Source organism: Lottia gigantea, assembly GCF_000327385.1.
Source record: "Lottia gigantea unplaced genomic scaffold LOTGIsca_64, whole genome shotgun sequence".
NCBI classification, from domain to species: Eukaryota; Metazoa; Mollusca; class Gastropoda; family Lottiidae; genus Lottia; species Lottia gigantea.
In genome coordinates this window covers 1,142,178-1,213,169 of record NW_008710179.1, presented here as the reverse complement: position 1 = coordinate 1,213,169, position 70,992 = coordinate 1,142,178, and the positions used below count along the sequence as shown (strand labels likewise).

The window sequence follows — 70,992 nt, the reverse complement described above, 5'->3', positions numbered from 1 at the left end:
GGGAGGCGACTTAACATTAAATCGGAGTCTATTTCAATACCATAGATCGTAAGTCTCGTTGTGGGCCATACAGTTTTTTCAGGTTAAGAGGCAGTCCAATAGATGCCGCAAGAGAGGAAAAGTTATTAAGGGACTGCAAACACAATTCTGATCCTGCTGGACCAGCTAGAAAGAAATCGTCTATCATATGGCTAACATGAGCACCATGTTTATTGGTCATAACCCAGTGCAAAGGTGAACAAATAATACTCTTAAAGGGAGGTGCTGAAAAGGGGCCCCTAATCCGACCAGCAAAAGACTCTTTTTCTAATTTCTGAACGAATGCCTCTTCATTTTGATGACAAGAATTATGATTTTTAGACACACGGAATTTCTTTCGCCATTAAACGGAATCCGAAAACCTTCCTGGAAACCACGCACTAGGAAGTCTCGTTCTATAGAATCATAACCATCAAGAACATTATACAATTTATGAGGATTTATCGGCGTTGGTAGCCTGTGGCTGTGTGTTTTGTTTGCGAGAGGCACGAAAAGAATTATTCGAAGATTGGATTCGTTCAGAATCGTCCTGATTAAAAACTCTTAGATACATCTGTTCTAAAACACCTAAAACGAGGATGCTTGCCACCACACTTCAGACAGAGATGATTGTACGTACATTTTGTACGCGTACAACCGTTTTTCGGATTAAAGGCGTAACACATACGTTTTTGCTTTGGAGGTTCGATATTTTTTGAGAACGGGCTCCGTAAAGTGTTGTGGCACGCAGCCAAAGTTCAGAATGCATAATTCCCCACTGAAGTGGCTGAGACTGCATGTGATTTCTAAAAGATGAATCATAAAATAAAAATGCCTTTTGGCCATAAGATTTACTCAAATCCTGTATGAGTGCAGAATAGGCTAAAAGCCTCGAATACGAATTTTGATATTTCTGCAAATATATATCCATGAAAATGTGGAATGATTTGAGCCAATTTTCTATGTTTAGCACCTTTGAAACAATCTTTAGAAGTTTGTCATTTCCAGAGTTTTCAATATCGATATTGAATCCTTCAGATGGTCCTTCAGGCAATAACGAGGAAAATTCTACAAAAACTTTCTGCCAAATACAGGATTTGAGCTTATCTGACACATGGGCAGATATACCCAGATTATAAGAAAATATAGGGTTAGAAGTAGAGGGATTGTTCCCAATACTCAAATCAGAAGTACCTGATATATTCCCATCCGAAGATAGGGTAGACGGTATATCTTCAGATGATACAGCCCCCGCTTGTTGATTGGATACCACTTCACTAACTGCCGAAGTTTGAAGAAGACCATGGTTTGAAAGTTTATTAAAGAGTTTATCCACAATTCTATCCTCGGCTTCTTGGGAGAGACTGCATACATGAAGTCCACCATCATCAACTGTAGATCCACCAACAGAACTACTAGATCCTTCAGCGATGTTACTAGATCCACCATTTGACCTTTTCTTCTTAGAATTAGTACTCAAAGGTAATCTGGATTTCCTTTTAGTTTTAGAAACTCTTGGATTGGTTGGTGCCGACATCTAGATACTTCTGAAAAATAGTTGATTTCAGCATGAATTCTCTTGAAGACAAACGATGCACCGATGTACATAATCAGCATTGTGGCCTTAGTAGAAGAATCCACACCGCCATATCTGCAACTGGATTTGCGCCCACATAATTCAAATTTCTTTAGGCCTTTGAAAAGTGGCTTGCTTCAACAAAGTCACGATTAAAAAGGCCTAATATGGGAAGTAACTCTGATATTCCTATAATTGAACACGGGGACGTAACTCAATAACGATAGTTTCCAGACTACACAAATGTAATTATATTCCATAATTATGTATATGTACAAAAATATGATTAGAAACAAATTAAGCGAAAAAATGGACTGATTTGTATGTTTTTAGTTATGGAATTATGAATTTGGTTTTTGCTTTTTCTTTATAATTGAATATAAATTTTCAGTTTTATTCAATATTTAAAGCTATTTATCTCGTGACCTTTTATCTCTTATGACCTTGAGTTTCATATGGCTGAATGAAATAAGACAATATATCTTCCCTATTGGTATTTTGATTGTTTGTTTTCGACTTTAACTTCCGGTTTTAAAGGCGATTGAAAATAGTGAAATTTCTTTTAAAGAGCTCTAGCAACGAACCTATTCAAGTTAAGAGTATAAGACAACAATTCTCACAGAAATTAAATGTACGCACCGAGAGCTCTCCAGTGATATAAATATCATGCAGACCTTACATGCAAATCCAAAATCCTATTTACTTAACATTGTGCAATTATTGTTTATTAAAGATGGGTTTCCTTATATTTAAGTTTCAAATTAAGAAAACTATTTGATTAATTGGTGTTTCTAATGACTTATCATGTATTTTTAAACATAGCATTATGTTCTTATTGCATATAATTAAAAGTTTTAATCAATCATGTATTTACGTCTGGATAAACAAAAAAATAATTTTTGACTTTTCTTGAACGGTCAATGCTGGAAATTCTCTTCTAAATTAGCTAGAGACAAACTGATATTTCTCCAAGTCATAAGAACACCTATACTTTCTCCTCAAATAAGTATTAGCATTTTCATTTTCATAAATAAAATAAGGGAACCAATCTTTAAGCTAAGCAATTACTTGCTATAGCCCATGAATAACAAACAACATACAATAAATAATAACCAAACATTGACACACTATGATAAGTCACATAAATATACAAATTATGTAAAGTATATGCACTAATGACAACTTGTAAATAAATCGAAGAAAACAATCTAAATATAAAAGTTTATGCATGTTTGCACGAGGACAGCCATTGAATAGATAGGATAAATAATTGTAAAGAGTTATTAGTTCTATTTATTAGCTGATTGCGTAACTTATAAATAACCTGGAATATATGGTTTTAATAATAAGTTTTTTTTATTCTCTAAATGACTTTGGATTAAGTATCATTTTCATTTTATGTAAGGTTTTTAATTTTTCATAAAATCTATGTTTACTTAATGCTACTAGGTTAGACGACCAAATCTGATAAAATACTGATCTTAGATACGAGTTTTGATTTCTATAAAATTAAAAAGTTGGGGTTGTGAAAATAAATTTGAAGTAAAACCTGTTTCATCAAACAATTTTCTAATATACGAGTCCAAATTGTGTTTACCATTGACCAACCTTTTTCTTTCTTTTATTTCATCAAACTTGGTAAGCAAATATACAATCAAATTCCAAATTTGATGGATATAGTGAAAATTGAGTTGAGCGCATGCGCATTACCAAAACTCTTATTTCTTATCTAAATTTCATCAAACTTGGTATGTATGTGTATAATCAAAGTCTGAAATTGGTGGAAATATTCAATTTTCGTAGTGCGCATGCGCATTTGTATAATCAAATTCCGAATTCGAAGGAAATATTGATTTTATGTTTAGCGCATGCACATCATTAACTTTCTTCTTGTATAGACAGTTTCCGAATTGCAGGGATATATTGGAGCTTGTGCAGTGGTCTAATCTTCCCACCTTCGTATGTACCTTTTTGTCGTAACACTCCCTGCATCAATACTGTTAAGGGAACAGTTCTAGTATTCTGAATATTTCAGGGTTATCATATTTCAAAGGATTTTCTGTACATATTGATAATGAATTATGTTATCAACATACTGGTAATTCAAACCCTACTAATGAATTCTCAATAGAATGTAGTAGAACTATAACTGGTCGTTATGTTAATATCAGTAATATTAGACCTGGTGAGATTTATCATCATTTCAGTTTATGTGAAGTGGAAATCTATGGTAGGTTTTGTTTTTCTAACTCTTGAAATTAAATATTCCAAATCTTATTTTTAATCATATTATTGTGACCAATTTTTCTTGTGACCAAGTTACCTTCGCACCATATTTCTATAAACAATTTGCCTTGTGGCCATATTACTATGACTAAATCACCATGTTACCATATTACACCTGACCTGTGACCGGATTACTGTGAATATATTTATTGCCTTAATCTTTACAGTTTGTTCACGAGGAACGTATGGTTCAGAATGTAATAATTTCTGTCATTGTTCTAACTATGATAAATGTGATGTTAAAACTGGTCAATGTCCTAATGGTTGTCAGATAGGATGGGATGGTGATAGCTGTAATACAAGTAGGTTATTTAAAAACCAGTCAAAAATTTATTCTAAATTCTTGTAGTTACGCGGAAATTTTGATGTTAAACATTCTTATATCTTCAGCAATTATTAAGCTGTTTCTACCATGTATACAAAATAATTCATTGTCCGCCTTTAATCTTTAATCATCATCCATCTCTCATTCCAGCAACTATAATTATGATGATTTTGGAACAAGATTGATTAATTATGTAGAATATGTGAAGATTGCAGGATAGAATATTACGAACTTCTTATTTCTGATTATGTATCTAGAAAATTGAAAATGATTGATGTACATTTGTCACGTCTTAGTTTAGAGCTGGAGCCGCGGTGGTTCAGTGAGTTAGACGCTTGCTCGCTAACCTGAAGGTCCAGGGTTCAATCCCGGCATAGGTCGAGATAATACCTTCGGATTTTTCAACCCGGCTTCCCCCTGTCAGTGAGGGGCTGACATGGAAAAGCGTCTAGTCGTTCGGATGGGACAATAAACCGAGGCCCCGTGTGCTACAGGCTGTGCACGTTAAATATCCCTCGACAGTTGGAAATCGAAAAAGATCAGGTTAATGCCGCTGTCCTGGCAAAATTTCCCTCATTGCACCCTGCATGGCGTTGCCCGTCTTCATTAGCCCACATGGTGCAGAAAGGTAGGACATAAAACTCTATTCATTTCATTTCATTTAGTTTATATGATGATTATAAATGTTAATTTCAGAATGTGAAGGAAGTTATGGTGAGAATTGTAATAAACAATGTTCAGATAGAAACTGTCTAGATCAATCATCTTGTAATAATATAGATGGTAAATGTATTGGTGAATGTCAGGCTGGTTATAGATCAATCGACTGTACACAACGTAAGTATCACATATCTTACATGAATCCTAATAATTAGTAATATGGGTTCCAAAGTTCACGTTTGATAAGCAGATAATGTTTGGTCAAATTAAATGTATTAAATCGTCTGTAAAAACTGACAAAAATATGCGTTTGTCACCATTCCAAACTACATTTATGACATTTGTATAGAACTGAAAAAGTTTTCTAGAAAATCTAGAAAACCTGGAAGTCAAATTATAATCCCCCTCCCCCCCCCCAAACGGCCTTCATGGTTACTTATAAAGATAACTAAATTACATTATAAATTGGTCACAATTATGATTATGATTGGTCAATGCATGTGTTTGTCTGATTTGTCAAGGATGTGCTGATGGTTATTATGGTTTTGACACTGGTTGTAATAAATTATGTTCAGAGAGAAATTGTAGGGTTACAACATCATCATGTAACCAAATAAATGGATCCTGCGATCTGTTTGGATGTAAAAATGGCTATCAGGGTACTGATTGTACTACTCAAATTTACGAAGGCCTTGTTTACATATGCACACATTTTTCTGAAAAATTTTAACGAATAATGTTCCGAATTCTATCTGTTTTTTCCTGCCTCAATTGTCTATGATTTTTTATTACTCTTTTAAGATAGCAAATTCCAAATAGACTATAGTTGAGATGGTATGAAGAGTTGCATCCACCATACTAGGTTCGTCAACTCTGCATTACAATCTAATTTTTAACTTAATTGGTCAACGTATTCCTTCGTTTTCAGCTGATGAAAGGAAATTAAGTAGTTTGGAATCTGGAGTTATAGGAACAGTAATTGGTATTTTAGTTGGTTTTCTAATAGGAGTTCTTGTTGATCGGTGTTGGGTAACGAGGCTTTTAGCTTTTAAACGCCGTTAATTCTATGGATTTGAAGCCGCAAATTTCGATGGTGAGCTATGAAAACTATTACAGATTAGCTTAGCTAAAACAATTACAGTTTCTGAGACTAAGGTACGATCGATGAAAACGCCTGGTTTGTCTTCCATTAAAGTTAAACGTCTGGATGTGTAAACTTAATATCCAGGCCAATATTAAAATTGTCCATATCAGTTTTTAACGATAAAATATATAATATTGGTAAAATGTAAATAACAACTAAGAGAATATAAGGATTTTGAAATAATAATGTTTGCTGCATGTTATTGCTTTTTTGTCACATTTTCATTGTTCACAGGATTATTTCTTTAAAGGACGACAATCTCTTTCAGATATTTAAATGTCTATAGATCTAATCGTTTTGTAGGCTGTATTTAAAAAAAACTGAAACAAGGTTGGCTATCGTCTAATTTGAAAGTCACAATTTAAATGTTTATGGTCGGCACCACGATAGCACTAACAATAATTTGTATGTTTCATCAATTCAGACTTGCAGCTGTTGGTTTTTATTTTTTTACAAATATTATCAAAGATTATATCCCTGAACTGTGAAATTTGTAGTAATCTCAATTTTTCTATTGTGTCGACTCAAGGGACAATCTGTAAAAGTGTATGTTTTTTGCTTTATATTGCTATTATATTTATATTTTTATTTATGTATAGGACACTTGTATTTGCAATTTGCAGTTATCTGTGTTTCTGCGTTGCTGAAATTATTGAGTAAAAAATCTATAAAGACATGGAGGTGATACACCTAAAGTATTAATAAGATTTTCAACTCATTCAAAATGTTAAAACCAGTTAGACCTCGAATTCGTGAATATCAAGACTCAAAGACCTAGCTTCGCAGGTTAGTTCAAATCAGATCCAATGTAACGAAGACCATTTCGACATGACTGAGTTCTTGAGATTACTTTTCGGCCGGAAGAACCAAAAAATGGTATGTAAGGGATTTTTATATCGAAGTGTAAAAGATTTTAAAACAATTTAACAATTCACCTTATCATAAGAAAGAGTAAAGGATTTTATTTCATATAAAAGATAATATACGACTAATGACAGTTTTTTTTAATGAATAATATTTGGTTGTACAGTAACAATAACCAGTATGATATATTCAACCTTCAGTCCTACACTTTATTTTATCTTTTTGGGATGATACTGAACAATATTATCATGTTTGTCTCGGTTTAAATGATATATACCAAACATTTACAATTCAATTATCTTTAATAATAAACTATACAAAACATTTTCAATTCAATTATCTTTACTAATAAACTATACAAAACATTTTCAATTCAATTATCTTTAATAATAAACTATACAAAACATTTTCAATTCAATTATCTTTAATAATAAACTATACAAAACATTTTCAATTCAATTATCTTTACTAATAAACAATACAAAACATTTTCAATTCAATAATTTTTAATAATGAACTATACAAAACATTTTCAATTCAATTATCTTTAATAATAAACTATACAAAACATTTTCAATTCAATTATCTTTAATAATAAACTATACAAAACATTTTCAATTCAATTATCTTTAATAATAAACTATACAAAACATTTTCAATTCAATAATCTTTAATAATGAACTATACAAAACATTTTCAATTCAATTATCTTTAATAATAAACTATACAAAACATTTTCAATTCAATTATCTTTAATAATAAACTATACCAAACATTTACAATTCAATCATCTTTAATAATGAACTATACAAAACATTTTCAATTCAATTATCTTTAATAATAAACTATACCAAACATTTACAATTCAATTATCTTTAATAATAAACTATACAAAACATTTACAATTCAATTATCTTTAATAATAAACTATACAAAACATTTACAATTCAATCATCTTTAATAATGAACTATACAAAACATTTTCAATTCAATTATCTTTAATAATAAACTATACAAAACATTTTCAATTCAATTATCTTTAATAATAAACTTTACAAAACATTTACAACTCAATCATCTTTAATAATGAACTATACAAAACATTTTCAATTCAATTATCTTTAATAATGAACTATACCAAACATTTACAATTCAATTATCTTTAATAATAAACTATACAAAACATTTTCAATTCAATCATCTTTAATAATAAACTATACAAAACATTTTCAATTCAATTATCTTTAATAATGAACTATACCAAACATTTACAATTCAATTATCTTTAATAATAAACTATACAAAACATTTTCAATTCAATTATCTTTACTAATAAACTATACAAAACATTTTCAATTCAATTATCTTTAATAATAAACTATACAAAACATTTACAATTCAATCATCTTTAATAATAAACTATACGAAATATTTTCAATTCAATTATCTTTAATAATAAACTATACAAAACATTTTCAATTCAATTATCTTTAATAATAAACTATACAAAACATTTTCAATTCAATTATCTTTAATAATAAACAATACAAAACATTTTCAATTCAATAATCTTTAATAATGAACTATACAAAACATTTTCAATTCAATTATCTTTAATAATAAACTATACAAAACATTTACAATTCAATTATCTTTAATAATAAACTATACAAAACATTTACAATTCAATTATCTTTAATAATGAACTATACAAAACATTTTCAATTCAATTATCTTTAATAATGAACTATGCAAAACATTTTCAATTCAATTATCTTTAATAGTAAACTATACAAAACATTTTCAATTCAATTATCTTTAATAATGAACTATACAAAACATTTTCAATTCAATTATCTTTAATAATAAACTATACAAAATACAATTATTACATATATATAAGAAAATATATAAATATCAACAATTTAGCTTTCTTCTGTAACAAACTGTTTCTATAGAAGCAATTCTGTTATCATAAAAAAGCCAATGAAGAATTAGTATAGACGATTGAACGGTGACCATAAGATATCACGATAATTTTCTACTGCCATTACTGCTGTTAATAATTTATTACTAATATAGACCTAAAGATATCAAATGTAAAATTGAACAGAAAATTGTATGTAGTTGAGAGAACAACGCCGGGGAAAAAATCTGCGTAATTTCAAACTTTTTCAACGGACAGTTAGTTTGAGAAATAGAAAAACTTTGGACATCGTCGTATGAACCGTTTTAAACTAAGCACACTACACTTCGTTTGTGGGCGTGGAAATAAGATTTATGCTATTTGAATCTGTCACAATGGAATTCCAGTGTCTTTTACTTTCTCCACATCTTCCTCGACTTCAGAAATGTGTAAAGCTTCTGATTCAATCTCATTCATATATTCAGCACTGTCTCCATAAACTTCTTCAGCTGCCTGGCCATCTACATTGTCGTCATCAGCTTCCAATGGTGGTGCTGAACGGAGAGTTGAGGTAGCAGTCATTGTTTCGTCATTTCTCTGCATCACTTCAAAATTCTCATACATGTTCCCATCTGATGGAGATAAAATTTTAAATACATGCATGGTAAGTGGTCTGAAATTTGGATAATTGAAATCGGGATCCTACATTGAAGTATATTAGACCTCCTAGTATATTGCACATTACCAATCATTTTCATGCGAGTTACAGTCAAAAAATATTTTCAAGCTAGTTTTCCAAAACAATTGATATCACTGCGACAAGAGTTATCAGTACATAATTCGAGCTCATGTATAATGTATTACATTTTTGATAAATTTAAATGATCAACCTGTTTTTTTATTCCTTTTAATAGCTCCCCGAATTTCGCCATCTTTGTCAGGCCGTAGTGATCGTCTTCTCCGCCTATGGAATAATATTTTATAGTAATGGACGCAATGATTTCTATACAAGTATTTGCTTTAATCAATATGATGCTATGAAAATCTGCGCGAGTTCATTTAAGGATTGTTTTAAAAGTATAACATAGTTATAGACAAATTTGTATCAAATTGAAGTTTGACAGGTTGAACGAGGTTGAAATAGCAGCATTTTTTAAATTTCAATATCGAAAGTAATCACTGTATTCGCTAGGAACTACTGCTATGCGGTGATTCACATACGACATATTTCACTTTTTATTTTGAATTAAAAACATATGAAAATAATTTTTAATTAACAATTACAGGATCTATTACTTATGAATTAACAACTTTAAATATTGAACTCACCAAATTATAAACGATATTACAGCAATGGCAACCAATAGGACAACAGCAACTGTCAGAGAGATGGTTGTAGTTTGAGAGTTGTCACCTGGAAAATTAAACATTGGTTATAAAATAGTACAATATATATCAAAAATTACAGGCGAATCAAACTTAATCAAATGTGTTAAGATTGACGAATCGTTCTGGTTACTTTGATGTTTTATACCATAGTAATTTAAACTACGTCATGATTTATTTTGGAATGACAATAAAATTAATGTATTAAAAAAAGTGCATGCAGCATGTGCGAATTTACAGGGTATGTTTTGAAAATATAAATCTTCAAGTGGAACAAGGATAACTCTCCCTCCATTGACATTAATGGAAAACAAAACTGAATTTCCAATATTAATAAATAAATGAAATATAATCTTTGCCAATGGGAGAGAGTACATAAACAAGATGTCTGCTAAAATATGCAGAGCTGGCTATTCTTACAATTCCTCTCACAAGGCCTTTTTGCACAGAGTAGAGCATTATATAATTTAGTGGTCAGGAACATTTGTTGCATAACAATTTCTTCAGATCATGACTGACAAGTGGAGTCATTCTCTATCAATTTGCATTTTAATCTGATAGTTTATCAAATTGAAATGTGTTATATTGAAACATAAAACGGTATGTTCAACCTGAAATGGACGCCGTCTCAAGAGAACAATCTAGTCCACGAAAACCTTCGTAGCATCCATTTTCACAGGTACCATTTATTTGATCACATGTTGAATTGACACCTTTACAATTTCTTTCTGAACATAATTTATTACAACCAGCACCAAAACCATAATAACCATCAGAACAACCTAAAGAATCCCTAGAATCATTATTTTATTATATGCCCTAGCATGGTTTCACATCAAGGTAGTAGTAGCTCTGGGAATTACAGGGTAATTTTCCAACAGAATCGTTTCACAATCATCACCAGGCGTCATCACCAGTCGTCCAGCTTTATCAGCTATGACCATAATTTATGGCCAAAGGCGTACCAGAGCAGTCGTAATATTCAAAAGGGTTACAAAGAGGTCGACGGGCTGGAAACCTCTTGTGTTTTGTAATGTTTCACTCCTAATTTAAGAAAGAAACAACCTTTTTATGATGGATAACAACGTGGGTTCGTGGGGATCACTTTCACAAGCTGGTGTTAAAAATTTAATTACGGCCTGAGAGACCAGATAATAGGCAAACTTACGAAAAAAAATTTAAAAATACAGATGTTTGAAAAACACAGGAAAGTTAACTAACGCACAGTAGGCGTACGATAAATAACTTTTATGCTCTATTGAAGATTATAATGTGTAACTAATCTTCATGTTAAGATAAAAATAAAATCAAACATCTATGGTACCTGAAATAATACAACATAAAATATATGAAACTTACTGTTTACATTAACCATTATTCCAATAAACATACAACACAGTAATAGGCACTCCATATTTAGCTAGATCAGAATGACAAAGTCGATATGTTAATGATGTAAAGCCGATATGCTTCTTATGATTAAGAATATACTATGACAGGGACATAAAATAAATTAAATAAGGGTTCATGCAGCAAAATACATTATGAAATTTAACATAATTAAATCTGCTTTCCGAATGAATAGTTATCGAGAACACGTTAAGATTTTATATCCGTTGTATATCTATAATCGGGGGCACTTCTTGTATTCCGTATTCCTATTTAAAATACGTCTGTGGTACCAGTTTTGATCAAATACCATACTCAAAGACTATACTCCAAATAATATTATACCATGTATATGTGGTTTTAATACCATGTGGGGGGTACTTCTTGCTTCACAACTTCACTAGTCTATTAATAAATCTTATCAGTTATCTTACGTGTTCGATCAGTTGATATAAAAAGAAATACAATTCAGAGGTATAGTTTTACACAATATTTGAAGTAAAGGTATTATATCCTGTATTCTGATTTTTTAACACCCTATGAAGATATTTCTGGCTTCATAATATAAAGATTATAACATAACAAAAAGACATTATAAATGATAAAACCTTCTTCAAAAAGAACTTAACCCTTTCTTTCGACGACCATACGTCAATTCATACAATCATGCTCCGTGAAATCGAAGTAAAATAAAAACGCTCAGTGACATTTTTTTCTATGCTACAACATTTATGAGCAAAACTTTGAAATCGTTGACTGTCTTCGAAAAACGCGTTGTTTTGAGTCACACGATTGTTTTCGAGACGATGTATCGCAGATATACTTTTGGGTAGGACAAGGGAACTGTTTTTATACGCCCACATGAAATGCCCTTTTTCTTGAACTGCTCGCAAACACTCTAGAAGGCGCAATTCTTGACGAATTTAGATGAAACTTGGTATGAATGTTTGTAATGAAGGATGAACCCTATCGAAAATCAGATAGATAGAAAAAAAATTAGTATGAGTTATTGCCCTTGTTCTTGAAAATACGTTCAATTTTTAGCATGAAGGCAAAACGCTTTAGAATTCAATTAATGACAGATTTTGACGAAACTTGGTGTGAGTGTTTGTCATCACCCAAGGATGAACCCTAGTGAAAATCAGAAAAAAATCGATACTAAGTATGAGTTATTGCCCTTGTTCTTGTTCAATTTGTAGCCGCAAACAATCTAGAAGGCAAAATTCTTGATGGATTTTGACGAAACTCCGTGTGAGTGTTTGTTATCAACCAATTATCTATCGAAATTCAGAAGAATCGAAAAATATTTAGTATGAGTTTAGTTTTAGCCTGTAAACTCTCTAGAAGTCAAAATTCTTGACAGATTTTGACGGAACTTGGTAATATTATTCAGTATTGCCTCAAAAAGTTCAAAACAGGTGTATGACTGAAGGTTGAATATTTCATACTCTTAATTGTTCCCGTACTGCCAAATATTTTTTTATTTCCACTCTTGGGTGGAACTTTTAGATTTAAAAGAGGATAAGTGAATATATGAGCAATTTGATAATTCCAGTTGTTGCAGAAACTATCAATCGTTGTTTTGTAAAGTTGTTGTTTTCACAATCAGTTTACGGTTGTTTATTTTTCTTTTGTTGTTTGTTGGGTATTAGATACGCCTGACTGTAGTTGACTTTTTTGAATGAAGCGAACTGAACCAAACATGTCAGCCCCCATGAAGTAGAACACATTACATTTTTAATTGTTTTCTAATGTTAGGGAAAGGTTCTTGAAGAAGTTTGTAAGTTATTCTGCTGTTAAAATAGAACTATCGGCATTCGTATAACAATTTTATGTTCAAGTTAGTCCAAGACATCAATTAATTACCAGTTCGTAATATCTATTAGAATCAAGTGTCAATTGAACATTTTCGTTATGAGTTTTTGTGGAATTGCACTAATTGCAGATACCACAGATGTCTGACTGAAAATTGGAATGGTGCAAATTGATACTATCACATATTTTTTTAGAAAACCTCTTTACAGTCCCTTTAATACAACAATCACGTTGGAAAACATCTCTATTTCATTTTCAGATCTTTTATGAGGCACCAAGAATACAAATAATACATCATGGAGTTACTACCAAAATCGCATACTGAATTCGACTCGCCAGAATATTGGGATAAATTTTTTAAAAGACTTGGTTCTAAAACATTTGAATGGTAAGATAAAAAAAAAGATCAATTGATATATTATATATGTTGCATATTTTAAAATAAGATAAATTATAGTCAAGTTTTAAACTGAATGATGTGATGACATTCAACTGAGGAAGTAGCCTACTGTTGTTGTGTCCCTTGGAAGATTTTTCTTTTCCCTATGATCGAAAGTTGATTTGGTGCATTGTGACACACATTACAGAAAGGGAAAAAATGATTAAAGATCTATTTTAAAATTTCTTAGAAATGAAGTGAGGGTATAAACTTTTTCATGAGAGGAAAATACCCCAACACTGACAAATAAATACAAAATTTTAACACAATTCTCTCATTTTGTAGCTGACATATTCTACCACTTTAGATGTAAGAAGACAATAGTGTACTAAATAACCTATCCTAGAAAAAAAAGCAAACCCTAATTTGCAAAGAAATTTTTGTTTTATAGGTATGGTGAATACCCTCAGCTATGTGGAATCTTGCATAAATATGTTAAAACTAACGATAGAATTTTGATGGTTGGATGCGGTAATTCTCAACTTTCAGCAGATTTATATGATGTTGGTATCACAAATATCACCAACATCGACATAAGTGATGTTGTCATTAGACAAATGACTGATAAAAATCGTACTCGAACCGAGATGAGTTTTGTTAAAATGGATGTTACAGAGGTTTGTAATGACTGAAATCAGTCCTTTTTATTGGCACACATTGTTTCCTTTGAGTTAAGTGGGAGTGGTGCCGAATGTACAGAGAATATTGTATTTTGTTTTCTCATAGTTGAATGAAATTTATACAACTATGATTACTCTCTCCAGTGAAATTTAAAAATCACCATATTTTTAACTAAAACCCATAAATCAGTGAGCACTAATATTTTATGTTATTTCTGTCTCAAAGGCTCCCGCGCGCTACTTTCTCACCACACTACTTTCTCACCACACTACTCCCCGTACATGAAGCGCCTTTCGCTCAACTATATCTGACGTCAGTCTGTCGCATGATCAATCAAAATGGTGGACTACAACAGTAATAGTTACGCTTGTCCTTGTCTTTGAATTTAGGCGATCGGAAATTATACAGGCATGGGTAATCTTGCCATAATTTAACAAATTTATCCTCAAGGATTGCTTCTGTCACTACTTCACTGAACACTGCCATCTTTGAATACCAATAACGCATGCGTGTTGTGTTCATCATCTGAGAAAGTCGCGCACGGTTACTCGCATACTGTGTGCCTTGGCCACGAGTGATCAAAATTATCAAACACGATAGATATTTTCCACACGACCACGAGTAGCCAAATGCACACTTAAAATTACCCGACACAAAGCACTACTAGTCGTGAGTAATTAGACCAATGCAACTGATATTTATCACTTATGGTACCTTCTTTCAGATGCCATTAGAAGAAGGAGAGTTTTCTGTAGTTCTCGATAAAGGTACACTAGATGCATTAATGGTGAATACAGACAATGAAGTCGTACTGACTGTAGATAAAATGTTTAGTGAAATACAGCGTGTATTAAAGCTAGGTGGACGTTATATCTGTATCAGTTTATTACAGGATCATATCCTACGGAAATTACTGGCTCATTTTAGTCAAAGGTGAGTTTTATCAAATTTAAATAAGATCTCTTTGCTTCCTGGTATATTGAGATTTGGTTAGAAAAGAAATAAGCTAACTCTGTTTTGTTAGTGATTCTGTGAAAATCAATCTGATGCTCTCATTATTGGTAGTAATATTAGTTAAAGGGACAGCTAGTGTTCACAGCTCACTTTTGAGCCTTTGAATCCATGTGTGTCCAGAATTATCAGTGTTTAAAAGTCATTTTCTACAGTTACTAATTTCTTTTTACAATTTTCTACAGATCAGTACTTAGATATCTTGTGATACATAGATATATCGCTTATTTCAGAGAACATCTCCCATATGTCTTGAAAAATGTGTTGAATATGAAGTAAAAACTTTGAACAGCCTCCATAATGAATAATAGTTTGAATTATTGAGCAATAAGTAAGAAATACACTTCGATAGAAACTTCTGATTTTTTCTAATTTAAATACAAATGTTTAGGATTACTGAAAATTTTTGATGTGTTTATTCCGTAATGTATTGTTTTGATTTGTCCTTTTTAGTGGTTGGCCAATCAGGATTCATAGAATACATTCTGGGAATCCTGCAGATTCAGAATTCCAGTTGCCAGTCTTTGCTGTTATTTGTACCAAGTTTAAAAAGATGGAGGGCATGAAACAGGTTTGTGCTGATCGTGAATGTAGTCTGGCCAATCGACTGTGAATGCATTTTAAAGTTTTCAATAAAAAATAGAGAATCCACTGCCCTGGCAAAAGTTCTCTAATTTGGAGCGAAAATTTTTATTTCATTTCATGTTTTTGATAATTAACATGATATACTAGCAGTAGAGTTTCAGAAAATATTGTTGAATACCTGGAAAAGACTGAATGGTATTGGATCAAATAAGACCAAACTTTCATTCTGTTTTTATTAGCTTTTAATGGCTATATTAAAAATGACAGCTAAAAAAATGGAACGAAAGGCTGGCCTAATATTAATAAGACATAAAAAATAACAATAGATTTATGAGTGAGAATTAAGTTGAATCAACACGCATAAAAGCGGAGTGGTATTTTGGAACGATAGTTGCATCACTATTACTGAAACCCATTGGAAGAAGGATTATTTAAAAATCTTGAATTGCTAGAAATTTGTTAATGTTTCATGAAATTAAGAAGTTGGCAGAAAATGTTGGGAATTGTTAAAGAAATTTTAAAAATGTTTTCAGGACCTTTAATGTGTAGTGGGCTTGGGAACACCTGTAGTGTATGTCAACACCATTACACTATCTTGTCAGACATACATGGTTCCTATAATTCCATAGAAAACTTCAAATAATTATCTTCCTGATGAACACACAAATTCAAGAAAGCCTCTTTCAATCCCTTGAATTATTTCAGATTTTAGAAATCTCTAGTTTTGAAGATAAAATTGAGAGAGTAGAAAAGGTAGATAACTTAGTAAATGTTGTGAAAGAAATGCAGTACTATGGTATATTGAGGGAACAGATATCTAACAAGTAAGACGAAATTAATACTGAATTCAAAATTTTATTGTGCATGTACAACTATCTGGAAGGTGAGTTAAATAGACGAAAACCTGTTCCTCAAACCTTTTCATATGTTGATAAAATATTATTTACAAATAAACTTGTGACAGTTTTCAAATCAAATGGATTATTTATCATATAATTCAAAAAGGGAAAAGGAAAGCTCATTATAAATTACTTCAAAAGTGATGATTAAGATGATTATCCAGTCATATTTTCTACATTTGGAGTCGTTATTATCTTATTGTCCAGGAACTGAATTTATGGAAGCATATGTTCATAGATCGTGAAGCGCTTAAAGGTGATGTTATTTCAGAGATCTAATTTCAGAAATCTTAAAGTTCAATTTATTTTCCAGCTCGATGAGTGGACATCAACCATCATTATGTCTGTATAATGAAGTGGTGAAAGCTCCTAGATATACATTGTACATAGTAGATAGCCCCAAACCCTGTGTTAATAAATTTGCTATATTTATAGCTCCAGAAGGAAGGTAAGCACTTTAAGTTATTGCCCTTGTTTAACGTTGGTAGTAATCAATATTATTTCTTTAATAGTTTTTCCACTAAGATATAAGTGTTTAAAAATATATTATGTACATTGGTGCACACCGTCACTTCAAGCTCTTCCAAATTGATTGTATATATTATTATTTTCTAGAGAAACAGACTGGTTGTTTAGTACAGAAGCCGGTCGGCAACAACTGTCTTCTAACGCAGGGTTTCAACGTTTAGTTGTGGTTCTCCTGGATAGAAATCATTCTTATCAAAGTCTGAAGAGTATACAAGATGAGCTGTCAGCTAAAGTTATGGAATTGGCTCCTCCTTTCTACAGACCTGGCATTAAGGTATCTTAAATGTCTTGTATAATACTACAAAATCAGTTTTGTATAATACTACAAAATCAGTTCTGAATTTTATATTTCAGGCCTGTATTATTATATTATTATTATATTACAGAGTCAGTCCTTTATTATAATAATAAGTCCTGTTTCATAATAAATTATCAGTCCTGTTTCTTATAGACAATCAATCCTGTTTAATAATATAAAAAAAATTAGTCCTGTTCAATAATATAAAAAAATCAGTCTTGTTTAAAAATATAAAAAAAATCAGTCCTTTTTAATAATATAAAACAATCAGTCTTGTTTTTTTTTTATAGAAAATCAGTCCTGTTTAATGATATAAAAAAATCAGTCATGTTTAATAATATAAAACAATCAGTCCTGTTTCTTTATAGAAATCAGTCCTGTTTAATAATTTAAAAAAAATCAGTCCTGTTTAATATTATAAAAAAATCAGTCCTGTTTAATATTATAAAGCAATCAGTCCTGTTTATTAATATAAAAAAATCGGTCCTGTTTAATAATATAAAACAATCAGTCCTGTTTCTTTATAGAAAATCAGTCCTGTTTGATATTATAAAAAAAATCAGTCTTGTTTAATAGTATAAAATAAATCAGTCTTGTTTCTTTGTAGAAAATCTGTCTTGTTTAATAAAAAAAATCTGTTGACTCCTGTTTCATGATTTTTTGATACAAATTTATTAATGTAATCACCCCCTAATGTTTAAACATATCTATAGTATTTTTTTTCCAATTTTAGGTACCATTTCTATCTCTGGGATCTGATATTGGTAAAAGAACAGTACGTAAGAAATATATGAGTGAAAGTGGTGGTGACTATATTGTAGAAGACGTTGTTGGTGATGATGGTCATATCTTCAGACGACTCATATTTTTATCCAATCAGAGTTTGATACAGTCAGAAGTTAAACTTGTTGTAGGTAAGTTTATCAAGTGTGAAGTCATATTTTCTGGGTTTCCTTTAAAACAGTAGTATGCACCAATTTTCACTATGTATTTTGAAATATTTATATGTAGAGTTAAACAATAAAAGTTAATGGTGTAAAATGTTGAAATGAACTGTTTTTAAAGGGATTGTAAAGAGGTTTACTAGCCTTTTTATGTGTATCGTGGACACTTTTGACTTCTATTTGGGACTTTCCAACTCTTCATCTTTAAAAGAAATAGTACTAAGCGGAATTCATAAAAAAATGAGATGTTCCATTTTTATGGAGATATGTGAAAAGATTATCTTACAGGAGAACACAAAAGAAATAAAAAGAAAAGTGCCACCTCAGCAGATTTGGTGATAGATAAAAGTTATTTAGCTTGTCAACATCACCACAGTATGATTGGTGGATTAGCCTTTTTACCACCAGAAAGCTTCTTGAAGGGTAAGTAATCATGTTATAGCTTGTCAACATCACCACAGAATGATTGGTGGATTAGCATTTTTACCACAAGATAGCTTCTTGAAGGGTAAGTAATCATGTTATAGCTTGTCAACATCACCACAGTATGATTGGAGGGTTAGCCTTTTTACCACCAGAAAGCTTCTTGAAGGGTAAGTAATCATGTTATAGCTTGTCAACATCACCACAGAATGATTGGTGGATTAGCCTTCTTGCCACCAGATAACTTCTTGAAGGATAAGTAATCATGTCATAGCTTGTCAACATCAACACAGTATGATTGGAGGGTTAGCCTTTTTGCCACCAGATAACTTCTTGAAGGATAAGTAATCATGTTATAGCTTGTCAACATCACCACAGTATGATTGGAGGGTTAGCCTTTTTGCCACCATATAACTTCTTGAAGGATAAGTAATCATGTCATAGCTTGTCAACATCACCACAGTATGATTGGAGGGTTAGCCTTTTTGCCACCAGATAACTTCTTGAAGGATAAGTAATCATGTTATAGCTTGTCAACATCACCACAGTGTGATTGGTGGGTTAATCTTTCTTCTGTCTTGTTAATTGAGACTAAATGAAATGAATTTATCGTCTCTTCAATGCCCTGTTGATCTAATAGAAACCTTCAATATCAAATAATGCCTATTTGACGACAGACCCCATCTTAATGAGCCAGAAATTTATTTGGTTTCTTTTTTCCAGATAAGTCTACAACATGTTTGATTATTGGTTTAGGAGGGGGAGCTCTACCACTCTATATACATCAAAATATACCACAGGTGAGGAACATGTATTATTGATCCAAGGTTCAATTTAAACAGTCAAAATGACCCTATTTGCAATCCAATATTTCTTTTGATAGCAAAGATTAAAAATTTACCATGAAGCTCTTTGAATCAAATCAAAATGAATTTTTTTGGCAAAAATTGTTTGCCATAACAAACTTCTATAACCTTAAAGAACTAATGCCATTTTCAAGATCGATCTGAAGTCTATAACTGAAACATTTTGAATTGCTGGCTTTTTTCATTAGCCAATTAGAAATTTGGTATGATAAATTGCTAATCAAAATTTTCAATCTAAATAGCGTTGATCAGTCAGAGTTTGATATAAGATTTACTAGGTATTGAAATTGTTTTAAGTTATCAATAATTGCATTCATTCATTATTTTCTTGCTAATATTAATGTCTTGTTTCACAGTCATTTTGTTTTGTTCAAATTACTTAAGAGTCATGTTGTATAATCAGATTGGATTCTATTATTATATTTTAGCTGTATATAGATGTAGTGGATATAGACCCAACTATTGTTAAAATAGCTAAAGATTGGTTTGGGTTTAAAAATGACAATAATCTACAAGTTCATATTGCTGATGGTTTAGATTTTATTAAAAACTCTCCAAGTAAAGGTAAAAATTGGTTTATTTGGATTCCAGATGGCAACCTCTTAGCGATTTTCCATCAAATAATGAGCTTCTGTAACCTGCTTCTGTAAACATGGCTCAATATCATATCTTAGAATATCTTGACATAAAGGCATCTGAAACACATCTTTTGAATAATAGATTGACAAAAATTTGACAACCTAGATTGACAGTATTGACAGTCACTCTTCTCTATAACCTTTATAATTTGATATAGGTTGACAATATGTTTGATATATGGACAGTAAACATTCTCTGTAAACTGTATAAATTCTATGTTGACAATATGATATGATAATGGTTGATATTGACAGTGAATCTTCTCTAATGTATATAATTTCTAGGTTGACAGTATGATGTAGTTATATTGATATTGACAGTAAATCTTCTCTCAAAACTATATTTCTAGGTTGACAGTACGGTGTAATTATATTGATATTGACAGTAAATCTTCAATATAATCGATATATTTTCTAGGTTGACAGTATGATAAAATAATGGTTGATATTGACTGTAAATTTTCTCTGTAAACTGCAAAATTTGTAAGTTGACAGTGTAATATAATGATGATAAGTATGATGTAATAATATTTGATATTGACAGAGATTTTCTCTCATAACTATATACTTTCTAGGTTGACAGTATGATGTAATAATATTTGATATTGACAGTGAATCTTCTCTCTAAGCTATATATTTTCTCGATTGACATTATGATGTATGATATTGACAGTGAATCTTCTCTGATGCATATAATTTCTAGGTTGACAGTATGATGTAATAATATTTGATATTGAAAGTGAATCTTCTCTCTAAGCTATATAATTTCTCGGTTGACATTATGATGTATGATATTGACAGTGAATCTTCTGTCTAAGCTGTATGATATGATACGTACTGGGATGAATATTGACTGTAAATGATGTCTATAATCTATATTAATTGTAGGTCAGCAATATGATGTTATAATGTTTGATATTGACAGTAAAGATCCAAGTATAGGTTTAAGATGTTCACCGCCAATTTTTGTGGAAGAAGAATTTTTGAAGACTGTGTCATCTGTTTTGACTGAAACAGGTTTGGTGTCTTATTTTCTTTATTATCTCTCAAGCTAAGAAGGCCAGACAATAAGGTTTTCCCAGATTGAATAACCTAGAGCATTAGGTTTTTCCCAGGTTGAATAACCTAGAGCATTAGGTTTTTACCAGGTTGAATAACCTAGAGCATTAATTTTTGCCCATTTTGAATAACCTAGAGCATTAGGTTTTTCCCAGGTTGAATAATCTAGAGCATTAATTTTTGCCCATTTTGAATAACCTAGAGCATTAGGTTTTTCCCAGGTTGAATTACCAAGAGCATTAGGTTTTTCCCAGGTTGAATAACCTAGAGCATTAGGTTTTTCTCAGGTTGAATAACCTAGAGCATTAGGTTTTTCCCGGGTTGAATAACCAAGCAGGTTGAGGTTCTAACTTCAGCTTGTTGTTTTTGTGGGTTGACAATTTAGTATGCCACATGCTGAGCTCATTAAACACAATCTGAATGTGTTCTTTGCAAAATTTTCCCAATTGCTAACTGCATGACTAACATCATTTCTATTAGTGTCATTTTATTTATAGTTCTTTTAATTTAATTTCAGGTGTATTTGTTTTAAATTTAGTTTGTCGAGATGAAGATTTAAAGAAACACATTACTGATCGAATTAAATCTATTTTTAAAACTGTGTATAGCGTTAAAAGTGAGGATGAAGTGAACACTATAATATATGGACAAAATATGAACACTAGTGATTCCTCCATTGATACTAAAGTGAACACTGTGCACTCAAATGTGAAAAAATTACAAGATTTACTACAGAAAAATGTGAAGAAACCTCATATGAGTCATGTTGATCTTATAGAATCAATGTCAAATTTCAAAATAGGGTGAATAAATTAATTATTCTTAATTAGGTCTAGTAATTTAACCACTTTATAAATCCTGTCTGTAAATCAACAGTGGAATCATCTTCGAGGCCATCAGATTTTGTGGAGCTGTTCTCAGATGCACATTGGTGAATTCATACTCATGGTGCTTAAAAATTCCGATTTGATTCTATACTAATAGACTGATTAATTAAAGATTGGAATATATGGGGATATGACTTGTGACTCTGAATATATTCCAATGAGCTAAAGATATGTTCCTTTTTGATGCAAAAAAGAGGATTGATTTCGTGTTCAAATAAATATTTAATGTGATAAAATATGAACTATATACAATATGTATAAAATAATTTGGTCAAAAATATAATCAATGAATATCCTGCAAGGGTGTAATAGAAGTTTAAATATTTTCTTACCAAAACAATGAATTTTAGTTCTGAAAGGTGCGTAATAGCTAAAACTGAACTTTTTAAGATGGGAAAGAAAATATTAAGACTCCTTTTCATGTAGTTGTTTTTCGAGGATAATCTTCATCAATAATATAACAACAAAATGCAACAAATTTAACTTTATAACAACAGTTATGAGAACTTGAAATCCTTCTAATGCTCATAAGTAACATAATTATGTAAACAAATTTAAACACAGAGCATAAAACATGCTATAACTTCAATTTAAACTTGTTATACCACAGTTAAGCACTGCCCTCCCTTAATACAACAAAAATATCATAGGAATATATTGATACCTTATATATTTGATTTGGCACTATAAAAGACAAAACTATTGGTCAATTTGGTCCGGAAGAATGGATGGAGTTAAACATGTATTGCAAACAATGGAATGAAAGAAATACAAAATTTCTTGGAGATATGGCACTATAAAATAGTAACAGATGAGTATTGGTAAATAATAAAAATATGGTGCAAGGTGTCTTACATGACACACATACCAGAATCTTGTTACTTGCTTTCATATTTCCAACACCAGTTTTGAATAAAACCAAATAAACACGAATTGTCAAGCAAAGATATTTATGCATGGGGTATGATTCAAAACACAAACAATCTCTATCCCTTTCAGGTAGAATGAGTATTTAAGAAAAAAATTTACATCTGGTTGATACAGCCATATACTACTTATCCTACCTCAGGAAAAAATAGACTGCTCTTGTTAATGGTTAGAATCAGACCAGGATGTACATTAATAACTTTGCTTGAAATGTCAGAGTTCCAAAAGATTTACTTAATTTTTAAATTCCAAGTGGTCCATTGTCAATAAGTTATGTCTTTAAATATATATTAACTTTCATAATGTCTTTTACCATCTAAATATAACATAGACTCTGAAATGAAAAATGCAATAATATGATTTTAATACTGCTTAAATATTTTGCAAACTTTGATTTCAGAGCAGTTGGCATTCATGGTGAATGATTCACCTCTAATGCAGAATGGTAGGACTGCCATGAACATATCTCATCCTTGATATCTATCATTCTAATGTACATTTTGTAGGTTCATATTCAGTGGACTTGAACATTAACCCAACAGGCGTGTCAGCCATATATTGCAAATGCAGAAAATCTGTTTCACTACAAACTTATTTAATGCCATAAAACTGCAGCACTAGGACGTCAATCACTATTCATAGCCATTTCCATAGTTAATAAAGGTTGGTTCTTCTAAAATTTGACAAAAGCATTCCACGCCAATTTACATTCTCTGCATATAGTCATCAACGAGTGCTATAGATAGCTGAAATTGAGATCTATCAGCTAATATTTAAATAACTTCATCCCTTTAATTTTAACCTACCAGCATATGTTTTAGGTATAACTTGTGGCAAGTCATCACATTTACTGTCAAATGTAAAGTGAAAGTCATTTGTAGTTTCTCTTGAACCAGATTCAGGAACTACAACTTCAGCATGAACTTTGACCTGCATTTTTGACTGTTCTGTGTAAACAACCTAAATGATATACAATTCAACATAATAAATATTTGGAAAAAAAGGATTTTATAATCAATGAAGTGTTCTGAAATTAAATGAAAGGGATTGAACATCTTACTTTTAGGTTGCACCTTTTTGAACTAATGAGGACAGGCAATGCAAGCAGTTTGCAATGAGGGAAATTGCACAGGACAGACATTTTTTTTTTTTTTAACTGTCAAGGGGTCTTTAACTTGCACTGTCTGTAGCAAACAAGACCTGTTTATTGTCCCATCTGAACAAATGGATGCTTTTCACCAGTCAGACCCTCCGACCTGCATCACTGCATCAATCTGACGTATTATCCCAACCTTCTGATGGAATTGAACCCTTGACTTTCGGGCTAGCATGCAATCCTCTAACTCACTGAGCAACTACTGCTCCCGAGTGAATTTTGTGACTGATTCACATGATATAATGTATCTGAAGAAAGGGGAGGTTTTGGTCGACAGAGAATAGTTAGATTATGTAAAAGCATACAAACCAACCTGTGAAGAAAGAAATAAGAGTGATCCAATTTCTACAGGTTTTCTAAAAGCTATATCATCCACAATCCTTACCAATGGTCTTGATTTACTACAATAATATAATTGGCAATATAGTTAAAAAGAAAGCAACAGATTGTGTTCAAGAATATTATTTAAAACCAGATCACTGGATTAGCATTAGAATAACAAATTGAGCTTTAAGCCCTAATTTTCAGCAATGTTTAACATAACATACATTCAATGCCATATAGTGTGCAGTGAGTTTTGCCAGGATAGCAAGTTATCACAGTTTATAGCATGCTTTGCCTTGATTTGTCCTAATGGAAAGAAGCTTATTCACAGTCAACCCCTCTGACTAACATCACAGGAGGAGACAAACTGAAATATCCTTCAGATTCAAAACTATTAAAGATGGGTTTCCTTATTTTCTAGTGTCGAATTAAGCAAACTTTACTATCTGATTAATTGATGCTTCTAATGAATTATTATGTATTCTTAATCATATCTAGTTCTTATTGCACATAATTAAGAGTTTTAACCAATCATAAATGTCCATGTATGTACAGTCTGGATAAACAAAAAAAAGACTTTTTGACCTTTCTTGATCATTCAAATTTTTATGAATTAATTATGGACATGTGAGACAAACTGGTATTTGTGTAAGTCATAAGAACACCTCTATTTTCTATTCATATAAGTATTAGTATCTTAATTTTCATAAATGAAAATAAGGGAACCCATCTTTAATGGCTATACCTGTAAGTATTTGAGAAAGAAAATGTGAGGAAATAATACCATACCTATATAGAGCAGCATTAGCCCAGGCCAATTCAAATGCTATTCTCATTATATAACCTCCAAATATCTTGTTATATAGGTTTCTATTCTACAATATTCAAATACAAAACATAGCACTGTATAATTCCATAGAGATGATGTTTGAATTATATATATTTGTCTTAAAGTGTTCGTAAGTGGTTTTCTACTCTTTATATTATGTGCAAGTGACACTAAAATTAAGTGTTTTATGACATAGCTATCGCTAAGAATCCTATATATTATATTATGGCAGCTTTTGTGATAATGATGTCATAAAATGCTTAGTTTCAGCGGAATGCCACAGGTTTGTGATTGAAAATTGAAATGATGCAAAACAAATCTATCATTGTGCCCTGTATAACTAAAAGGTTTTAAAAACCTTCTTACAATCCTTTTAAAGTGAGGGAATGTTCAAACTATATGAACCTCCCCCCAAAACTAACCTCTGGGTGGCAAATAAACAGGTTTTTTAATATAGTACTTTCCATCCACACACTGTTTTCAGGTTTGACTCTAATCCTAAACGTTGAAGATCTGAAAATTTGAAAAAACAAAATTATTACAGATGATTGTAAGATTTTAAACATCTACATCTACACAATATAATGGTATACTACTCCTGGATTTTAATGAATTAATAATGAAATCTTTCCAAAAAAGAAATATACAAGTACTTGAGATCTATGGTTTGTTGAAATTGATTATGAATTAGTAATGTTTCCTCTTCATTTGGTGGTGTTTTTAATAATGATATCTGAGCATCTCTTTGTCTGATGATCTTATTTCCTACAAAATATCAAAATGCTTAGCCACACAAAATATTAAAATGTTATCAATATAAAATATCAAAATATTATCCATACAAAATATCAAAACTCATAGTCATTCATAATATTAAAACTTTAAGCCATACAAAATATTAAAATTCTTAGCCATTCAAGATATCAAAACATTTTGCCATAGAAAATATCAAAGTTTTTAGCCATTCAAAATATCAAAACATTTAGCAATACAAAATATTAAACTCTTAGCCATTGAGCAGTTAAAACAGCAATACAAGGCATGCTCATTCTTCTAAAACAACTGATTCTTCTTAGACACTTGGTTTTGTTAACTCAGCATCCCTTTTGGGAAATCCTCATAGATGATAATCTATTTCAACTGGTCAATTTTTCATCTGTGACAGTAATGACATTTTGGAAATACCATGCAAAGTTTCATAGAAAACTCAAATATTTGCTCAAAGGTTAGAACAACAAAATAATAAAAAATACAGCTTGGAGCTAAACTTACTTTCACCAGCTTGAAATATTGCCTCTTCTTCTGGAGTATTCGGTTTTAGAGGATTGACTGCAGCAGAACTGAAAATATTAATATCAAAAATGGTAATGGCCCAACTTTCTTTAATAGAACACATTAGCCCTTATAGGTTTTCAAATCAACAGTGACAAATTACTACTGCCAAAAAATTGTTTTATTCTCATGGTTACTATTTCAAATCTTGTTATAGTGGTTTTTAACCTACACTTGTTCATACTAATTCATTAATGCAGAGAAAAATGTACAAAATGTCCTGTAACAAATAAGGTTAATACATTCATGTTTTTTCAAACTTGCTTTTGTTGTGTGATATAGCTTGGTAATAAACATAACAACATCAGAGCATCTTACCTTCCCGTGAGTGGGTTCCTAGCTACCATAAGAAAGCGGGCATTCATCAGCTTCTGCCATTCATCATTTACAATCTAAAAACCATATGTTGAGAAAAATCTGTTTTTAACATTGCTTAAATCAAAACAATCTTTTTTGGTTTTGAGCATTCAAATGAACAAAATATCTTAAGAACAATTATCTGAATTCCCCCAACAATGATCCTCAAGTGTTACTTTCAAGTTTACCAAACATCACAACGTTATTAAAACCATTATTATTACACTTAAAAAGATGAACTTGTTTGTACTGGTTTAAACTAGATATTACCTGTTGAACTGCCATTGTAACTTCCATTGAAGATGTACCAACCCATGTTACATTACCAGTTAATTTAATATCAGATAAAGCTGTTATTTTTTGATCTCCTAACTCTGTACAAAATCAAAATATTAGTTTGATAACCATAATGAAAATTTTGAAAGAATCCATTACAAGAAAATGTATGAATGAGCACACACTTATGAGAGATTATCCATTCAAAATCCAACAGATGAGAAAATAAAATCTACAAAATAATATGCGTTTTGAATTGCAGTAATAAAATGAAACTAAATGGAGTTTTGCTTTAGGTTTTTTTCTTTTGATTGGTCTACGAAGTTGGGCAATGCGGTGTACACTGAGGTAAATATTCCATAACAACAGCATTAGCCTTCTATTTCTGAAGGGACTTTTATCATGAACATCATATAGCGCATAGAACCCTTGGTTAACTTTCAGTGATTTTTCTTAATTACAGTGACAAATCCCGAAAGTATCATTTTTAGCAATTGGTTCCAGCTGCAGATTTCAAGTTTTGCTAAAAAGCACCCGAACCACCACATCAAAACTGACAAACATCTACCTCTTAACAACATTGCTTGTTTTTTAAAGGACATAATTACCTATTCTATCCACCAAGGCTGTCACAGTACTTAATGGTGATTTCAGACCTTCACCTCTTCTGTTGTGAGTATAACATATAACACCTGAAAACAAAGCCTATGTTGAAACAACGACCTGTATGAGAGATTGTCTACAAGGATGGAAGAGGCTTCAATATTAATTTCCTTGGTACAAATTTGTTTTATTGTGGATTCTAACTTCAAATCTGAATTCTGAAAAGTGTTACAGATATCAGAAATCCAGCTCAGCTATGATATCCATTAAAGCTAGGAGACCATGTGTGAGAAGACATTTAAAATCCAATACAGTTGAACAGGTTTGGGTCTAAATTAAAAGACTTACCAGCAAATGTATCCAAATCTTCTAACAGTCTGCCAAATCTGATTCCTTTATAAAAGTTGGTGTATTTACTGCGGAGAGAGATATCAGTGCCAAGTGGTATATAGACCTCACGATAACTATCTTGTAAACTCTTCACTGGTAGACCATCTTGTTTTTTAGGTATATTCTTAAATATGGAGTCCTCAGCGATTCCTTCTTTACTACTTCTATAAATCAATCATAAAATACAATTTTACATTGCACAAAGAAGGGATAATTTTTTTAATAATTTACTGTTTTCTGTTAAAAATACAAACGGAGTAACAAAAAAATTCAGTATCTGTCTACTATAATATTTATGCAAATACAGAAGGATAAAAATTATTCTTACGAAAATTCAGCATTTAAACCAACCATTTCCATTAACATTGCCCTTGCTGAAATTTGAAAAATCAATTTTCAAATTTTCAAATTTATTTTTCAACTACACATGCACTATTTATGATAGCTTCTTTTATGCTGTATCAAAATTAATATCCTTGAAAATCTGCTCTGGTGCTGCATATCTACAATCCAATTACATTTCTTGCAATTTGAGTTGTCTTTATTGCTTGGTAAAGTGCGTTCAAATCCTCATCAAGATAAGAAATTTTTAATGTATATAAGCTTACATAATAATCCAAAGTAGTGCCTACTTTTCCATAGGTATTCGATAAAAAAAAGTCTGGATTAATCATTTGAACACTGATGGTTTGAACATTGTCATTTGAAGACTGTTTGTTTAAACATCGTTCTGATTAATTTGATCTGAGTTATTTGATCTGAATTATTTGAACAGAGTTGCTTGAACAGTGTTGTTTGCACAACATTCTTTTAACATTGACAGCATTTTTTCAACATTGACAGCATTGTTTCAACATTGACAGCATTGTTTCAACATTGACAGCATTGTTTCAACATTGACAGCATTGTTTCAACATTGACAGCATTGTTTCAACATTGACAACATTGTTTCAACATTGACAGCATTGTTTCAACATTGACAGCATTGTTTCAACATTGACAGCATTGTTTCAACATTGACAGCATTGTTTCAACATTGACAACATTCAAGATGATTGTTTCAACAGTAATTAATTTCAGAATTAAAATTTTACCTTGTACCATTGTCATCCTAGAATCATTGTTAGATGAAATATTTCTTGTGAAACAACAACTAGTAAATTGGGTTTCACTCCGCACCAGAGATCTAAACAATCTGCAAAAATAATGATGGTATCTTGGTGTGCAATTGGCCTTGTTTTGAGATATCATTGCTTAAGCATCTTTATCAAGAAAGAAAACAAATAATCATGGCCAGATACTAAAACATTGCTAGAAATATCTATCCTGGATAATCCATTCTAATATTGGCTCCTCAAACTACAAGTACTATCAAGTGTTTTGAAAAGATAAAGCATGGTTTGCTTTGTGCAAGATATTCGCCACTACTATAAAGGTCAGAATAATGAGATACAACCAGATTCATTCCTGACGAAACAAATATACCAAAATGCAATTAGCAATTTTGGTGTAATTTTCATGGTCAGTTCTCTATAAAGATCATAAAATGTTCTACATGACATTTGAAGATTGTGAATCAAGTAACAGTGTTTCAGAAATTTCAAGGTTAATTCTCGACCTCTAGCTGGAAAATCTTCATAAAAAGAAGTTGTGAAATGAAAGCTTACATATTATAAGCTTGTTGGTGTGGTTACTGCACATGAATGGAAAATTAACCACTTTTGTCATAGAGTTTGACACAAAGATTTATAACTTGTACATTTAATGTGACATTGATTTCGAAGGAATATTTTTATTTTATCAATGTTACTGAAATGTTAATGATTTCACAATAAACTTTCTTGTTTGTTTATCATTCTAAAAGGTCAAACTGTCTTGTTAACTTTTTTGCATTTATCACTGAACAAAAACAGCTACCTCTAATCTAGCCTCTGATGGCTAATTTGACAGATGATGGCTTGAGTATAGTCAGAAAAACTTGGCCATATTTTATGGGGATTTTCCACACCCCTAAAATATCTATCTAAATCCGCCAAACCCATATATATTGCCAAACCCATGTATATTCATAGTTCCGTCGCATCATTATCCTCCTACATAATGGTTTTATCAGATTATTTGTAAAGAAACTCATTTTCACCTGCCATCACTGCTGTCTGCTACTTTTGTTGTGCTAATACTGGGTATCATTTGACCCTGTGACCTTTTGGTTACTCATGCAAGCTGGTGACTAGTGAGAAATAACTTTTACGTCCTACTCTTCTGTACTTTGATGGAACCAAAGATGTTACATAAATCTATACAGTGGTGTCACCTATTTTCGTGGATATAAGGATTCAACACCGAATTTCGTCAAAGTCAAAAAAACGAAATTTTTTTTTTTATGTCTTAAATGTTTCCTCAGATATTCTACAAAATAATTAAAATTGGTTTATTTCGATTTTCTTTATGAATCCTTCACTTTGACCCATATTTCATGAGCAACCAACTCGACAACTGCGGCAGAATGCGTCACCTATTTTCGTGTACAATGTTTGATCTATAAATAAGTCGAGAAAAACACGTTGTATAGATAACACTTTGTGTTCCATAGAAATTTTCTGCTGACACGGAATCCGCTAGTTGATCACGTGACTTCATTCGTTGGACTACATTCTAGCAGACGACACTTGGAATTCCGATTACCGCTTGGGATTATAAGGAAATTCGGCCGATAAAAAATGGTGACGTTTGGTGATAATTGAAATCCGCCATTTTGTATTTGTCAAAGTATACATTAAAACATTTTACCTTGCTTGAAACTACTGGATTCATTCTACTAGCTGATATTGTACAGAAAACCCATGTTTTTCAAAACAAACTAATGCGGAGGTCGCGCAAAGTCGCTCATGTAAATTATTAACATTTCCGGAAATCCACGAATAATAGGTTTCCACGAAATTAGGTTACTTGACTGTAATGATCTATGATAAGGATAATGGATGGTACAAAAATATCCATCTTTCCAAATATTAGACTGAAACATCTGTCTCTATTCCAGCCTTTGATAGCTATTTTGGCAGATGTAGACTAGAGAGAGATTAATGGGCCCTGTTAAATGGGAACAGAAGCTGAATAAAGGCAGATGCTTCGGACTACCACTACTGGCGTGACGACGTAGGTTACCGACGAGGCCTATCTATTGAGACCGGTAGCCACATTATCTCATCATTCGAAGCCTTTAAGAAAAGGAGATTTAGCCTCCACTATCTATTAGTTTCAAATACAAATGTAATTTAATCAAAGACAAGGTTAGAGCTATACAGATTTTGCTATATCTTGAAATTTCTTATAATGTAAGTTTGTTTACATACCTAGGCGCCGCCATTTTGCTTTTAAAAAATATAACGGATTGATGGTGACATTACGCGTCAGAACCAGATTTGATGTCATTTATGACGTATGTATCTTTATTTTGTCAGCTTTTAAAAAGATAACATTAGAGTTATATTACTATTTATAAGTCTATGCATTAGCCAAAGGTTTTTTCACAGACTCATACATAAATATCTGACAGCAAAATAACTTCATAAATGAGGAATAAAGTGATTTTATTTGAAGTTTTGAAAATGGTAATGAGAAAAATGTTCCCAGATCATGCTGAAGATATGGGAAATTAAGATGAGTACGGAGTAGTTGTTGGATTAAGGTTTTTAGATTTGATTAACGTCGGGGTAAAGCCCTTACTTATAGCAGTTGGAACCTATGTATGCAAATAACCAATCTTATTAAAATAAAATTACAATTTTTTTCCCAGATATTTTTTTTGGGGGACTTGGACCAATTGATTAAATAAGTTAAATTCTCTACAATAAATTCCAGTTCAATATAAAAAAAAAATTCACCTTTGTTACGGCTTTGGGAAGGTTTTTGAAATAGATGCAAGATTACAGAGATGCTCTTTGTAACCAAAATGACTGTAATGTAAAATTCTAACCCAGGGATGATAGGTGATATGAGAATATTGTATAAAAGCACAGGCCAAGGTCATGCATCTTCGTATTGTCAAGCTATTATGAACTTGTGAAGAGGCGATCATGAAGGTAGAAGTGCTTTTTAAAATTTAGTTTAATCAGTATATATTCAAAATAAAAAAAAAAGGTGGCATTTTATTGATATCCGAAGTCACTATAACACTCTGGCAGTAGAGAATTTTCTTCCATGCAATCTAAGTCCCATCTGATGGGTCTAAAAGTTTTGATTCTACAGTTAGTTCATTTGTGAGTAGTTCTAGGGTTGGCTTTCAATAATATTGTTGTAGACAAAATCAAATGAAAGGTCATTTTCACTTGTAGCAAAATGTACTTAACCATTTTGCAAAAATAACACACAACAAATAGTTTTCAACTTTTTACTTTAAAGGAAAAATAACTGAGTTTATCTCAAAGAATATCAAGAAGAAAAAAATCATATTTGAACATAACAATGTTTTTTTTACACATTTTGTTATCGGAAATGAAAAAAAAAACCCAAAAAACAATAAATTTCCATTGGACAATAACATTTATGTCACAAATAAACAACAGTCAACAGAATTCTTGAAAATTAACACATGATTATCAGCTTAAATTTGAATATTGTGGACAATAAGCTTAAATATCAAAATATTTCAGCTGAATAATAACAGTATATAAAGAGTTTATTTCTTGGACATTTTAATAGCTTTACGGGGTGGTTCCCAGCGTAAACAAGAACTATCCACAGTTATAGGAGGTTTCTTATACTCTGCACTTTTTAAATGTTCTTCAACTAATTTTGGTGTCACACAAATAACATGTTGTCCCTTCCAATATTTCACCATGTTCAGGGACTGTAGTGTACTGATAATGTCATTTTGAGTTATGCTTGTCATTCGACTTAGTTCCTTGATTGTTAATGTTCCTCGGAAATCTCTCATAATTTCAAGTAGAACCCACGACCAATAACTTCTGTAGCTGAGTTTTCCCAAATCTGACAATGGCTTCTCAGGTGAGCCCACAGTACCGTCTATCTTCGATATTTCATAACTGAATGCTATGATAAATTTTCCATAACCTTTCCTTTGAAATGGTGGGAGTGTCAATATACAAGCAACATTGTTTCCATCTGGAGACTCTTTTTCTTTCGAGAAATAACCAACCAAGTGGCACCCAGCTCTGTCCACTTCTGTCAAAATGTAAAACAAGAATGGTTCAACATCAAAGTATAACGTTTTGTGATCAAGAAACAACTTTGCTAAAAGACATAAATTTTGACAGTAGATCTTTGCTTCTTTTCCATCAACCTCAAATACAGAAATAGTTCCTCTACGATATATTTCTTTGCCTGGAGGTTGGCGTTGAAAGCATTGAGTTTGATGATATCTGTAGGACTTCTCAAGGCGCATGTACTTCAAACAATATTCACAAATCCACAACTTTGACTGTTTGCCATATTCTTCTGGGAATGGTGAAAAATACCAGGCGTCAATCTCATATTTCCCAATCTGGATCTTGTCTATATATTTCACTTTGGTGATTGCTTCATGCTCTTTTTCCAAAGCAGCTGTGGTAGGGTCCATTTCAGCATAGGTTTTCTGTATGTGATTGATTTCATCATGCTTTCGCTTCTGATTTCTGGTGATTTTTCTGTCGGTGCCATCTGATAAGTCAGTTAAAGAAATGCTCAGATCCTTCTCCTTGGTAGTTTGTTGATCTTCTATCTTGCTATGTAAATCAAATCTGTCAAGCTCAACCCATTCGTCAAGTCGTCGATTAAAGCCGTCGTAATGAACATAAAACTCTGGTTTTCCTCCTGGCTGGTCACTTTGTCTGGTTTGAACGATTTCAGCAGCATGCCAGGTGTTATCAGGTCGACTAACCAGAAAATGATCCCCTATTCCAGGAATAATATCACCAGATGTCTTAGAGGCTGATTTTTCATCCGATTTTGGGGCACCAGAGACCTTGTTATTTGCTGTATTTGCAGACAAAGATGAAGTTTGATTTTTTGACGCCATTTCTGTGGCCATTGTTTTGGTTTATAATTTCAACCAATCGTTTGACTTTATTTATTTGGCGCGATTCACTTGAAATATTTTGTCGAATCTGGATAATTTTTATGTCCGGATTTCACCTCCGATACATTTAAATGAAAAACCAAAATGTAGGATGTATGAATGTTTCATGATTTAAAAAACAATATTTTTCAATTCTCGGAATAATTTTGTCCTTGTCTTGAATAATGAAGATTAATACAAGAAAATATAAACGTTGTAAACTTTTTTTATTCGAATTTTTTTACTCCAGTTTCGAATGTATCATGCAGTCGTATCGACCATTATCAAAATCGCCCAGAGAGAGTACAAATTCGCCCCGAATTGTTTCGGACTATTAGATCACGTGACCACAACAAGTAAAGATGGATGCAGGTGGATATTTTTGTTGATTTTGATCAATATCTGAATTATTATTGTTTCTACTATACTATTGGGATCGTCTCTAATAAAATGAAGGATAATAATGCTTTGAATTAGCTTCTGGGACATCAACTCTAGACTAGTAAAGTGTGCATTTTGCTTTCACTTAGCCTTACTATTTAAGTGAAAGAAATAGTCCGAAATGTTGGCTATCTACAGTATACCATACAAGGTGTAAAGATATGATATAGGCGTATCGATGCAATTAATTACATTACCGGTATACAATAAAAATATTGACTTATCTTGCATTTTTGATGTTGGAGATAGTGGCAAAACATATTATTCTTAAGAGCTGTGATTTTTACCACTTAAACCACCAAATTACACTTACCTTACAGTTATAATGTGATATCACAATTCTATGATATTTACCAGATATTAGGATTATAATGAAAATCAGCAGGTATCATTGTATTATGATAAATACCACATACCGTCAAGCGTGTCTGCATAATTTTTGTTGCAGGAGAGGTCAGAGGCAATTGGTTATTTCAACATTTTGACATTCAGAAAACTACCAGATTTTGCATGTTTTAGTTTGGAAACCCCGTTTGCACCATTGTAAGGGAGCCCATGCAAATCTTATCACATATGATACTGATCAATATATGTCACGGTCTTATAGATTTTTATAAATTAATTTTTTCTTGAACATTGATTTATTTCAGAAAATGCAAGACTAAGAAAGAAATTAAACAGTTTAGAAGAAGATTATAAGAGATTACAAGATCACATATCTCATATAGAGTTAAAGTATCAAGCTGCTCTAATAAAAGAAGGAGGGGATATTGATGAAATAGATGAAGACTATAGACCTAGTGAAGATAAATTATCTACCAAATTATTAAGAACTGTTTCTGATCTTTTTAACAATAGACTTTATAGGTAGATATATTATAGTATAAAAATGTTATCATGCAATATTATTGAAAATCTGCATGATTTTTCATTATATAAATGTTAATTTTTGTATTCAGTTAAAACCAAATCGCAATTCAAAAGTCTTAGTCTGACACAATTAATGAGGTAACTTTACTTTTAGACTTTTTAAATTTCTCCACCAATAGTTAAAAATTCAACTCTCCTTATAGATAAGGTTTAATGAGATCATGTGATAGACCCAAGAAATATTAAGCTGATTAATGAAGCAATTCGCATGACTAAACTAATGAATAGTTAGCTCCCTTTACACCAAATTAAGGACAGTGCAGCCCTGAAATTTGCAAATGTTCCTTTGTGTGAATTGTTGCTAGAAATATGAAGTTTTAAATAAGATTTGTATTATTGTAGTGATATTAAGATGAAACTAGAAGATGGAAGTATTATGTATGGTCATAAAGTGATATTAGCTTCTAGATCTAAACATTGGGGTGTGTATGATCTAAATGAAGTAAATACTTTAGATTTTACTAGTGAGTATGATAAATTTCTTATTCATTTTTAACAGAGCTCTGTATGCTCAAAAATGATTTTGTTGGTGTACAGTCTGCCCATGATAGTTGCCAACAATTATATTATTTATTACAGATATAAGTTATGTTGTGATACATGATATTATGAAATGGATGGCCTAGATATACATATGATATTGATAGTATGTTATATTATATATATAAGTTATGAAGTGATACATGATATTATGCAAAGGGTATATACACATGATATTGATAGTATATTTTATTCTAGATATAAGTTATGAAGGGTTATATATTATGTAAAGGGTATATACACAGAATTATGATATTGGTAGTATATTTTATTATAGATATAAGTTATGAATGATGATATTGATAGTATGTTTATTATAGATATAAGTTATGGAGGGTTATATATTATGTAAAGGGTATTTTCCGGTTTATACACAGAATGATGATATTGATAGTACATTTTATTATAGATATAAGTTATGAATGATGATATTGATAGTATGTTTTATTATAGATATAAGTTATGAATGATGATATTGATAGTATGTTTTATTATAGATATAAGTTATGAATGATGATATTGATAGTATGTTTTATTATAGATATAAGTTATGAATGATGATATTGATAGTATGTTTTATTATAGATATAAGTTATGAATGATGATATTGATAGTATGTTTTATTATAGATATAAGTTATGAATGATGATATTGATAGTATGTTTTATTATAGATATAAGTTATGAATGATGATATTAATAGTATGTTTTATTATAGATATAAGTTATGAATGATGATATTGATAGTATGTTTTATTATAGATATAAGTTATGAATGATGATATTGATAGTATGTTTTATTATAGATATAAGTTATGAATGATGATATTGATAGTATGTTTTATTATAGATATAAGTTATGAATGATGATATTGATAGTATGTTTTATTATAGATATAAGTTATGAATGATGATATTGATAGTATGTTTTATTATAGATATAAGTTATGAATGATGATATTGATAGTATGTTTTATTATAGATATAAGTTATGAATGATGATATTGATAGTATGTTTTATTATAGATATAAGTTATGAATGATGATATTGATAGTATGTTTATTATAGATATAAGTTATGAAGTGATACATGATATTATGAAGTGGGTATATACAGATGATATTGATTTATTTGAATATAAAGAAGACTTTTTAACTGAACTTTTGGAAGTAACTCTGAGATTTCAGCTAATGTCATTAGATATAAGGTAATTAACAGTGACTATAGATAATCTTGCAAAGGCATATTAGAAGCACAGGTTATAGATAAATAAGACAATTTTATGGATAGATACTTCATTATTATATTCCTGATGACAGTGTGGGAACCACATTGAAACATTGAAGTAATAAATATTCTAGAAGTATCTATCTATAAAATTGTCTTATCTAGTGACTATAGAGATCTAAATTGTCTTACATGTGCAATGAAAATCCATGTTAAAGTGATTTTAAAAAGTTTTCCTAAATTCTTTATGTGTATTAGGGACACTGGTAGCATTGATTTGTGCCATTCCAATTTTTAGTCAGACGTCTGTGGTTAATGCAAATCCACTAAAATTAAGCATTTTATGACGTCAAGCCTTATGTGATACAAGATTAGTGACGTCATAAAACCCTTAGTTTAATTGCAGGAACCAGCACTGCTTGTGTTATGTATTTTTGAAACATGTGCATCAGCATGAGAGTAGCCCTCATCAGTTAGATGTTCATACTAGCTGCATAAATTCAGAGGCTTGTAGGCAATTAATAATGACACTCTTTAAAACTATTTTATTTCAGATGTCAGAAAGCTTTGATATCACTAATAGATAAAAATAATTGTCAAAAGTTTATGACATTGTCAAATGAATTATGTGCTGATCTTCTGAAAAAGTTCTGTAAGGAATTTATGTCCCAGGCACAGGTATTTAAATTTTTCTCACAACAAAAAACCCCCAAAAAGGCAATTATGAAAAAACTATACAGCAGAAGGTGACAGAAATTTAAAATTCTTCCACTGGTCTAGAGATCTGCATCTTATATTTGTCTTCTGTATAGTTTGAGCTCAAGTGGACTGGCAAACCAAAGCATCTTGATGATTGCATTGAGAGATTAACTAACTTCAAGCAATTACAATCCATTGGTTAGTTGAAGATTCAGACCTCTCAGGCAATAATAGAAAGTAGAAAAAGAGCAACAGACAGCAACTGCCTGACATAAATCGTTGGTGATTTATTTATGTTGACTAAATCTAGCAGTTGATCAGATTATCCAGATGCCATCCCTTGCCTGTTCTTGTTGCTCTAAGATTCTGCAAATTGCAAAGTGGCCCTATGCCCCATTAATGTTCAAGATTTTAAGAATCTAGTGTTTTTCCTTGATTTTCAAGATTTCAAAGTTAATGTGTATACTTTGTATCTAAAAGTCCAAAAGAATCCTGAATTTAAATTTCAGATAGAAGATATTTCTGGTGTTGATGAATTACAGTTTGAAGAAGACAGCATGTCTGACGAAGAATCACTTGAATCAGACAACACTTCACCTGTTTCTGACAACAACTCTCTTCATACAGACAACAACTCTCTTCATACAGACAACAACTCTCTTCATACAGACAACACTCTTCATACAGACAACAACTCTCTTCATACAGACAACAACTCTCTTCATACAGACAACAACTCTCTTCATACAGACAGCACTCTGCATACAGACAACAACTCTCTTCATACAGACAACAACTCTCTTCAAACAGACAGCACTCTGCATACAGACAACAACTCTCTTCATACAGACAACACTGCAACAGACAAGTCTCCTGATGGAAGCAACACTTCACCTGATACAGTTGGGGCAGACAATACTTTACCTGATATTGATAAAGACAACAATCTTCTTGATGCTGACAGTACTTTAGCTGAAACAAATGACAAGATACCTGATGCAGGCAACACTGCCTTCAAATCTGACAACACCTCTGTTGAAATTGAGAATGAGGCTAATGATAATGGAGTTGAGGCTATTGAAGAAGTGGTAGAAATAGATGGAGAAATCAGCCTTGAATATTTACCACAAGCCTTCATTGACACATGTAACACCATGAATGGCATTGGCACCTCTAAAGAGGCTTTAAAACCTGATTCTGTCTCACTTTTAGAAAATGGCACGGGACAGGAGCAAAAGTTAGAAAAGCAAGTTGAGACAATGAAAGTTTCTGCTGAAGTGAAACATGAAGATGTCAGTGAGTTATTTCAAGTTAAAACTGAAGCAGTTCCTTCAAATGATGATCCAAATGTAGATGCTAAATTTACAATTCCAAATTTGCCTGTCAAAACTACAAGAAAATCACAGAAAAGTTCCACTATGTCAAGCTCAGCAGATAACATAACTGATAGTTCTACTGACTCTTCAATTGAATCCTCTATAGCATACAAATCCTCTTTGAGATCTGCCAACAAAAAACGCACTACTCCAATTATTAAGGGTCAAACATGTAAAATTTGCGGTAAAAGTTATTCTTACCCTGCCTTCAGACGTCATATGCGTATGCACAAGGGTGAGGGTAGACAGAAACTGGTTAAATGTGATGTGTGTAGTAAAAACTTTCGTGATAAAACAGCTTTGGAAAGTCACAAAAGAATTCATTCAAAGGAAAAGCCTTTTGGGTGTAAAAGTTGTGGTAAAGCCTTCAGAACAAAGACAGAGTTAAATTCACATGTAAAAACACATAACAAACAGCAATTGTACAGTTGTCAAGTTTGTGAGAAGACATATACACACCCAAGATCACTGAAAAAACATGAAAAAACACATTCACCAGATAACCCAAATATATGTGATTTCTGTGGGAAGTCATTGAGGGATAAGAGCTCGCTCAGAGATCATCGGAGGCTTCATACAGGTGAAAGACCTTATAAATGTGACGTTTGTGGTAAAAATTTCCCTAACAATAGTGGATATAAAAGTCATATGATCAAACATATAGGAATAAAAGCTTTTGTATGTGATATCTGTGGAAAGGGATACTACTCTAACAACAATTTACAAGCTCATATTAGACTTCATACAGGAGAGAAACCCTTTAAATGTGATTTTTGTGATAAGCGCTTTTCAAGCAGACGACATTTACCAAGACACGAGAGAAGTCATACTGGCGTCCGTCCTTATCAGTGTGAAAAATGTGGAAAAGCCTTTACAGATGGTTCTAGTCTTTTAGCTCACAGCAAAACTCATTCTGGAGAAAGACCCCATCGCTGTGAGTTCTGTGCAAAATCTTTCACCCAAAGCAGCCATCTTTCTAAGCACCTGAAATTTCACTTGGGTGAGAAAGACTATGAATGTGAAGTATGCTTGAAGAGATTCTTTCACAAGGGACATTTAGATCGACATTCAAGGATACATACAGGCGAGAAGCCCTACTCATGTAAAGTTTGTGAGAAATCGTTTGCTAGAGATGACTATTTAGTGAAACACATGACAATACATGTCAAACAAAATGAATCCATTGATTCTTTCTAACAATGTTCTATTGCATGATTTGGTTGTATTTGTTTAACATATATCACTCAAAAATATTTTGATTATTTTGATAACCATGTGTCAGTAATACACTGTAATTGGATTATATCTCAGTATGAAAGCAAAATGATTTGACCTTAGCCATGACGGACTGAAAGTTCGAAATGATTTGGCTTTTGATAGCCATGTTTCATTGAAACTTTTTACTTATAGCCTGTCTGATTGGTAATCATAAATGATGTGGCTGTTTTTAGTAGCCATGCTTCATTGCTACCTCAAAATGATTTGGCTTTTTGAATCCATGTTTCATTGATACTCTAAAATGATTTGGCTTTTTGAAGCCATGTTTCATTGCTACTCTAAAATGATTTGGCTTTTTGAAGCCATGTTTCTTACCAATCCAAAATTATTTGGCTTTTTAAAGCCATGTTTCATTACTACTCCAAAATTATTTGGCTTTTTGAAGCCATGTTTCATTGATACACCAAAATGATTTGGCTTTTTGGAGCCATGTTTTATTGCTACTTTGGCTTTTTGAAGCCATGTTTCATTGATACTCCAAAATGATTTAATGTTTTGAAGCCATGTTTCATTGCTACTCCAAAATGATTTGACGTTTTGAAGCCATGCTTATTTGATACTCCAAAATGATTTGACGTTTTGAAGCCATGTTTCATTGCTACTCAAAAATGATTTGACGTTTTGAAGCCATGTTTCATTGATACTCCAAAATTATTTGGCTTTTTGAAGCCATGTTTCATTGATACACCAAAATGATTTGGCTTTTTGGAGCCATGTTTTATTGCTACTTTGGCTTTTTGAAGCCATGTTTCATTGATACTCCAAAATGATTTGACGTTTTGAAGCCATGTTTCATTGATACTCCCAAATGATTTGGCCTTTTAAAGCCATGTTTCATTGCTACTCCAAAGTGATTTGGCTTTTTAAAGCCATGTTTCATTGATAGATATTTGGCTATTTGATAGCCATAGCCATATTTGACTGAAACTCCGTGAAAACTGATTTGGATGTAGACACATCAATCACTAAAGAGTTTGAGGGATAGTTAAATAAGACAGAATTCCGGGCCCCCAGGTGTTTTTGGTTTGTTAGGACATTGTTTGTTGTTGTAAAGGACTTAAGAGTATTGAATTAATTTTTCAATTTATTATTTTTTCATTAAAGCATTAAAGCATTCTATTTAAAACAAATATTTAATGGTAATGCTTAACTGGCAAAGTTCAACTTTCATAAAATAACAGATCAAGATTACTGATTCTGTGTTTTTTTCTGTTATTTAACTTCTCTCCTATTAACTGCAGAGAGTTACCTAATGAATGGATGCTTTCTGCACAGGGGAAGTTTTAAAGTCCTGTTTACTGGTTTAGGTCATGCATACCAGCAACTTTCATTTAGTTTGACATCTTGAAGTATTTCACGTGGCAAATGCCATAGGTCCTGATAAGTCTTTGGCTCTGTTAGCCTCTTTACAGTTCATAGGATTATAAACGTTGTGTCGGTCATGAGTATTCAGGTTTCTGTCAAAAAGAAAGGAGGGTGGTTGGTTCCAAGCACAAGTTGAAGGCGGATTGTTCATCCAATTTGAATACCACATATAGTTTTTAGGTACATTCCATGGTTGCCATGGTGATGGGTTGTTGGTGGAATCTATTTGGCAAGGCGATACGGGACAGGTGGTGTCCGGAGTTTCCTTAGTAGTACTTTCTGTTTCTGGAAGAAAAACAAGATTATCATGAAATAAAAATAAAGAATGAATCTGGTCGATATAATTCATGAAACTCCGGTCATGAATTCTTGGTGCGAAACGTTTGACGCAGAATGTAACTGATATGAGCGCCAGTGTTGAGACAAGAGTCATGTTGAACCATCAACGCCGAGATCTCGACGCCAAGAGTCTGCAAGGCAACAGTTGCCGACTGGTCTACTAGTTGGCGACTAGGCTGGAATAGTGGTAGATGTTTCGGACTAGATCCAATTTAGATTGACAAATTTTATTAGCAGAGACCGCTAAGCGTTGCCTTATATTATCAAATTTGTCAAAAATTCTCATAAATAATATATAATATCAATTGTAATTTTGACTCATTAGAAATGTTGGATCGCAGAAAGGATTATTTTAACCTGTAAGACATGTCTGGCTTATGATTAGCAACACATTCGAAAGATGTGTCGGCCTAAGAGTAAGACACCAAGCTCCTAAAAAAATATGTCGATCCTAATTTATGTCGTCAAGTTGCTGAAATAAACTAAAATATCGATACATACCTTCATGAATTTCTACTTTGGGAACAATTCCTTTTCTCCACTTAGCTCTTCTGTTTTGAAACCAAACCTGCAAGAAAATGTTCGTGATAAGTCTTAGACAGTATGATTTACTTCTTTAGATTGGTACCATAGCACATGCCGTACTTTCATTTTATGAAGTTTAGAGTCGTCTGTGATATATGGAGTATATTGTTTAGATTTAGAGCCCAGGTCAACATCAATAAGCTGTTTTAATTAATCTCTAATCAATATTCTTTTAGCCCAAGGAACTTTCACTGAATTTTAACATTCTTATTTCTTTAAAAATATGTTTACTTATTTATACACGGGTATTGGCGAGAAATAACTTTGTTGAACACTCACCTGAACGCGAGCTTCCTGAAGACCAAGTTTTTGTGCTAACTCTTCTCGAGTGATAACATCTGGATAAGGAGCCTTTCTGAATGCCTTCTCCATCTCTTCTAGCTGGTGTGAGGAAAACGTTGTTCTATGTCGAGGTTTTTTAGACATAGATCTATCCATTTTCTCCACACTGGAAACATTGTCAAAATTCCAGTCAGTTGAAGTTGGTAATTGAAATTCTGAAATAATTGAAACAGTTTTACATTTTATCAATAATGTCAAAGATGAAAATAATGTGCTGATATAAGTAATGAGAGAGGAATGTCAGATTGACAATCACTATTGCAGAGTGGCATAATTATGGTATTCTTGAAGGTGAAAATGAAATGAAATTAAGTGAAATTTTGTCAGTAGGCCTTCAGCGACTTAAGTGCATTATAGAATAATTATCTATGGGCATTATAAGATTCTGGTGGGTTTTTTTTTCAAATTCCATACAGTATATAAATATTTCATCGAAATGATTGATATTCACACAAGTGTCGGAGATTTTAAATAAAAAGTTTTTTTTCAAAATGATGAATAACGATTTCATAATTATTGTCACTACTAGGCTACTGTCCAAATATAATGATTTCGATGAAATTTCGTTAAACTAATATTCTTCCTTCATGTTTTAAAATTTCGGTGAATTGTGTTAAAATGTCAATTAAATTTCATTGAAATAGTTGAAAATTTCATTTTTAATTTAAGTGAAATAATTTAAAATTTTATAACACAGTTAACCCGAATTTAAAATTATTTCATTAATATACTTAAATATTTCAATGAAATGAAATGAATTCCGATTAACTGTATATGTTATAAAATGAGCATATATATAACGTTTTGAATTTAAATTTTTATTGAAAGTTGGTTTTGTTGTGCAATATTTTTATATTAGGTGCAACAAATATAGTCACGGTTATGGTCAAAAGATTTCGGACAGAAGTTGTTACGACATGAATCATAGCAGGCATTTCATACTATTCATACTATACCCCTGCATGATAAAAAAAGATAATTATTTCCTATAATAAAAGTTCAATATCGTGAGTGTATACAAGAGTCAGATAATTATAGAGATGTTATGCCAAATATGTGATATTTTACATCATTATTGGGAGGGTAGCAGTAAATCATGATTCGTGTGTCATCACATTCGAAACTTTTCTTTTCTATATTGTAATTCTGCATCGGTTTATTGTGTAATAGTGTTTACAGCTCAACGTCGAGCCTTCAAATCTATGGATATGTCCTGAATTATCTGCGTTTGAAAGTTAAAATAACGACTGTCATATATAGAAAAGACATACAAAAAAATAGAAAGTGAAATTCCTAGTATGAGGTATTTTTGAGGAATTATGTGATATTTGTACATTTCTAGTACTTCTGAAGACTTTTTACATATATTCAAGACTAAAATTAATCCTCGAAAATGGTGAACTTGTCCCTTTAATAAAGACGACCAACATCGTGTACAAGGAGACAATTTCAAGAGGAGAGTATTTCAGTCTTGGAATTTAAATAATATTTCATTTCAAAACCAGTATTCACGCCATGATAGATTGGGGTGTAAAGCAAGGTTCTCTTTTGTGTCCCTCTCTTTTCTGTTTATGTTATACGTAAAGGTAGGCCCCTACTGTATATATATAATTGGCTATATTTATTCGGCTTTATTCGCATATGTACAAGCAACATTTTCTAAAACTTAATTTCCGATTATTTCAATGTTTCAGTCTTCTATGAATAACAAAATTAGTTTTATAAACTCATCAGGTAACTTGAGTATAAGATGAGTTTTTGACAAAATGGTTTTGGTTTAAAGCACTAATTTATATATCAAACAAGAATCTTATCTATTAACCAAAATTTTAATCAAAAGAGAGATTCCTTTCTGGGCGTCAGGAAATTACAGAACCACCAGAATTTTAGAATATTTTCGAGATATTTATGAAAAGAGACAATAGAATAATGTAGGTGTGATTGTAGTAAACGGATATATAATTATTACAGCTAAGTGTTACACTAATAAATATGTTTTATTATGACTCATTAAATAATTGTCTTTTATTACCAGATAAATTGATGATATTTGTCAGAATGTAGCCAAAGTTTTCCAATCTATCTTGCGGTCGAAGTTTGCGTATTTGTGATTTCTATACATGAAATGAAAAAACTTTCGATACACATTCATTGTTAAGAGGTTGAAAAATTAATCGCCGTCAACTGTGTGACAGATTCCGCCACTAAAAGCTGATAACTGATAATTAAGATTACAGTGGTATCAATTTCAGTTCCTTTCAGGTGCTGCAGTTTTCTATTCATATTAGAGTTTTCAATAATTCTTCGCAACACGTGAAGAGTTAATTTCTCAATCCAAAATTATTGTTAATATTCTGAAGATTTATCCAGGTTGAAAAACTAAAGAGAGGAACAACTTTAAGAAAAAATCATGACCAAGCCTGTACAAATCTAAGATACCAACACATATAAAAAAACAAGAAAATGACCATTGATTACAAATTGTAAAATCAAAGCATGTCAGGCAATAATTGAATTAGACTTAATTTACTTAATTAACTTTAATTAAACATAATTCAATTAGTCAAACCAAATCAAACCAACTTTATTAAAAAATATACTGAAACTGAAATTTTTTAAGCCACTCACCTTTTCTAGACGAAGTGTACATGTTGACTGCAAGAGACAGAATCAGATTCTACAAATTGTCAGCTTATTTATAATAGGGTGGTCACAAAAACTAGCAATGAAATGACAATGTTTTATTATAGTCAAGGCATGTACATTGGAAATGTGGTCGAGAATTTAATTGATCCAAAGTGCTCTATTAATTTCGTCATCAGCGCCATTGATAACCTTTGCCTAATAACCACTGTCATTTCTTATTGCCCGCCTCCTTCATGTTTCTATTTTTGACTTTTAACTTTAATTGGGCTTTAATTCAAGACCTTAAATCTGTTTAATATTTACATAATCACTAACTTCAACCTCTTGTCCAATTAATGACGTACCGTGGCGCGTGCCTGTCTGAGGTGACCCCCGGGGTCATTCCAAAGGTGCAGCAGACGTGATAACCACTACCCGCCTGTCACCTTCACACGCGCCGAGTATTGAAATTTATGGTTCACTTTTCATCGGGGTTATTGATCATTAAATTAGAACTGAAACTACAAGTTGAACTTTAACCCCAGTATTTGACCACCTTAATAACGATGGTCATGGTTAGAATAAAAGACTCAAGGAAGACGCTTGAGAGTCCTTTGTTTATTTGTTCATACTAATAATAGACATTGTCCACTTTCTAAATGGGATGTAAACAAATCGGACACACCCCCTAGTAGTCTCGCCCATAGAAATTAGGGGTTAGCCCGCATTGCTCGTTAATCGAAGGTAATTGCCTGTTGATTTTCAAGTGGTGGCTGATGTATTGCAGGTGCCATTATGAAATTCAAATTATCCATGCAAGTATTTAAATTTGATAGGCGACATATATAGACCCAAAGAGTTAACATAAACTAATTGTATATTCCTAATCGAATCAAGATATCTATAGTAATAATAATATATAGCAGTGTGCATCAAGCATACAAATGTCAATATAGTACAGATATGTATGTACAAGGAAATAGTAAAACGAATCTTACAATTTGTAAAAAAAAAATAGAATACATGTACATTTATTCATGAAAAGTCAAACACACAACCCTAAGTGATCAGAGAAGACGATATTTATCTTTCAATAAATATCTGCTTTAAAACAATAGGCCTATATATACAATTATTCTGTGTTCAATGTTCAAGAAAAAAATACCCACAAACAAAAAAATCAAATAAAATCGGGATAAGACAAGGTTCCATCTCCAGACCTTGATTTTTAAGATGACACAGAAATTTGTCATAAATACCGATCATTACAATCTAAAAGCAAAGCTGCTTGCGTCAGGGAATGCTCATGCGTCAGGGAACGCTCGTGCGTCAGGGAGCGCTCACGCGTCAGGATTAGTCAACCAATTTGCCTTTTGATTGTATTTTGGTTAACGAAGACGATTATAAAACTGTCAAAATTAAGTCAGCACTTTTCTTAAAATTTCAATACACTTTGAGAATTTCTATGGGACAATTTCTGTGTATATATATTTATGTATCATAATACATTTTATTAGAGAATTTCTGTGAAATCTGTTGCTTGGCATCTTTTCTATATGTTGGACATCACCTTTAAAATACCAATATATTTTGATCATCATATCATCAACTAAATTCTAATTGACACTGGCTTGTATGTGATCTTTTTAAAGTTTAGAATTTAAATAAAGTGTAAACGTAACATTTAAAGAGTACCAATAAAACACGTAAATTTACATACAATCATGTAATTATATGAAAACAAAATCACAGTGAAAATATTCTATACATACATAATGCTCCCAATTTCAAATATCGTATTCTAATTTATTGAAATTTTCCCCAATTATCTTAAATACATGAATCTCTAACGAACATCTGGGTATACGTTGCTGTTAACTTACTCCTAACACACACCGCATCTGCACGATATTTTTTGAGCCAACGGAAAACGGAGCCTTAAAATGAACGTCTAATCAGTCGCCGTCAATAAATTAAGCGACATAGCTACTGCAAGTCTCTCCCAGATGTAGGCAAGCCAGTTGCTAGACGTAGTTTGTAAATGCAGTTGCCCACAGTCCATTTCACAACAAAATATAATATCAAAGATGGGTTCCCTTTTTTCATTTATGAAAATGGAAATGCTAATACTTATATGAATAGAAAGTAGAGGTGTTCTAATGATTTGGAAAAATACCACTGCCAATGCGTAATTATAATATGTGATAAACTAGAGGGCACATGGGACAAATGCCTCATGTCGAATTTGACAAAAGAGTAATTTTTGCTTGAAATATAATATCAGCTAAATATCGCGTTTATTTGAGTATATAGGTAGTTAACGTTTTGTTATAGGTCTACCGAAAGCGTTGTGACAAAACTGACTCAAAGAAAAAAGACCCTTAAGTTACGGCCCTGGACATGTAGATTTAAATTGCACGAAGAATGATAATAAGCGGTTATTTCCATAATTCAGTCATATATAAGTTATAAATTATAGACAATATAAAGACACTATCTTCCTATAATTAACTCTAATAACTTTAATCATCTGTCATAAATACACTTTTCGTGTCAGTCTAGTATAGGGCAAATAGGAATTGCATTAACAATTTTATAGGTTTACCAGTAGCTTTGGATGGTTGTCGTGGACACATTGTCAAAGTAGTTTGATGGAGGTACTTTATTGGTTTTTTTGTGGGGGGGGGGGGGAGAAAAGCTAATAACGAGGCAGATCGAAAATAGACCTTGGCAAAATTAGTATAAGCAGCTCAGGATCGTGGATTGCTGATAACGCTTCGTTGTAAACATTATGACTTTCTGTCGAGGCATCTGATTGGCTGTTTTCGTTAGCGTAAAATCCAATAAAATTTACAGATTTCAATAATACAAGAAAGGTGACAATTGCAGATATTCGAAGTAAGTATTTGCGAATAACTTACATCTCACCAGACCAGATATTGACGTACTCATAACTAGCCAGCTCAGTATAAGGGATAGGCAAATAACTAATAACTAGCCAGCTTAGGATTAGGGATTGGCAAATAACTAATAACTAGCCAGCTTAGGATCAGGGATTGGCAAATAACTAATAACTAGCAAGCTCACGAGAACGGATTGGCTAATAACTAGCCAGCTTAGGAGAAGGGATTGGCGAATAAGTAATAAGCCAGCTTAGGATCAGGGACTGGCAAATAACTAATAACTAGCAAGCTCATCAGGAGAAGGGATTGGCGAATAACTTATAGCTAGCCAACTCAGGAGAAGGGATTGACGAATAACTTATAGCGAGCAAACTCAGGAGAAGGGATTGGCGAATAACTTATAGCTAGCCAACTCAGGAGAAAGGATTGGCGAATAACTTATAGCTAGCCAACTCAGGAGAAAGGGTTGGCGAATAACTTATAGCTAACCAGCTCAGGATGAAGGATTGACGAATAACTTATAGCTTATATCCAGCTCAGGATAAGCAATAAAAATGTTGGTATTCAAACATAAAAGTTTGTAAAATCTCCAACGGAAAACGAGCCATTTCATGACAATATATGAGGTAGCACTCTTTCTTGGAGTAAATATTTTGTGTACCGTAACAGGAATAGGGTGGAAGCCTGTGAACTAACCTTTACTGTATGACAATGACTACAAACATCTGCTCGAGAGAAATTAGGCCATAATTTATGTTAATTATCTCGCATATTTATTATGACTAATAAAATTTATCATCTAATTGCTGTGTTAATTATTATTATACAACTAGTCTTTTTTCTATCAGATTTCGACTAGAGACAAGAAAAATGGCATAAGATCTGAATCATGACTGTTATCAGCAAGAGGGATGCGGGGGGTGGTGGTTTGTTGCGATTTGTCAGAGAGCTGAATTTTCAAAGACAGCTCGGAACCATAGGAAACAGGCCCACTACAACAATTTTGACCTGTGCGCACCGACAACTAAAATAAAATTATTTTCGATATGAGCTATCTATGGGAAAGATCCGAGTAAATGCTTTGAATTGCCAGTCGACTAAGGCCACCCGAAGAAGACCTACAAAGAATTAAGAAAATTAATTGCAAAGACAATTTTTGCAGAAATTTCGGACATCCTCTTATGCCTATACACATGGGAATAAACACGATTTCGCCAGAATATTCGCCTTCAACAAATTCGATTTTAGATTTGTTTTACACCCAATTCAAATTGGCACGAAGACGACGTAGTGCACAGTAAACATACGCCGAAATAATCAGCTTGGATGCCTACTTTTGTGTCATATTGCTAGACAAGCCGTAAAGATTTTTTTTATAATATAACCATCTCAATATCAGAAATTGATTGTATATTGTTATTTTTTTTATTAGACAGAACATATTTATGTACAAAGCAAATATTGTGCTGCGTTATGAGAGATGATATAAACTTCGATAATCATAAAATCACAAGAACTGTGAAAGAAAAAAAATCTTATGTTCTTTCTTTTAACCCAGACTGGCTTTTTTTTGAGTATGGATCCTATCCATAGAGTTATGAATTATTATATACTATCCATAGAGTTATGAATTATTATATACTATCCATAGAGTTATGAATTATTATATACATCTATGATCCTATCCCATCTCTGCAAAAGTACTCTTGAGTGTTTGCAAAAGTCACAATTCTGAACAGAGTTATCTCCCATGTAATGTTAAAAATGGTGGCATAAAACTGTTGACATTAGCAACTTTCACTATAAGGTATCAATACTTTTTCATTATGACTTTGTTTTCTATGTCACCAAGTGTTTTAACATTCTTTCATTTTTTCTGGCGCTTCAGAGATGTTTACTATAACGTGGCTAAAATGATCATTGAGCCTTCAGTCTGTACATAGAACTGTACAGTTCTATGGTCTAAAGTTCAGAACGGAGTAGACTACAGACCACTTTTGAATAAATATTACTTCCCTTGAAATACATCTCTCCTATATCAACTTGCAATGTTTAAGGGACAGATGCCCCATTTTTGTGACCAATCACACTTTTGTCTAAAAAACGGGAATGTTTTAGCCAAGCCAATTTGTAATAGTGTTCACAGCTCACCGTCGAAATTTGAGCCTTCAAATCCATGTGTGTCCAGAATTATCCATGTTTGAAAGTTAAAATGACGACTCGTCAAGATAATTATTGATATACTCTGTGATAAACAGAAATGATGTACTTAGAAATATTGAGTAAGATTCCTTGTTTGAAGTATTTTTAAAAGAATGATGCAATTTTCATACATTTTTAGTACGTCTGAAGATATTTTCATATATTCAAGACTCAAACACTCCAAAATGCTGCAACTGACCATTTAACAGACAACCAGTGATATTGTGATAGGGCATCTCATTCAAACATGTTTTTGCATTGCAATCTTTTCCTTCAAGTTAGAAGTTGACAATAAAACCAATCTTTTATGTGCTTCAGGTTGTGCACAATTCACCATTAAAAACCACTGGGTAGTTGATAAGGGATGCATGAGAAAGTAGGCCCTCTAATTATAAATCAAATTCTGGATATATAATCCCTTTTTTACAGTTTTAATTTCCATGAAGTTCACCTTTTTATAAATCCCCTGCACATAAAGTCTTTCAATCTGTTAAGATTGAGTAAAGAGAAACATGGCTAGAATAATGACAAAGTAGAATGACAAGAAAGTAAGGGTTAATTAAAAGGCATGTCAGGACAATCTAGTTGTTGATCAAATGACCAATGCAAACACTACTGTTGATATAGGTTGGATATAGAATAGCACTTATTTAAACTCACGATATGAAATAACAGTGGCAGTCAAATTGGATTAAGGTATAAACATATCAGACTTGGTTCTTTTAACTTTTATCAAGGACAGCAGAATACTTTGTAGATTTGAGTTCAGTCAATAAGTTTTTGCATTGTGTCATTATGTAATTTTAATTTGGCCATTGTGATTTTTTAATATTCATGGGATATAGACATATTGTGACTTTAATTTCTCTAAATCATGATTTGGTTCAGCCCCGTCACAAGGAATGAATTGGTGCTGGGGCTCAGATTTTGTAATCAGAAAATTTGAAGAATTAAAGGCTCAGAGAACTCATTTCTGACAATTTTGAGGTGCCAAGAACTTATAAAAATCTATATCTTTTTGATCTTGTACAAAGACACTGTATATGAACTGAATGAAGAAGGTTCTGCTGGGGCTTAATTCTCACTTGCTGGGGCCCGGTTTTGGTCGTCTTGTGGATTAACTTTTACGATCTGATTTTGGTTATATTGTGACTTTATTTTCTCTAAATCATGGTTTGAATTTGGTAATATTGTGACTTTATTTTCTCTAAATCATGGTTTGATTTTGGTTATATTATGACTTTATTTTCTCTAAATCATGGTTTGATTTTGGTTATATTGTGACTTTAATTTCTCTAAATCATAGTTTGATTTTGGTTATATTGTGACTTTATTTTCTCTAAATCATGGTTTGATTTTGGTTATATTGTGACTTTATTTTCTCTAAATCATGGTTTGATTTTGGTTATATTATGACTTTATTTTCTCTAAATCATGGTTTGATTTTGGTTATATTGTGACTTTAATTTCTCTAAATCATGGTTTGATTTTGGTTATATTATGACTTTATTTTCTCTAAATCATGGTTTGATTTTGGTTATATTGTGACTTTAATTTCTCTAAATCATGGTTTAATTTTGGTTATATTATGACTTTATTTTCTCTAAATCATGGTTTCATTTTGGTTATATTATGACTTTATTTTCTCTAAAACATGGTTTGAATTTGGTTATATTATGACTTTATTTTCTCTAAATCATGGTTTGATTTTGGTTATATTGTGACTTTAATTTCGCTAAATCATGGTTTGATTTTGGTAATATTGTGACTTTCATTTCTCTAAAACATGGTTTGATTTTGGTAATATTGTGACTTTCATTTCTCTAAATCATGGTTTGATTTTGGTTATATTGTGACTTTAATTTCGCTAAATCATGGTTTGATTTTGGTTATATTGTGACATTATTTTCTCTAAATCATGGTTTGAATTTGGTTACCGTATATTGTGACTTTATTTTCTCTAAATCATGGTTTGATTTTGGTTATATTGTGATTTTATTTTCTCTAAATCATGGTTTGATTTTGGTCATTAGCATTTTCTTTCTTAAGATCTGATTTTGGTTATATTATGACTTTATTTTCTCTAAATCATGGTTTGAATTTGGTTATATTGTGAATTTATTTTCGCTAAATCATGGTTTGATTTTGGTTATATTGTGACTTTATTTTCTCTAAATCATGGTTTGAATTTGGTTATATTGTGACTTTATTTTCTCTAAATCATGGTTTGATTTTGGTTATATTGTGACTTTCGTTTCTCTAAAACATGGTTTGATTTTGGTAATATTGTGACTTTAATTTCGCTAAATCATGGTTTGATTTTGGTTATCTTGTGACTTTATTTTCTCTAAATCATGGTTTGATTTTGGTTATATTGTGACTTTATTTTCTCTAAATCATGGTTTGATTTTGGTAATATTGTGACTTTATTTTCTCTAAATCATGGTTTGATTTTGGTTATATTGTGACTTTATTTTCTCTAAATCATGGTTTGATTTTCGTTATATTGTGATTTTATTTTCTCTAAATCATGTTTGATGTTGTCATATTGTGGCTTGAATAAATAGATAAAGAGTTTGTATTCAGTAGAATAGTAGGTGGAATTATATCTTGACCAGGTTAGATTGTCAATGGGAACAACTTGAGCGTAAACTTGATTATCCTACACAGATCTAACATGTTTTGATATTTGTGTATTAAAACCAGTTTATTATTTATTAGAAGGGAATATCTAAACAGATGTGAAAAGTAATTTAGAATTTGGATATATACATGAAGATTCACATGGAAATAAGGTAAATTTATGAGTTAAAACAAACAAACAAACAAACAAATTTTATACCACAAAATTTGAATTTTAATGTTGTTATATTAAAGATAAGAGGTATTGTGGCTATTATATTAACTATTGGAAATGTTCATGTTGATATAAGCTTTGAGTCTGATAGGAATGCACTAATTGAATATGATTGCTGAAATAAATTTGTATTACTGCTGCTACAATTCCTGATAATGTTATCCAATAATGTGAATTTTTGCAGCTCTAAATTTATACATACTGTCACATGAAGCAATCAATTTAAAAATTTGGGACTGTTCTAAGATTCTTAAATCAACTGTAACTGTAACATTTTTTTTATTCCACTGAATCTTATGTCAAAAATGAATCAAATTTATCGATCTGAATAACAGCTTGATGGATCAAAGTGCATTTTTCAAAAAACTACCCCTTCATGAAACAGGAAGGCAAATGCAAATTACATTGTATATGTTATTAAGTATCCTCCATTTGATCTAAACCTTCAGAGGTTACAAAAAAAGAAATATAAGCTTATTTCAGATAGTGATTGTGTTAATACATCTGTTCTTAATCTCTTGTTTAATCAATATCAAATTTTTATTAGTTGATAAAACCTTACATCCTCTTGAAAATATTATCAATGATAATTTATATGAATTAGTACTGTAAGGGAAATGAACATAAACTCTCTTTAAAGCCCTGCAGGAAAATCAAGTCTTAATGTTCGTTTTGTTTGATATTCTTTGCCATTATGGCCTACAATATATAAAAAAAATATAAAATTGTTATTAGACCATTTTTTGTGATTTTTACTCAAATTTTGTCTGAGAGTATGTATTAGAACACATTTTCTTAATGCCAATTTTGGTTTACAATATCTTGAATATTAGATATCTAAAATGTGACAAGCATTATATTTCCAAGTTTAGACAATATTCCTACAATAACACCAGAGGATGAAAATGTTTTTAAATACAAAAATTTTTGACCATGGTTTTCAAAATAAAATAAATAGCAATAACATCTATGAATATTCAGCACAAATTACAACATACAATAAATATTTGTGAAAGCATCAAGGTGTTAAACAAGGAGAACATCTGTCCCCTTTCTTCTTTATAAAAAGTACAAATGAATTTGAAAATTTACTATGACACTCTAAAGCACTAAGATATTTCTATGATATTATATAAAAGATTAAAGAAGATTTGATTGTTTTATGTTACAGGTGATATGTCATGGTCCAGTTTAGAGCCAACCTTGTCATATTTGACTATGTAGGTAGTGTAGCATATCAGTAGAGATACTGTTACAGTGGTTTATATATTCATTTGTTGACAACCAGCTTAACATGATACTCTAGACAATATTCAGGTAATTTTTTTTTTAATTTTTTTAACATTTAAGGTCTTATTTGAAGAATTCTTTGCATAACTTGAAACGTTTTCCTCTAAAGATTTTTCATTGAAAGAAAAAGGGTTTTAGGTGTTTTTTGTTTTAGAAATTCTTTATCTCCTTTGAGATTTTTCAGTAGATATTTTTCAAAGAATTATAAAGTTTTGTAGTGCATTGATTTTTACATATGACTTACAATGCTCCGGGACAATCTAATGTCAAGCATTCTTTGTACATCAATTTCTTCTTTCTTTTTCTATTAATTACATAATTCATTTGACACTGGAATTGAAGTGCTCCTTTTTCTTTGAGGAGAAAAGAAAAGATTTGATATAAGTTTGAATTTAATCTAGATCTTATTGTATCGAACATGTACTGCTATAAAAGTTTCAGGTATCTAATGTGAATTTCAAATAAAAGAAAAGAACTTTTCTTTCTGGGTATAACATTTATGTCATAAACCATTGTATGGAGTAGTAGTCTAGGTGAACCAAAAAAGAACAGAACGCGCACAAAAAAATTATCGAAACCTACTAAGGTCCAGCAGGTGGATTTCTTGAAAAAATTGTTTTGCTGTGATCGCTGCCTCCAGGACACCAAATTCAGGAACTGTCCATAGAAGAATGGGTGACAATTTAGCATGACATATGAAAGTGTGCCTCTAGTGCTGTTTGGCCCTTGTAGGATTCAATTGAATTTTGATGGTTCTAGTCCTTTTATTTTTGATCACAAAAGACTAATTGATATCACAATATATGATCACAATCCATGTGTCCAAATCCAAAATGCAAACACGAAAACATGCAATGAGTCCACAAGCTGTCATAGATCAATCAAGATGGATAAAGAATAAAATTTTTGTGTTAATGTGTTAATACATTATAAGATCATTATATTTAACATGGACTTTATGGAACCTAATGACATAGTTGAGATATTTCATTTTATAGTAGGTATTCTAAAGGATATAGTTCAGATATTTTATTTCATAGTATTTTAAAGTATATAGTTGAGATATTTTTATTTAAAGCATTCCTATATAATATATATTCCTACAAATTCAAAATTTGTAGCAACTCAACAGCTAGTAAGCCTCAGGTAAAATTATAAAATACAGTATAATGCACTCAATGTTTTTTCATTAATGTTCTGGAAATAAAACAAAAATTAGATTCATATTCCAAATGGTTAACTGTATTAAATTCTCTTCACAAACCTTCCATGAAATTAGTTGATATTGACCATGACCAAAAAAGACTCATTGATAAGAGATTAACTTAGGTTAGAGAAGAAACTTCAGGAGCATCATAATTCCATAATTTTTAATTTAGCAATGCATGCCTGTTAATGTCTTATTAAACTTGATAGGCACCATCATCTGTTATTTCCATATAGTTGGGGAAATCTGGCGTTTTAGTCACACCTTGTACTATATGTGAGGTAGTAGTAAGGTTGTCAAGGAAGCCTATCAAATTACTCCCATATGTTACCAGTCTATCACAGAACTCTTGTTAACTTTCAAACTTTTATAGGTTTTCTTTGTTTGTCAACATTGGAATTTTGTGGCTTAAATAAGATGTTTAAGTAGGTCGTTTGTGGAATTTTGATGAAGGGATTATAGCTTTAGGCAAGAATCATTGAGGTAATTGATAACTTTTGGGTATAAACAAGATTTTAAGTTGGACTATTCCATTGTCCACCAATTAAAAATTAAAATAAGAGTGATATTGTAGATATTAACATTCCTAGGCAAGACCCTATTACAAAGACAAATCTAAATTTCCCTGTCAAAAATTTAAGTGCTTTTTTTTTAAGTGATCAAACAAGTAACCAGATTTTGGTTTATGGTTACAATATCAAGAATATGAAGAACTAAAATTTACTAAAACATTTTAGTAACATGTACTATTCTGAAAAAAATTATTATGTTTGATACCATTGCTATAATATCTATATTTAGAAAGGAGCTTTAAGACTGATTTCATTTGGAATTTTACTATAAATAACAGGTTTTTGCAGTGAGTAGTTTCCCATATCAGAATCAATTTGATATGAATTTCTCACTAGTGCATTAAATCAAATGAAACCAAAGGTGAAAAAAATCGTTCTATTATGAATGGTTAACCAGATATCCAAAGAACTTCAAATCTTAATCGCAGAATTTTCTGAATTTAAGTAACATTCATGGCATTCCAATTTTTTTTCTAAGGTATGTATTTGAATCAACCTGCTTTCATCAAAGGATTATTACACTCAATTGATGAGATTTCTGAATTTAAACAGGCATGTCATATTATTAATAAAAGAAATTTGCTTAATATTGTCAGCCTCTTATATAGTTTAAAGGGACAAGTGCGCCATATTTTCGGCCAATCATACCTTAGTGTCAGAAAGGGGAATTTTTTTGATAAGCTCATCTGTAATTATGTTCACAGCTCACCATCGCTATTTGAGCCTTCAAATGTATGTGTGTACAGAATTATCTGCGTTTGAATGTTAAAATGACAACCTGTCTTTTAACGTTAAATTCCAAGTTTGAGATATTTTTGAAGGAATTATGTGATTATCATACATTTCTAGTACTTCTAAAGATTATTTACATATAATCAAGCCCTAAATCAACCCCTGAAAATGGCACATCTGGTCTTTTAATAGTTTTTGAAGGGTGCGGAAGGGAGAAATAGTTAGGTACCAGTATAAGAAAAGCACCTGATGTACCTAATGCTTCTGAATCCAGAAAAAACTATCAGTACTGAAGGCTAATGAGAGTCAGCAGGTTTCTGACTAGTTTAACTAAAGTGTCTATTATAGTATATTTATCGAAAATTATATATATATTGAATATGAGGAATGTCTTAAATTGTCTTATTTATAGTAGCTGACCTGTAACATTATAATTGATTTCAAAATAGTTTTCTAATAGTAGCCAGGTTATAGTGTACCTACATAGTTCTCTTTCAGTTACTTACTAGATATAAATTTTGAGGATTTAAGAAATGGAGTATTAAAAACAGCTGCAGTGTATATGAAAAATTTATCTTAGTCTTCAAGTGTTGAAAACAAATAACGGTGAACAAATTTTTTTGAAAAAAGATCTAAAAATCTTCGACTAGGTGCTAAGAACGAAACAAAATTAATCTTTTTTCTAGAGTTTAATGTGTCTTCACTTACCATCTGTGAGGAATTTGTTTTGGAACAATTATATGTCCCATTAAATCTATTAATTATTATTATCTAGGTCTAATTATAATATTGATAATACTAAATGTTTTATGTCTTCCACTTGTGATGAATTCTGGAATATTTATTGTTTAATATTCACTCGTATTCTGTACCTCTATGAATTATGAAATAATAATGTGAATATAGATTTAAAGTGTATTTGATTAAGTTAAAGTTGATCAATGTTTAGAATGAGTCAGTGTTAAAATATGTTTCAATAATATCAGCTGTCAACTTGATCAGGTTCCAGACCACAACTAGCTGACACAATCTCAAATACTTTCCAAGGTAAATTTCATTTACAAATTAGAAAAACCAATTTATATCAATATTTTAGGCTGTGTTGACTTAAAAGGGATTCCAAATTGACAATCCAAGATGAAGATTGGCATACATGTCTTTCTAGTGACATCTGCCTCATGCTGCCGTCTTAGTCAGTGATTTTTGGTGCCGACTAGAGTCTGGTCAAGAGTTTCACCAACTGGCTGTAGGCACATGAGGGACAAGAAATCTCCAGTCAGTAGTTTTTCACCAATAATCACTTGCAGACCATGCAGGTGAAAGCAAAATGAATCTGATTGGATGATGATGCAGACGATAAAACTATTGGCCGTAGCATGATATTATAAATCCCGACAGCAACGCTATAATCTTGCAGTGGAAGCATGGGCACTTGTGAGATTTTACTCAAGATTTGAGTAGGCAAATAAAAATGAGTGACAAAGACAATTTGTGTTTTTCCGCAGCATATTTAAGCTATGTGAATGACTTCTGGTTCATCTAAAATTAATTATATCAGGCCATTGATCTTCGTACATTTCTAGTACTTCTGAGGACTATATACATATATTCAAGACTTAAATAAACCTCCAAAATGGCGGAGATGTCCCTTTAAAAGGCGTCTTCTTACTTCTTTTATTATAGTACTTCTTTTTGTTTGAATCATACACTTCAATATCGAGTGATCCAGGATGGCTATTGGACTCACTTTGTGTCTGATTACTGATTTTGTGTACTTGGATCTATGGATGGGTACAGGTCACAGTTCAGCTTTCTCTGTGTGTTAAATAGAACAATATGATATGCAATTGCTTTAATTATTCAGTATTGAGTATTAAACATGCTAGTAATAAAGGATATGAGTAATAATAGCTGACAGGTCTAATATATCCTGGAAAAAATGGAAACACCTGTGTAACTGTAAATCAATAAATAATATTACCAATGGAATATAGTATACTGTATAAATATACAGGGATATCATCTTATATATATTTATTAAATGACTAATAGTTTTCTATAGCGTTTTTAAGAATTCTGGTGAAGGGGTTCTTCTATTGATACAAGTAAAAAATGGATATTGGATATTCTGTAGCTTGTATCGATCTTATATTCAAAATGAACGTTCTATAAGACTTCCAAAAGTTTATAACTATTTTTGACTTTTTGTGATATTGGATGTTGTAAAATGTTGTGCATTCTTATTTTTTTAAACTGTGTTTGGGATACTCCTTTTTTTTGATGCAATCACTAGTTTGTTGACCGTCAGTAACAGGATTTGAAAATTTAGTATTTCAGGAAAATTAGAAAATGGGGAATTCATTAACTGTATCAGAACCATATATTGTGGATGACCTCAATTCAGATGATGATGATGATTATTATTCAGCATATGAAACCGGATATAGTGATACTGAACCTGCTGAAAATAAAGAAAACCTGAAAGCACCAGCAGCAGTAGGACGTCAGATTTCAGTTGATGCTGCTGTTGTCAGTAAATTAGTATCAGAAGTTGAAGTGTTGATGTCACATTTAAATGAACAGAATTATGATGCTGCTTACAATGCTGCTTTGAATCTTCAACAAGGAGGTGTGGGTAAGTTGTCTAGATTGTCATGGTGTTAAAGTGTGGAAAAAAAATTTGAAATAGATATTTATGAATTGATGATTGAAAAAAGGATCCTCACCTCTACGATACTATTGATATTGAAAAAATTGAATGTGTACACAGGCAATACTATGGAGTTTGCAATCAGGGAAATTTTTGTTGGACAGCTGCATAGCCTACATTTTTTTTTAGATTCGGTTAATCGTCGAATCCGAACAACTAGATACAAAGCCCTTTTTATGGACATTTCAGGAACTTTTGATGAAAATGGACTAAGACGGAATAAATCATCAATACCAATAAGCAAAAGTCCAAAGAAGCATGATAAACAAGCATATGCAGACAATATGAAAAATGAAAGTTTGCAGGCCAGACGTTCAAATTCTGAAGGTGAAAACTCAGATGAATTGATCAGTGATGAACTGTTGAAATCATCAGACAATTTGTGTGAAGGCATAATACCAGAAATCACGATGACTTCTGCTCCAGGGCAAAGAACTACATCACACTCCAGCAATCATTCAGGGAGTGATAACTCTGAAGTCTTTATGAGAGGGAAGGGAGGTAAATCTAGTATTCCTAATGGTGACGGTTTAGGTAATCTTTCCAATGATCTTGATTCTGGTGAAGGTGACAATACTCTAGCTTGGGAAATTGATGTTGGTGATTTTCAAAGTAATAATGATACGAAATCAAAATCTGCAGGTAGGCATTTCTATCGAATTTTATTTTTTGGGGAATTTTGGTTATTTCTTTGTTGCCTCCTTTTTTTTTATAAATAAGTTTCATGCTTGCTGTATGTTTTGGTTTTTACTTAAAACAGTATACATTGTGACATTAGGTGATCAAACTTTACTAGGGCATCCAGAAATGAACCAAAAACAGGTTTGGCTGTATGACGTTTGTAAGTGACACCTTAAAAAAGTTTTCCTGATCCTTGACTTCTGCTTGAAAACTTATTATAAAAAAAAACTCAAAAATTATTTAACCATGTATATTGCGCACCCCTTCTGTGCGTATCCCTTTTCAGGGTAAAAACCTGCGCATTATACACGGAAAAGTACAGTAGTTTGTTTCTTCTTATCTTATTTTGATTATCATATCTGGAAAGCAAAACTCCATACTGAGTTCAAGTAAAAGTCATCTTTTCTTACAAGGAACCAATCAATATTGAACTGCACTGTTTAGCGAAAATCAATGTGTTGCAGTGAAAATTGAGTTAATTTGTGTCAAGCCTTTTGATTTGTTGCATAATGTTTATCCAAGGATTCTTTTTTTTACATCATCTACTCATCTCCTTGTAAACAATCAAAAACTTAGACTTGTTATATTGTAGGTTTAAATAAAGTAAGAAGATGGATAGATAGTGATATTAAATATGATGACAATCTATCACCAGCTATAACAGCTACCTCTGATCAAATAGCTCAAAGAAAAATCTTGGATCAGAAAAGATGGTAGGAGTTCCTCACATGACTTTTTTGAAAACAGGGGTGGCTTTGTGAGAAAGGTGTTAAATTAAAAGCTCTGGGTTTGAACACTTTCTAGCGGTGATGCAGGTCTGAGAAGTGACTTGAAAAAAGCTCCTAAGCTGCAGATTATCCTATGATCTGTTAAAGCCTGTAAGCATATGCCACTGTCCTGGATAAATTTCCCTTGAGGCACAACTCTACAAAGTCACAAAAAACTTGTTGGTGAATGCTAGTATTTTATTCCTGTATGTTTAAGCAAGGACTTATATATACTTTTATCAGTGCTGATGGGTGTCACAGTCAATTTTTGTTACCTACAATGTAGGCTATTGCTTCGACACCATTTTAGTTAATATCATTGCTGACACATTTTAATTTTTTGTAGGAACTGTATTTCCCGTCCTCAAATTCCTAAAGCATGTGGTATATCATCTTTAGTATCATGTTGGAATTATCTCTTTTCGACACTAGGTAATGGTAGGTAAGTAATTAGTATCATGTTAGAATTATCTCTTTTCGACACTAGGTAATGGTAGGTAAGTAATTAGTATCATGTTAGAATTATCTCGTTTCTACACTAGGTAATGGTAGGTAAGTAATTAGTATCATGTTGGAATTATCTCTTTTCAACACTAGGCAATGGTAGGTAAGTAATTAGTATCATGTTGGAATTATCTCTTTTCTACACTAGGTAATGGTAGGTAAGTAATTAGTATCATGTCGGAATTATCTCTTTTCTACACTAGGTAATTGTAGGTAAGTAATTAGTATCATGTCGGAATTATCTCTTTTCTACACTAGGTAATGGTAGGTAAGTAATTAGTATCATGTTGGAATTATCTCTTTTCTACACTAGGTATTTTTAGGTAAGTATTTAGTATCATGTTGGAATTATCTCTTTTTTTTAGTATCATGTTGGAATTACCTCTTTTCTACACTAGGTAATGGTAGGTAAGTATAGTATCATGTTGGAATTATCTCTTTTCTACACTAGGTATTTTTAGGTAAGTATTTAGTATCATGTTGGAATCATGTCTTTTTTTTAATATCATGTTTGAATTACCTCTTTTCTACACTAGGTATTTGTGGGTAAGTATTTAGTATCATGGTGGAATTATCTCTTTTTTCTAGTATCATATTAGAATTATCTCTTTTCTACACTAGGTATTTGTAGGTAAGTATTTAGTATCATGTTGGAATTATCTCTTTTTTTAATATCAGGTTTGAATTACCTCTTTTCTACACTAGGTATTTGTAGGTAAGTATTTAGTATCATGTTGGAATTATCTCTTTTTTCTAGTATCATGTTAGAATTATCTCTTTTCTACACTAGGTATTTGTAGGTAAGTATTTAGTATCATGTTGGAATTATCTCTTTTTTCTAGTATCATGTTAGAATTATCTCTTTTCTACACTAGGTATTTGTAGGTAAGTATTTAGTTTCATGTTGGAATTATCTTTTTTTTTCTAGTATCATGTTAGAATTATCTCTTTTCTACACTAGGTATTTGTAGGTAAGTATTTAGTATCATGTTGGAATTATCTCTTTTTTTTAGTATCATGTTGGAAATATCTCTTTTCTACACTAGGTAATGATAGGTAAGTATTAGTATCATGATGGAAACAGCTTAAAATGACAACTATTGCATAATTTAAGCTTTTTCAAATTTTGAATATACATGTATTTGTTGTTTTTTTTTTAGTCTTGCACCTTTAAGTCAAGAGGAAGCTTTGAGAATTCTAGGATTTAAACAACCATATTCAGAAATTAAATTTGGTCCATTTACTGGAAACGCTACTTTATTAAGGTAAGTAAGCACACATAGCCTACTGCTATCAATGGTCTTTTTCACTACTTTTTCATCAGATATGGGGTAAGATCCCAATATTTTTACTTTGAACTGAATGGGAGCAAGAAATGATGGTAAAGAATAGTTCAAAATTTGAAGATTCTTAGGTCTAATCAATGAAAAACTAATCAGGTTTTATTTTGATTGTAGATGGTTTCGTGAATTGAACCACCATTTTAAAGTGAAAGGGAGATGTTTTTTCACCTACAAACCAGTTGGTAAAAATGCTACAGCTGGTGTTACATCAAGAGATGCTCTGTACATGTTAAAGAAAGGTTTACATGATCCCAATTCAGCCTTCATTTATCACTGTTTCAACCATTTTTTTTGTCCTATTGGTTATGAAGATACACCTATGGTTTCTGAAGATGCTTACAAGTAGGAAAACTCTTGTGTTACTACTAGTAGAATGTATGATGATAAGCTTGAAAGGGGACATGGGCTGGGGACTTTACTACAGGCAGAATCTAAGAACATCTTGATTTTGAATGAATGCTTATAACTATGAACTATGAGAATCTTGTCAGCCCATGGATTAAGCACACCCTAAAGTTGTAATATGTATCTGCTGTTCTACTGCTTAAAGATCACATTCACTGCATCAGATCAATGAGATGCTTTGAATAGCCAGTCGATTAGAGTCTGTAGTTAGTTAAACAGTGGTCATTTAAGAGTTAATCCTCTTGGTGCACTTATGTCTATTGAATTAAAAAAATGTTTTTTCCAGAGGTTTGTTACCACAAGATAAAGTTCAGACATGGATATTAATAGGAGAGTCTAATGCATATCAACCAAGTATCCATTCTAAAAAGTATGTACAGATAGTCAGATTTTGTCTGGACAGCTTCATTAGCTGATCCTTTTTGCATTTTCAACCTTCAAGGAATCTTTAACGTGCAATGTGTGATTCACAAGGTTCTCTGTTAATTGTCCCATTTGAATGAAAAGATTTGTTTTTCTATCACTAACAGGGGGGTAGGGGGGAACTGGGTTGAAAAATGATGGTGAGCAAGTGTCTAACTCACTAGCCACTGCGTTTTCCATGAGCTTATAGAACTCTAATAATATTTTGCTCTATAAGTCATTATTTTTCACGAGTTTTGTTACTTTGCTTGTTACAAGTAGAAATCCTGTGATATTTTCCAGATGGTCAGACATTTCCACAGATTTGAATAATGAAAATCCAACCTATCTTGATATAAGACGTCTTTGGAAAGGGCAGCAGACGCGACAGACAATAGGAGGAAATCTTCATTGTATCATGGCCTTCCAAAAAGTAAACCTACAACCTCGCCGTTCTCAATTACCAGTCAGGAAGTCTGGTAGCACTGGAGACAGGAGTCCAATGAGATCTACTGGACACAGGGAACCAGTTGTGTTTTCCGGTCAGCAAGAAGATGAACAAGTATTTGAGGATGAGAGAAATGACAGTGGAGATGAAATATATATACCAGAAGATGAATGATACCAAAGTGCAAAATCCAAAGGTCGTTGATTCTGGAGTTAGTGACAGTCCTGTCTGACTACAAATAGAAAATGTCAGGCGATAAAATTGATGTGTGTGACATTATGATTAACAGAAAGTTGGTTAAATGTCTCAAGACTATGAAAAAATGTCTGTTGGGCTACAGTTTTCTTACACCAGTCATAGTATCTTTTATCACTTTTCAGAATTGAAATTTGACAATAATATAGTATGTGATTCAACAAAAATGTATAGTTAAAATTCAGGCCATTATAGATATTCTCATAGACAGTTAAAAGCGCTAAAAATCATTAATTTCTGCAGATGAGAGTGTCGATAACTAAGAGGTGGCATTCTTGATGAATTGCAGGACAAAACGGCACTAGATTTTACTTCTGAAAAGTAATATGGATGGCTGCTTGTAAGGTTTAATATCTTATATGGTAAAGTTCCACTGTCACTCATTACTCTCTAACATTGTTACATTTAATTGTTATTAGTTAATGATATCTTTATTTATTGTTATATTTGATGGTTATTAATATTGTTGATATCAGCATAAATGGACCAATACTTTTAACAGGGAGAACTTTTATACTTTTTGAAGAATTTCCTTTAAATTTTAAAACATAATTGTTTGAAAGAATTTATTGAATGGTAATTAATGTTTAAACCATTCTGGTTTGTTGGTTGCAGAGCATGTTGCAAAATATGTATGTACATGTATATACTTAATACTACATATCACTTTTACCACAAGCATTTGATATCATTCATTGTTCATGTATTATTATATTTATCCATAATTTAGAATTATTTTATCTTTCATATTTTTTCCATTTGTCTCTTATTTTAAATGTCTTTATTTTTAGAATTAATTTCTTGATTATCTTATGCTAATGCTATATATTTAAATTTATGAGTTAAATGATGTCAGTTTACATCTCATCTCAGTTACAGCAATGTGCTTATGAATAGATAAACATGGTCTTAATATTTGCTTTTTATTTTGAATGATGCCTTTTAATAGCCCTTAATGAGTCTTTTCAATTCATAATTCTAAAGTGCCAGTAGAACAGCTGATCATTTTCAAGTTTTTGTGTACTGGTGTAAACTTCTGTTGTTTGTTGTATTTACATAATATGCAATACTTTGTAATAAAATGTACAAAAATATGCATCTTAACACTTTGTAGCCATATGAGGCCTCAGCATTTAGTTCATCTTTATCAATTTACAATGTTATATATGCTTTGGCATCTGCAATACTTTGATTAATTTTGTTGCATTAGTTGATCCATTCTTTACAAGTGGATTCAGAATATCAAGAAATACCTTCTGTGGAAATGAATTTCTATTTATATTAGCAAAAATATGTGAAAATCTCGCTTGTTTTGAAAGTTTTAAGCAATATGACTTCAGTTTTGATTCCTTTTTAAATAATCAACCAGTGCAGTATGAGCCATTAAATATCTAGCTCTTGGAACATGCACAAAATAACCATAATGTACTTGTCCAATATAATCTATCAGCCACAACTGGAAATTCTTGGACTAAATGTTGACTTCATACAAGCTCTTGGATCAGATTGGATTGAGATGGGGTAAAATAAGAACCTCTGTGTCATACATTTTAAGTTTTATTCTTCTTTAAAATGGATTTTGGTGTAATTGCATAGTCGTTTTTGGTCAGTTGAACTGAATCCTTTTGAAGGAATTTAACAAAATTATAAAATATTTTGAGATTTAACGCCCAAATGCTAAAATAGTAAACAATAACAAAAGAAAATATAAGCAAAAAGCTGTAAGATATCACAGATTGCACACTAAAACTAAAGGGTGTTTCCAAGGTAACAATTTCATGACAGTTATTTAATGAAATATCAGCAGATTTTTCATTTGGTGGAATGATTCCTATGCATAAAAGATATTGCCTATTTGGATCTAAATTTCGGACTACATATTTTCCAAGTTTAATTTCCAACATGGCTTTCTGTCGTAAATGTTTTTTTCCAAATGGATGAATACTGAAGAAAATGACATTTTTCGATGAGTCTGACTTAACTGCCAATGAATTCCAAACTATGTGTATATAAGTGTCACCAACTTCAGATATTTTGATAAAGAGATCAGATATTCTCCAAGATGGAACCTCAGAGGAACCTTCCAGAAATTCCTGAGATTTTGATGCACTATCAACATAATTAACATCACATCCAAATAAAGTGTCATCTAAAACTTCCCATGATTTCCCTGCCAATTTTCCAGGACTAGCACACACAGGAATGAATTTGAGAGGATCAATGTTCACTATCATTTTAAGAAATTCGCGTGTGTGATAGTATTCCTTTAACCACAGTAAGTCACAATCACAATGATATGGATTGCCTCCTATCAAAAATATCTCTTGTGGGTACAAATCATTGCTGTGATCTTCTGAAATTTGGCGTATTTGGTTGTAAGAAAGATCTAACCACTCTAACATTGGTAGACCTTTTGGAATTTTCTTTAACAAATTGTTAGACACAATCAAGTATTTCAAGTTGGTATTCAGCACAAAAATGTCGGCAGGAATTTCTTGAAGGTTATTGTGAGACAAATCAAGATGATTTAAATGTGCAAAATTCACAAAAGTGGCATCAGAAATGGAATCCAAAGAATTATTGCACAAAGATAGCTTTTTAACATTTTCTAATGATTCCCAAAAATGATGAGAAAGTCTCTTTAGCTTGTTACTTTTTAGATTCAAGACTTCTAATTTCTTAAACTCAGTGTGGCCAGTTGAAGTTTCAATGTTTGAAATCATGTTGAAATCCAAATAAAGAGCTTGGAGATTCAAAAGTGTGGTAAATACTGGAAAATCAACGATTTTAATACTATTATAGCTCAATTTCAGAACTTTGAGTTTTGGAGGTAAATTTTTTGGAATGGTCTGAAAAGCATTATGGGAGAGATTTAAAACTTCAAGATTAAGAAATTGTGTAAGGATCTTGGGTATATCAAGAACATTATTATGGCTCAAGTCTAAGATTTTCAAACTTTTAATGATTGGTATTTTATCACTGCTGATGTGGTTGTAACTTAAATTCAACCTATTAATTTCTAAATTTTGAGCTAGTTCCAAATGTTCTAATTTGGCTAGGTTTCGAGATGAACAATCTATAGTAATTTCGGAGCCTGAAGACAATCCACATAAACACTTTGGTGGACATGGAATTTCACATTTCCTTATATCAGAGGTTATAATCACAATGAAGAAGTTTACAATTATTGTAGCAGGAGAAGCTGATACCATTATGAATGCAAATTTTAATTTTAATATGGATTTGTCTCCCTTGAACCATACATTAAGCCATGCATCAATTCATAAACTACCAGCTGCATAACCATTAACCTGAAAAAATATTATTTTTAAAAAGGTTGCAAGTATAGAAATTATAATATCATTAAAGCTGGATAATAAAAATATTCCTGAGAATTGCTATGTTACATAAGCATCTAATTCAAAGATTACAAGATACTTAAAAGATAAAAAAGATCAATTCCTTGTGATGTTCAATAATACTTCATGGTTTGCACTAGTCATTTTGGACCAATAGCACAAATCAAAAAGTGGTCAATGTAGCCAGATGCAATTTTAAAATTCACTTTATAGTTTGGAAGTAGAAACTAAGCATTGCGGTTTCTTTCAGTAGCACACCATTTAATATTCAAAGGAATGAAATTTAATATCTGAAACCAATGAGACAGTAAATCCAAAATGTTGAATTTGAAATTGATGATAATCCAGAAATGGATTTTTATTCCAGTAAGGGATACAGGTAGTTGAATTTTCTCAGCTCATAAAGCAATTTATCCCTTATTAATTGAAAATACATGCATTGGATCACCTAGATATTACATAATTGTACAGCATGATAAAAAGGAAAAAAAAATATTAACAAATACAAATCACATTGTAAGAAAACCATTCTATTTGTGAACTTCACACCTCAACATTATCCTGAACAGTTGATATATGGTCCATATTAAATTCTGCTGTCACCTACAAATATACAAATAAAATATCAATTTACATCTGTTTTCTGTATTTTATAATTCCTTTCAAATTAAAATATGTCCAGTGCAATGTGTTTTACATCATAATGATAAGATTCCTGTATGTGAATTGAAACGTTGCAAAAATTAAAGGAAGGAGTTGTATTATCCATAATAGTGTTCTTATTTATTTAATACATTTAACTCCTTCACAAGTAATTTTGGAATGAGGCAACTACATGACACATGTACTTGTCATAGTTTTTTGATCTATTCTGTTTAAACTTTAGACTTCCTCATTGCTAACCTACTGTAGTTAACCCTATTAAACAATTTCTTTCAGTAGATATTATCATATTCAATCTCTAATTGCTAACTCTGTCCTGATATGCATGTGAAATTATATATTACATCCTAATAAACAATAGGCCTAGTAAACCCAAATATCTTTGATATAAGTATACTGAAAGCTCGTGAATACTGTATAACTATTTGACCAAGAATAACTTTACAAGAATTGACAGAGCATCCTAAAAGTGAAGGTTTAAGTTTATCTTTGAGTTGATGAACCCTCATAATAAAATGTTTCTTTTCAGAATTTGATTTTACAGAATTACAGAAGAAATTTTTAGTCCAAAACGAGATTTTTTTGAGTTGCAATTTCTATGGATGGAAAAGACCTGCAGTCCAAGACAAATGATGTACACTTGAAAACTTAATATTTCTTAAATGAGGGACAAATTTGAATTCAGTTATAATAATTCAATAGTAAATTTCTTTCGCTTGTAAGTACAAAAAAGGAAAACTCTACAAGTGTGTAAAAAGATATTGTGAAATAGCCTATAGATATGGATAAGCCTATTTATTGATTCAGGTTTGCAGTTAAGTCAGGAATATAAAAGTCCTTGTACGTTACAATGATTGTATTATGATCTTTCATTTATGGGCAAGGTAAAGCAGTGCAAGTCAGCAAAGACAATTTTATTCATTCATTCATTCAATTATTCATTCATTCATTCAATTATTTCTATCATTTTCCAGTTATGATCATTAATCTTTGTTATAAATATATAAGTGAAGGCTAAGCCAAAAATAGACTATGTTGGTTATTGTTTGATACAGCCGTCATGGTTATAATTAGGTCTATCTCTTTATCAAGCTAAAGAATGAATGCTTACTACATAGCTGCATGTACA

The 70,992-nt window shown here is 31.6% G+C and overlaps 9 protein-coding genes across 9 annotated transcripts; 5 read left to right on the top strand and 4 right to left on the bottom strand.

The window, feature by feature from the left end:
• Positions 1-306: 306 nt before the first annotated feature.
• LOTGIDRAFT_167233 (hypothetical protein) lies at positions 307-1,555 on the bottom strand (the record flags this gene model as incomplete). Its single annotated transcript, XM_009064705.1, has 2 exons — positions 307-434; positions 1,213-1,555. 2 exons carry the CDS (start codon positions 1,553-1,555, stop codon positions 307-309), a joined length of 471 nt encoding a protein of 156 aa, XP_009062953.1.
• Positions 1,556-3,293: 1,738 nt separating this feature from the next.
• LOTGIDRAFT_167232 (hypothetical protein) lies at positions 3,294-5,927 on the top strand (the record flags this gene model as incomplete). Its single annotated transcript, XM_009064704.1, has 5 exons — positions 3,294-3,342; positions 3,630-3,824; positions 4,048-4,182; positions 4,902-5,042; positions 5,794-5,927. 5 exons carry the CDS (start codon positions 3,294-3,296, stop codon positions 5,925-5,927), a joined length of 654 nt encoding a protein of 217 aa, XP_009062952.1.
• A 7,738-nt stretch (positions 5,928-13,665) lies between these two features.
• On the top strand, positions 13,666-22,487 carry LOTGIDRAFT_129263 (hypothetical protein; the record flags this gene model as incomplete). The annotated part of the gene is made up of 13 exons (XM_009064703.1): positions 13,666-13,757; positions 14,200-14,425; positions 15,154-15,362; positions 15,894-16,030; positions 16,756-16,849; positions 17,238-17,372; positions 17,540-17,726; positions 18,484-18,679; positions 18,971-19,117; positions 19,841-19,917; positions 20,412-20,547; positions 21,510-21,638; positions 22,198-22,487. 13 exons carry the CDS (start codon positions 13,666-13,668, stop codon positions 22,485-22,487), a joined length of 2,055 nt encoding a protein of 684 aa, XP_009062951.1.
• Positions 22,488-22,771: 284 nt separating this feature from the next.
• On the bottom strand, positions 22,772-32,144 carry LOTGIDRAFT_195153 (hypothetical protein). The gene is made up of 14 exons (XM_009064702.1): positions 32,115-32,144; positions 29,856-29,956; positions 29,090-29,135; positions 28,720-28,925; positions 28,377-28,460; positions 27,763-27,866; positions 27,454-27,527; positions 27,076-27,143; positions 26,457-26,568; positions 26,226-26,316; positions 25,764-25,849; positions 24,964-25,051; positions 24,301-24,454; positions 22,772-23,828 (listed from the first exon to the last, which is right to left on the bottom strand). The coding sequence occupies exons 1-14, from the start codon at positions 32,126-32,128 to the stop codon at positions 23,785-23,787; spliced, it is 1,272 nt and encodes a 423-aa protein (XP_009062950.1). The 5' UTR covers positions 32,129-32,144; the 3' UTR covers positions 22,772-23,784.
• A 1,298-nt stretch (positions 32,145-33,442) lies between these two features.
• Positions 33,443-34,782, bottom strand: LOTGIDRAFT_195151 (hypothetical protein; the record flags this gene model as incomplete). The annotated part of the gene is made up of 1 exon (XM_009064701.1): positions 33,443-34,782. A coding segment is annotated over exon 1 (1,335 nt), but the record flags the coding sequence as incomplete, so codon positions are not given.
• Positions 34,783-35,178: 396 nt separating this feature from the next.
• LOTGIDRAFT_167228 (hypothetical protein) lies at positions 35,179-39,949 on the top strand (the record flags this gene model as incomplete). Its single annotated transcript, XM_009064700.1, has 6 exons — positions 35,179-35,188; positions 35,908-36,124; positions 36,530-36,651; positions 37,796-37,934; positions 38,509-38,632; positions 39,163-39,949. Coding segments are annotated over 6 exons (1,399 nt in total), but the record flags the coding sequence as incomplete, so codon positions are not given.
• Positions 39,950-40,248: 299 nt separating this feature from the next.
• On the top strand, positions 40,249-41,226 carry LOTGIDRAFT_167227 (hypothetical protein; the record flags this gene model as incomplete). The annotated part of the gene is made up of 1 exon (XM_009064699.1): positions 40,249-41,226. One exon carries the CDS (start codon positions 40,249-40,251, stop codon positions 41,224-41,226), a length of 978 nt encoding a protein of 325 aa, XP_009062947.1.
• A 2,317-nt stretch (positions 41,227-43,543) lies between these two features.
• LOTGIDRAFT_70712 (hypothetical protein) lies at positions 43,544-44,013 on the bottom strand (the record flags this gene model as incomplete). The annotated part of the gene is made up of 2 exons (XM_009064601.1): positions 43,544-43,579; positions 43,876-44,013. Coding segments are annotated over 2 exons (174 nt in total), but the record flags the coding sequence as incomplete, so codon positions are not given.
• Positions 44,014-57,460: 13,447 nt separating this feature from the next.
• On the top strand, positions 57,461-65,760 carry LOTGIDRAFT_235453 (hypothetical protein; the record flags this gene model as incomplete). The annotated part of the gene is made up of 11 exons (XM_009064698.1): positions 57,461-57,505; positions 60,664-60,961; positions 61,226-61,678; positions 62,310-62,430; positions 62,831-62,922; positions 63,354-63,392; positions 64,002-64,044; positions 64,149-64,253; positions 64,446-64,673; positions 65,023-65,106; positions 65,442-65,760. Exons 2-11 carry the CDS (start codon positions 60,676-60,678, stop codon positions 65,758-65,760), a joined length of 1,770 nt encoding a protein of 589 aa, XP_009062946.1. The 5' UTR covers positions 57,461-57,505; positions 60,664-60,675.
• Between the last annotated feature and the right edge of the window lie 5,232 nt (positions 65,761-70,992).

Bases quoted from the DNA above. Each gene is read 5' to 3' on its own strand.
- LOTGIDRAFT_195153 (XM_009064702.1), bottom strand. The intron at 26,317-26,456 runs GTACTTGTATAT...TCAAATTTTCAG, and splicing joins CAACAAACCATAGATCTCAA to ATCTTCAACGTTTAGGATTA. The intron at 25,052-25,763 runs GTATGGTATTAT...ATATTATTGTAG, and splicing joins GCTAATGCTGCTCTATATAG to TAAATCAAGACCATTGGTAA.